Source organism: Apodemus sylvaticus, chromosome 13 (genome assembly GCF_947179515.1).
Source record: "Apodemus sylvaticus chromosome 13, mApoSyl1.1, whole genome shotgun sequence".
In the NCBI taxonomy this organism is placed as follows: domain Eukaryota; kingdom Metazoa; phylum Chordata; class Mammalia; order Rodentia; family Muridae; genus Apodemus; species Apodemus sylvaticus.
In genome coordinates this window covers 16,541,925-16,612,092 of record NC_067484.1, presented here as the reverse complement: position 1 = coordinate 16,612,092, position 70,168 = coordinate 16,541,925, and the positions used below count along the sequence as shown (strand labels likewise).

Genomic DNA, 70,168 nt, shown 5'->3' with positions numbered 1-70,168 from the left:
GGTTGAGACTGTAAAACGCTGGTGGCAGATGCCCAGCAGCAGATGGGTGAGGGTCATAAGTGAGGGGAACTGACTTTCCAGCAGAGGCCTACAATAATCTGATTCACGGAACTAGTTGGTTCATTTGGTTATCATTTTAGGTTTTTAAAAACATTTGTTTTTTAATTATGTGTATAGGTATGTGCCTGTGTGGGTATGTTCCTGAGTGCTGGTGCCTGTGGAGAGCAGAGATCTTGGATTCCCCCACGCAGCTGGAATTACAGAAGCTTGTGAGCTACCTGACATGGGGTCTGAAAAGCAAATTCAGGTTCTTTGGAAGAACAGCACACTGCTTTTAACCTCTGAGCCATCTCTCCAACACTATATAGTCTTGGTTTCTGAGGCAAGGTCTCTAAGTGTAGCCCAGGCTGACTCCAAACTTCAATCCTCCTTAGTGCTGGGACTCTGTCTGGACTCCACCCCCACAGTTACCTGGCAACAGCCAGGTAGGCCTAGCCCACTATAAAAGGAGCTGCTTGCCCCCTCCTCTCTCTATTACTCTCTTGTCTCTCTCTCTTGCCTTTGCTCCGCCTCTCTCCCCATTCCCTTCCCCCCCTCTCTCCAGGGCCAGCCTCTGCTTCTCTATTCTCTGCCTCTGCTCCTCTCTGAACTCCCCTCCCCGCGCCCTAAATAAACTCTATTCTATGCTATACCGGTGTGGGGCTGGTCCCTCAGGGGGAAGGGATGCCTCAGCACAGATCCTGTGCGGCAACCCACCTCACCACACCCCAGCAAACGTACTCTTACTTCTATTTCTCTTTTTTATGATTACAAGTCTGTTTTATTTAAGGTCCATGCAAGGCACTCAGTGACTGTTCTCTTGCTGTGAAGACACGCTGTGACCAAACAATGCTTATAAAAAGAAAAGAAAGCATTTGAATAGAGAATTGCTTACAGTCTCAGAAGCTTAGTCCATTACCATCATATCGAGGAGGACAGCAGTATGCAGGCAGACGTGCTGGAGAGGTAGTTGAGAGTGCTATATCCTGATCCTTGGGCAGTTGGGAGAGAGGGAGAGCCTGTGCCTGGCATGGGTGTTCGAAACCTCAAAGTCCACCCCCAGTAACACACTTCCTCCAACATGCCTTCATCTTCTGATTCTTCTAATCCTTTAATTCCCTGGTGTCTGGGAATTCAAATATATGAACCCACGAGGGCCATTCTTACAGAATGATCTTTTTTTTTTTTTTTTGAGACAGGGTTTCTCTGTATAGCCCTGGCTGTCCTGGAACTCACTCTGTAGACCAGGCTGGCCTCGAACTCAGAAATCCACCTGCCTCTGCCTCCCAGAGTGCTGAGAATACAGGCGTGTGCCACCACCGCCCGGCTACGAGGGCCATTCTTATTGTACAAACCACCACAAAGACTGAGTGAAAACGACATGGGAAAGGTAAGAAAATGCTCTGTAAAATGCGGGCCAGAAGTGCTCCCATCTCTTAATATATACAGGTCCTGAAGGCACAGCCACCACTGTCCCCCAATGAGGGGCAGCTGAGGAGATGAAGGAGAAAGCCTGAAGTAGAAGAGGCCTAGCTTCCGGAGATCCTTCTCTGGGGTCAGAGGGATGAGTCAGCTCTTCTGGAACAGGTGTCTGGCTCCAGGAGCTGAACCTTTAGCATGGGGCTGAGAGACCAGAGCCGTGGCAAGCCTGACAGACTGAGGCACAGATGAGACTCTCCCCTTGCAGCTATGACTAGAAGAAGGCACTCAGTTCAGCTGGCTATTGGCAGCAACTAGGCCTCAGACCACTAACTGACAGGGCGTCCAGCCCCCTGCCCTCTGTGCTTCAGTTCCCCACGCGCTTCCCTCTGCACACGCCTGGCCTAATCCCATTAAGATCAGGTGCATCAACAAAGGAATGACCTGGGAGGGCTTACTGATGCACCTACACAACCTACAAGGTATTTAAATCAAGTGCATGCCACCACAGGCCTGAGTACCCTTCTCAGCCTCTGTCCGTCCTCTCGCCCAAGCGAAGCTTTTGAACCACAGCACACTGGTGGCCCATAGCCCATGTATCTGAGCGTGCGGTGGCAGTGGGGGTGGGGGTTGAGGGTAGTTGTGTGGTGGGGGGAGTCTCATGCCTCTACATGGTGCCTATAGGGCTAGCTCTGATCTGAATTCCTCCTCCTCCTCCTCAAAAAAAAAAAAAAAAAAAAAAAAAAAGCAGAGGGTTTTAGCCTGAATGTAGAGGAGGGGACATTCTAGACAAGTAGACACATACACCCTGATCCCCTTTCAACTGGAGGTCTGGGATCACAGAGGTGCAGAACAAACATGGCAGAGATGGGTACCCCAGGGGGTGGGACAGATTAGAAGGATTAGCAGATGTGGCCTTGTTGGAGGAAGTGTCCTTTATAGGGTGGCTGCAGGTTTGGGGCTGTGGACATAGGACTATAACAGTACAGGGCTTTGTGTAAGGAGACGGCTGTGTCAAAGTATGGGGTTGTCTTGGTGTGGACATATGTCCGGTGCGTGGGACTGTGACAGGTTGTGGGTCTAGGTGTCAATATAGAGTCATGTTGAGGCAAAGAGTAATGTCTAACTCTAACCAGGATAAGAACTATGCCAAGTATAGGTTGAGGCAAGGAATAATGTCTAACTCTAACCAGGATAAGAACTATGCCAAGTATAGGCTGTGTCAGAGTGGTTCCCTCTCTAGCAGTGGCGGAACCTGGGAGAATGGAGTTTAAAAATGAGGCTGACTAAAATCTCACGCAGTAGCCAACTTTATTCAGAGCACCCGTCAGTTTTTTACGCTGAGGGTTAAGAGGAGTCACATGAGTAAAGCGAACAATCAGACAGGCAAACTGCACACAGCAAAAATATGTATTTTTTCCCATAGAGATGTCTAAACAAATAATAAAAGCCCACTGGAAGGAGTAATATGAAGCAAGCTTACTTCTATCCATGAGACCTGGGAGGAGAGGCATGGAAGGAAGCACGTTCCAAGAGCAGGCCATCGTTCTGAAGAAGTTGAGGTCACAAGACTCTTGTCTTGATTTCTTGGGATTTTCTCACAAGCACTCAGAAATCTTCGGATGTGACTCAGTTCTTGGACTGCGTTTCGACATAGTCGACACTGCATTGGATTCCCTCTGGGTAGTGTGCCGTGTCTTGGTATAGTGTTTGGCAAATAGCTTCTGTTGTACCAGGACTGGTCCCAGGCACAGAGCTGGGCCCTGTGGGAGCACCAGGTCCAAGTCCTCCCCGGAACAGCGAGGTCGATCTGTAATGTGCCCCTCCTGATATAGAGGTTCAGAGCTCTGGTATGACAAATTTCCTGGCCACAGGAAGCCAAGGAGCCTTATGGGAGGACATGTCCAGGCAACAGATTTTCAGAGACCTCCCTGCTGCTTAAAGTCACAGGAGGGTCTCAGTTGTGGGTAGCCAGAGCAGGGACAAAGACTCCTCACAACTAATGGACAGTGATGGCAACAAGAAGGTAGCCCAGAATCTCCTGAAGTTGGAGTAAGTCTGAAAGCAATGGGGTCCCCCAGTCTGGGGCAGGTTCTACCAAGCTGGGCATGTCATTAAGTGTCCCTCCAGGGGATCATAATCTATAGAAATGCACATAAGTTACCTGTTTCAGATAAAATAAGACAAACAGTATCTTCTTTCCTGAGTATTAACATTTAAACAGGATTCAAGTGGAAGCTACTACTTCCCAAAGATACTTGTTCAAAGTCGTGACTTTAAGCCATCTTTAGAACACTGACTTTTTGATTCTTGACTTTAAGAACTGGGTCAGGTGCTACAGTGCTGGAGAGATGGATCAAGGGATAAGGGGCTTGCTGTGAAAGCGTGACAAGCCGAGTTTGGATTTCCAGCATGCACGTAAACCCAGGTGTGGTATCGTGTATATGTAACCCCAGTGCTGGGGGCTAGTATGAGACAGGGGAGTCTCTGGGGGCTCACTGGGCCAGTTAACCTAACAATAGACTAGGAGAGCCTATCTCAAATAAGGTAGAAAGTAATTGAAAAGACATGTGATGCCAACCTCTGGCCTATACACACACACACACACACACACACACACAAACACACATTGTTGTAATCATAAAAAGAGAAAGAGGTGTGAGAATATGTTCTATGGTGGTGTGGGGGGAGGGGCACCTCAGCAGGCCCATGACAAAGCATTCCTTCCCCCTGAGGAACCACACACACACACACACACACACACACACACACACACACACACACGACAGTATAGTATATTCAGGTCATGGGGTGGGGAGTTAAAGAGGTAGTAGAGGGAGAGAGTAGAGAAGCAGAGGCCGGCCATGAACAAGAGGCAAGAAGGGGGAAGGGAGGAGAGCCCAAGAGGGGGCAAGAGAGAGGCTAAGAGAGTGAGAGAATAAGAGAGAGAGAGGAGGGGCCAAGCATCCCCATTTATAGTGGACCAGGACTACCTGGCTGTTGCTAGGTAATTGTGGGGTGGAGTTTAGACAGAATCCTAACATTCTCCAGTTTTGGTTTAATTAAAAAAGAAAAAAATTTAGAAAGAGGTGATGGCGGAGCAGGAATAGGGTCATTGTTGAGATCTGGCTGTTTCATGCTGACATTGGGGGCGACGTGTCTCTGGGGAACCTAGAGAAATGGATATGGGGGGTGTTTGTCCAGTCTCAGAGGAATTGGCTGCTTCCTTGCTGTCCAGGGTTTGCAGAGCCATTTGAGGATAGGTCAGAAGAACAGGTCCAGTAGAAGCTGTCTGTGTTTAGAGAAGCTGAGAGGAGAGTGGAGCATCTGAAGGTTGCTTCTCTGGAGCTGTCCTGGATGTAGCAAGGGCCTGGACTTGACAAGATGTTGGAACACATTAGTATAGGTAAGGAATAAGATTAAGTACATTTTGGGAGAAAGGAAAAATTTTCTTAAGATGTACAATTGAAACCCAGGGGAATCCCACCCTTTGGAATAGGTAGTAAGTGGGAACTTGGGCAGATGTACTTATCTCCCTAGAGCCTATTTGGTCGATGAGAGGTAGGTCTGAGTAGGTTTCCTGTAGCTAACAAGTTTACTAAAGAGATAATAACATGAGTTAACCACATGAACAGTCTTTAAGATGAGCCTTTTGTGGAGCAGAAGGAACAAGATTGAAAAGTTGGATCGTATCGTGGAATGTTTATTATTAGGGTTAGGCAAAAATAGGAACTCAGATAATGTTAGGACAGTAGCATAGCAAGAAGAGGGAATATGAAGCATTTAATTAATGGAAACAGAGTTTAGGTAAGGAGATAACTGTCTAGCTGTCAGTATAGTGAGAAGTCTGAGGAATAAACAACAATTTAGAGGTTATATATTTAAAAATGACAGATTCCAGTAGCCAGCAGTTCTCTGTGGTCTCCGATCTCCATGGCAACGTGTGTTGTCAGTCTGTCTTTCAAGCATAGGAGACATAGGGAGTTTTCTCTATGGAATGGATATGCATAACATGAGAAATGGCTTACCTTTGTTTAGTTAAGTCATTTGACTCAAGAGTATCTGGTTTTGTCCCCTGCATTCTTCAGTGATTATCTCACACACAATCTAGGCAACATCCTGTAGCAGTGTCCACATCTTCTGAGACCTCATGGGAGAAACTGTTAGAGGCTTTTGGGAATTCTGTCTGTCATAAATGTAATTAACAAACTTCTGACGAGACTGAGTCTGAGATAGAATAGCAGTAGTCAAGATAGGATAGGAATGAGAATCTTAAGTAGCTTTGACAGATTGTGTAGGTAGAGGAACAGAGAGAAAGCAGTCTGGAACTCTTGTCTCCAGCAGAGCACAGGCCGCCAGCTTAGACCCACGATTTGACTTTGAGTCCTTTGCTTTTGCTTCTGCCAGACACCCCTTCCTGGAGTGGAGACTCCCAGAACCCCTCTCCAAGCCAACTGAACTGTCTCTGATCCTTGGGCAGCCACCAAGGTGAATCTTTTTTTTTTAAAGATTTATTTATTTATTATATGTAAGTACACTGTAGCTGTCTTCAGACACCCCAGATGAGAGGGGTCAGATTTTTTTACGGATGGTTATGAGCCACCATGTGGTTGCTGGGATTTGAACTCAGGACCTTTGGAAGAGCAGTCAGTGCTCTTAACCGCAGAGCCATCTCTCCAGCCCCACCAAGGTGAATCTTAACATCATAATTTTAAACTGAATTTTCTGCCCAGATAGATGACTCCAGCTAGGCAGCCCAAGGCCCTTCTGCTCCCCCTCTTCCTCATCTGCTGCCTAGATGCTGATGCTTATCTTGTACCTTTCCCAAAATTCTTCCCAGCGTCCAGGGAAGCTACAGCTACCAAGTTATGCATAGTGTGCCCAGCTCTTCCTCGTGTCCTTGTCCCTTCCTTCCCCACTGAAGGGAGACAAGGGTCACACTCTAGGATGCACAGGAAAGAAGTAGTAGAGGTGGGCAGTGCTCACAGAGCAGTAGAGGGCTCATTTGGAAATAGTCCTCACAGATGAATCAGCTAACGATCTCAAACCACTGTCATCACACAATGGTGGGCTAATCAAGTATCTTCATGGGAGAACCGTTGAGGGAGGTTTGGATATGGGAAGATGGTAGGCAGAAGCAGGTGGGGACCTAGAAAAGTCTGCAGATGCTATAGGACTTTGAACTGGCAAAACAGAAGGACCCTTCCTAGAGCAGCCAGAACCAAGACTAGGTTCCTGATATTTTGAGCAAATTGGTGTGGTACTTCATTAGAACTGCCACAGGACACTAATACAAGCTTCCAAAGGTCAACTGGGGACAGTGTGGCTTCAAGGTATACGAGCCTGATAATGTAAAATAACTAGTGAGCAAAACAGGAAGCTTCAATCATGCTGAGTAACTCCCCCGACCAGGCACAGGAGAAGGTGACCTCACAGTGGAGAGGTCGTAGCTGTCACCTTTGTGGGACCATCAGCATGGACTTCACTGACAACAGCTGAAGCTGAGGATATGCCTGACCAATGTGACATTCCTGCCAAGCTTTGAGTAGATATCAAATGCAACAGAGGCTTGTCACTCCTCAGAACTGAACTTCCTGGGCTCCAGAAGGCCAAGGCAAGCTGTTGCAGGGCAGGGAGGGTGAGGGGTAAAGGGCATTAATCATGCAGATGGCAGCCCTAAGCGGAGATGGCTATCTAGCTGCAGGCTCTCTTCTCAGACGCTCACCTTAAGTGAGAGCCGGGGGCCACCACTCTGCTGACAGCACTTTGAAAATCTTTAGTGTTTGACATGGTACCGTAATCTTCACTTTATAGTGGCCCACAAACCAAGCCAATCTTACTCCCAGCCCAGATCTACATTATACCTGCAAAATTGGTGTCCATTTCGATGTTTCCTGCAGAGCCAACAGGGTCAAGCATGAAAGCCAAGCCTTGTAACCTGGAATCACTTTTGTTTGGTTGACTTTGAGCAAGGTCTTTCAGGGCTGGCTTTATAGTCCACGCTGGCTTTTACCTGTGGTTGTCTTGACTCATCTTCCAGAATGGTTTTGAGCATGCATTTATAAATCATCACGAGATTCCTTCCACCAGATGCTTTGGGGTTGACAAGATCTATCCCTGTGGCTGTCTCGGAATTCCTGTTACAAATCAGAGACTAAGGTCTCACTAGAGGGAGGGGCTGCAAGCTAGGAGGACTTACTGTGACCTCAGAACCCACAGCAGAACATTCTTTACACCTTCTTCTTCTTCCCCCCCTTTTTTTTTTTTTTTTTGGTTTTTCGAGACAGGGTTTCTCTGTGTGGTCCTGGCTGTCCTGGAACTCACTCTATAGACCAGGCTGGCCTCAAATTCAGAAATCCGCCTGCCTCTGCCTCCCAAGTGCTGGGATTACAGGTGTGCGCCACCACGCCCAGCTTCTTTACACCTTCTGATTTCCAGAAAAGAGGCAACAAAATGGCAAAAGCTCTTTGACAACTTGGTATTCCGATCATTTTCCTCCCCCCATGCAAGCCAATCACATCGTAAGGCAAGGTTTCCAGCAACAACAACAAAATGCAGCACATGTACCAGTCCTGTGGAGCCCAGCACTGTCAGGCCACAGAATCCCTAACTCTTTTTTTCTTTTTTAAGATGTATTTATTTGGCTAGGCGGTGGTGGCGCATGCCTGTAATCCCAGCACTTGGGAGGCAGAGAGGCAGGTGGATTTCTGAGTTCGAGGCCAGCCTGGTCTACAGAGTGAGTTCCAGGACAGCCAAGGCTATACAGAGAAACCCTGTCTCGGAAAAAAAAAAACAAAAACAAAAACAAAAAACCAAATCCCCCCCCCCAAAAAAAAACAAAAAGAAAAAAAGATGTATTTATTTTATATATGTAAGTACACTGTCACTGTCTTCAGACACACCAGAAGAGGGCATCAGATCCCATTACAGACGGTTGTGAGCCACCATGTGGTTGCCAGGAATTGAACTCAGGACCTCTGTGCTCTTAACCACTGAGCCATCTCTCCATCCCCGGACCCCCCCCCCCCGACCCCTACGGTCTATGCACACACAGTACATCCAGGTCTTCACACACCAGCACTCACACAGCACAAATAAGTCACCCACATGCCTAACATGCAAACATCCTTGCACACAGGCATCCACACCACCGTATGTACTCATATTCACACATACACACATGAACATTCCCATACGGGTACTCATACACATACATGCACAGCCATTCAACCTGTATTTGTACATGTGGTTACTCATAGGCATGTCCAGACATACCAGTATATGCAGGCGCTTATGCATATACGTCTAGACATACACATACCCATATATATGCATGAGACAAACTGTGAATGTATGAGACACACCAGGAACTCACATGTATGTATGTATGTTCTTGAGGCTGTATGTAACAATTTAGGCTGTGCTACTGTGTATAACTAGAATCTAGGTGAGAATATTATGGGTGGGCCTGACAGATACACTCCTCCTCACAGCCTGAAGCTTTTGTGTTTTCTTTTTGTTTTGTTGAGACAGGCTTACTGTATAACCCAGGCTGCCAACTCAATTCTCCTGCCTTTGCCTCCCACACACTAAGACTATGTTAGGTCTGTGTTACCATGGCCATCTTGGAGCTGATTTAAACAAGAAAAATACCACCGAGATGTGCCAATATGTAACCAAAAGTCTGTGAAAAGGACGCTTATTTAAGGTTTATGGCAGATGGATGCAGAACATTGGCTTACTCCATCTCTGCTGAAGTCCACATGAAGTTATGAGTCAAATTCTTCTCTGTGTGAGTTCTGGAATAGCTGAATGACCAGTGGCTGACTTCCCAAGCACAGAATCTGAAGGTAACAAGGATCCATTGTTTTACTGTCAACCTAAGAGATGTTTACAGATGCTGACTTGATAAAACTTGAAAAAGACATTAGTTCTGGAAGACAGCAGCCTGCTGGCTCTGACTGCAGGTGGATGGATGTCACTGGCCATTTATTATTGGGAGTGATCAGACGTCACGATGGCACCTGGAGCCATCTGAGCACAAGCAGAGGGAGCAATTTGAGTCCCACTCAACAACGCTCCACGTGTGGCCTATAATTTTGTTTCGGCTCACTGGAAATCAGCATCCTTTCTGCAGTCCAAGGTTTTCATGTTTTATGAGCCTTTTTGTTTGTTTGCTCTTCTGCTGTTTTAAAACAAACCAGAAGACACTTCACAAAATGCAGCATAAACAGTAAATTGAGCCTTCACCCTGGAGCTCATAAAACAACTCAGCACAACCGAGCTGTGCGTAGCTTGTGTCCAAGAGCCCCAGACTCCCTAGGGAGTAAAGACCAGGTCAGCAGGCACAAGGACGTATTTTAGGAATTACACATGGGAAAGGGGGTCAGAAGCACAAAGCTTCTGTCACCATAGAGTGATCATTATCTAGGTCACAGGCAGAGTCACTTGGACACCCTTCACCCTATGACACACTTTTGCTCTATTACAGCATCCACACAAAGCGGTTTTTCCTGCTTGTGGGACCTTCTTCTCTAGTTGGGTTGCCTCATCCAGTCTTAATGGGGGACGGGGGAGGGCGACATTTGCCTAGTCATATTACAACTTGACATGCCATTCGATATCCCTAGCAGGCCTGTCCTTTTCTGAAGAGAAATGTAGGAGGTGTGGAGCTGGGGGTGGGTGGGGGGGTACAGGAGAGACGTGGGGGAGGGACTGGGAGAGGAGGAAGGAGAAGAAATCGCTGTTGGGGTGTATTATATGAGAATTAAAAAAAAAAGCCTTCAAGTTGTGGGTCAAGGGGGCCCCTGGAGATACTTCCCCACAAAAATACTCTTAATAATCCAACAATTTTTTAAAAGATTTATTTATTATATGTAAGTACACTGTAAATGTCTTCAGACACTCCAGAAGAGGGCGTCAGATCTTGTTACTGGTGATTGTGAGCCACTATTTGAACTCAGGACCTTCAGAAGAGCAGTTGGTGCTCTTGACTGCTAAGCCATCTCACCAGCCCATCCAACAAATTTTGATGGTAACACTCTATTGTTGACCCATAGGACATGGAGTATTCAGGTGGGTGCTGACCTAGAGACTTTGTCCCTGCTGGCTAGCTTTCAAAGTACTAGAAGATGTTGTTCAGGCTGCTCTAAGAGAGAACTCATCAAACTCCTGACCTAGCTATGAACCTGTTAGCTGTATAATAATGGCTGCCCTGGCAAGTTACGCAGCAGAGGCACGAATGTTACAATAATAAGCAGTTACTTCTGATCGGATTTAAGGTCCATGCTACAGAAGGGAACTCATCGTGGTACTGTAAACTTGTCAAGAACCTGCCACTGGGAGCTCATAGGCCTTGGAGAACCTGCTATCCTGGAGAACCTTCTATGTCCATTTTGCTAGATGGACATAGAATCAAACTGCCCTCTAAATACTTCTCTTTATAGCCACAGATTAGTGAAATCAGATTTTTCATCAGAGAAGTGGGCGGCCGGGCTCAGAGACTCACAACTGGGCCGGAGGAGTCCACAAGTCACCGTAGCCCTAAATGGGGTGTACCTACATCACACCCTCTCTCCCTCAAATCTCAGGGAGTAATTTTCAAGAGAGGGGTGGAAAGAGCCAGAGGTCAGGCAGCACTGCTGTGCAACACCGCCTCCTGGACGTAACAGTGGGTTGCACTAAGGAGCTAAGGGCAGTCGGCTGCCTGCCCAAGATCAAGCAGGTCTCCGTTTCATCGTGGACTGAGGATGGGCTCACAGGCTCAGCTCTAGATAAGGAGCTACTGGCAGCCGATGGTTGCTGGGGAGGAAGAGTCAAGTTTTCTTTAGGGGCAGCACAGGTCATAGCCCTTGTGGCTGCCTGTGTTCCCTATTCCCATGTTACATACGGGTAGCACCAATTAGACTGAGTGAAGCATGAAGCGGTAAGCAGGGGCACTCGGGAACAGGAATCCTACAACAGTTAGAAGGGAGAGGAGCAGAGAAGCAGATGTTAAAAATGCACTGTGCATATACACAAACTTCTCAGAGTAAATACAAAATACTTTATTTATCCGGGACAAGGGACAAGGTCCTATCACTGAGGATCTGCGGTGGAGCTCTGCAGATGCAGTCCTCTGGGTTCTGTGCTCAGCAAACCTGCCACTGAGGCTAGGCTGCCTTCGCCAGTGACTATGAGGTAAGATACACCAGGTTTGTGAGTCTCTCAGTGATGTTATTTCTTTTTTAGTTATTCATGAATGTTGGAGAAAAACCAGGGAGTCCAGACAAGTATTGGGGTGTACAGGTAGCTGGAAAGCGGTGCAAGGATGGTCAGCACCAAGAGCTCCTCCTTCATCTCCTGTCCGGGAAGTAAACTCCCCATTCTGCTCAGAGGCGGCTCCGGCCTGCAGTCGGACCCACAGGCAGGGGCGGGGAGCTCGGAGGCTCCACCCCTACCCCTGCTCTCTTTTGCCCCAGAGCTTCATGCTCTGCTTCCCACTCGTCCTCTGCCTCATGGGCGTGGCATTCCCACTCCGTGCTGCTGTCCTCGCCCTCATCCTCCTCACCCAAAAGGAAGCTTCTGGGGGAAGCGTTCCGGTGCTGCCGGGATCGGGCCTTCTTTCTCTTCCGGAGCAAACGGGTTGGATCAGGCGCCTGCTCCCGCCCTGATGGTGGCACCAGGCTCATACACTGAAGCCCTCGCTCCTTCTTGCGTTTGTACTCCATTATTTGCTTATTCAGTGCCTCGTGGTCAATCCCACAGAGATTTGGGTGTGTGCTTGGTTCTGGGGAGTCGGGTGGTGCCTGGGCAGGGTTCCTGTGAGAGAAGAGAAGCTTTCACACAGAGCCCGAGCCAAGCTCCAGATAATGGTATAAGGAGCAAACCATCTGCATGGGACCCGCGCCACATCTCCCGGTCTCTGACCTAGTCTGAGGGTGACAGGGATTAGAAAGGTGATCCTGGAGAGTGGCTCGTGTGACCTATGTGTGCATCTGAGCATGCGTATAGACAGCCACCCAGAACTATGCAGACGTGCTGAATCCAAGGGCAGGTACCAAGGGGACCGTGCGGGCTAGTAGAGACAGACTGAGCAGCTGCTGTGGCTAAAGCATCTGCCACAGGTGATAGAAAGATGTCCACATGCCTCACCTCAAACCGTCCAAATCATCCCTTTCATCTGGGGGTCCAAAGTCAGCCACTGCCAGTAACCGATCTACCTGAAAGGGAAGGATGGAGGATGGTGGACCACAGATCCTGCCCTCTGTTTCCAGGGTACGGCGTCAGCCTCACACAAGGCCCAGCACAGGTCTCCTGGCTTCAGTTAACACCACTGCAGGTCTCTCTCATTGCAGAGATTCACAGACCCACCCCCACCCCACCCTGAGTCCCATTAACTTGCCCCAAGTTCCCTGACAACTGAGGCTCCCTGAGTTTGTAATATTATGCAAGTCTGCCAGGAAAACAAACACTAGCTGAATTACATAACTAACATTTGCTGGTTTCTAAGGTGCTTTTGAAAAATAATTCCATTTCTCCACAGTATTTTGAGTGTTTAGGGACAGGAAGCCTCTAGCACAGCAAGAATAGATGTGAGGTCATCACAGGCTCAGTCATAGAAGCCCACTGTGGGGTCATAAGGCCTGAGCCAAAAATAGCAGCACTCTGGAGTCAGAGGCAGAGGGATCTCTGTGAGTTCAAGGTCAGTTTGGTCTATGTAACAAGTTCTAGACCAGACAGGGATACACAATGAGACTCTCTTAAAAATAAAGGAAAGTAAACCAACTGAAACATGAAATTTTACCCACTGAAGTTCAAGGAGTATAAAAAATGTATAAAAAGCTAATTATTTGGGCAGGGGAGATGGCACAGTGGGTAAAGGCACTTTGCAGCCAAGCCTGGTGACCTCAAGAGGTCCAAAAACCTTGGGAATAAAAATTTTCAATTCCTGGGAAGCATACGAGGTTCCTCAGAGGGCGCCGAGGACAATGGCCATTGATCAGCGCTGACCCTGACATAGGGAGGGTAAGTCTAGACATAAGTTAGCTCCTAGGACAGTTGCCTAGAGGATATAACAAGGCCAGAACTGAGCTCGCTTCTGAGATTCTTCAAGGTCTCACCAAATATGAAACTAACATAGAAACCTATCAAAATTGAACTAATGTCTCTGCTGCACTTCTAGCCAATACATATTAAAGGTTACCGAACCTGGAAAATTCCCCTAGCCCTGCATAAAAGGGGACTTGTGAGCTCCTCTGGTGGTCACCACTTTGATGTATGGTTGACCCCTGCATGCTGGTAATTTCTACAGAATAAATGCTTTTCTTGTATACTATTTGAGTCTGGGATTTTCCTTCAGCAATTTTCTGACCTAACCACCTGAGCAGGATCCTCAGAACAGACATGTTCTACCAGGGGATGTCCTCTGACCTCAACACACACTATGCTGACTTGTTTTATACCAATTTGACATAAGCCAGAGACATCTGGGAAGAGGAAACCATATTCGGCCTGTGGGCACAAATGTAGAGCATTTCCTTAATTAGGGATTGATGTGGGAAGGCCTGGCCCACTGTGGTGGCGCCACCCCTAGGCTGGTGGTCCTCCTCGGTGTATGAGGGAGCTGGCTGAGCACAGCATGGGAAGGAAGGTGACAAGCAACACTCCTCCATGTCCCCACCTCCAGGCTCCTGTCCTGTTTGCTTTCCTAGCCTGACTTCCCTCACTGATGGACTGTGAGATAGACCTGTATGCTGAAAGAAGCTCTTCCCTTCCCAGTTGCTTTTGGTCAAGGTGTTTTATCACAGCCATAGAAACCCTAAGACACCCCCCACACACACACACAAAAGTGAATAAACAGGGCTGGAGAGATGACCTAGTGGTTTAGAACACTGGCTGCTATTTCAGAGGATCTGGATTCATTTCCCAGCACCCACACACTAGTTCCTGGCATCAAATGCCCTTCTCTGGCCTCAGAGGGCAATATATGTATGTGGCACAGACATACGTACAGGCAACAGCCATATTCATAAAACTCTTTTTAAACTAATAAATCAGCAAACAAATGGACTCATAAATAAAAGCTCATTCTGATGTACATGAGATTTTAAAACAGACAAATTACTGTAAAAGCTCACCTCAGCCAGGACTATGTCTCTTTTGTCTTGAACAAACACTATGGGTGGAACATTCCTCAGGGTTTGCTGAGATAGCAGAAGATGCCTGAGGAGAGAGCTCATGACATTTAGTGGAGAAGAGCCAAACACACACTACATCAAACTCACAAGTTTACCAGGTGATAAGGGAGGCAGAAGCGGCTTCTCAGAGGGAGCCACTCACAATGGGTCATTGATGGGGTGGGGCGGCGGCGGGAAGGGAGGCAAAGCCTTGGTGAACCCTTTTCTATACTGCCGGATACTATAGGATGCAGCACACCACAGCTGGCCCTCATTCTCCTGAGGCGACTGAGGCCTAATGAGCAAGCTGTTTGAATTGGACTCACAGCATCCTGTACTCAGTGGACACTCCCTGGAAGGACTCCAACCTGACATCCCTGCTTGCTAGACACGACAGATTTTGGTACAGCTCAGTAATATGATACAGACCAGACCAATGAGGTCTAGGCCCTGCAATCCCTTGAAACTTTGACACCAAATTTTGGGCAATCACAATAGTCTCAAAGATGCATTCACTCTACTAACTTTCTTCTGACCCTTCTTTGATGGTTGCAGCCACTCTCTATGGAAGTGGGTGCCCAGGGACCCTCATACGGAACATGAGACAGTACACAGACAGACACACAGATATGCTGGACAAGCCCCTCACGTGGGTTCCCAGCACAGTCTTCTTCCTGAAATGGAGTAATGTATGAAGGGAGGGCAAGGAGCGGGAGGTCTGTGTGAGGCCTCTGGCTCCGAGACGCTGAGATGCACGGCCAGATGGATCTTATTAATTCATTTATTATTAATGTATTGTTAACTGAATAAACTGAGTGTACTGGCTGCTTTGGCATCAACACTGACACAAGGACACAAGGTAGAATCATCAGAGAGGAAGGAGCCTCAGTTTAGGAACTGCCTCCATAAGATCCAGCTGTAGGGCATTTTCTCAATTAGAGGTGAGGAGAGGGCCCAGCCCATTGTGGGCGGAGCCATCCCTGGGCTGGTGGTCCTGGGTTCTATAAGAAAGCAGCCACAAGGAGAGCAGCACCCTCCAAGGCCTCTGCCTCAGCTCCTGCCTTCAGGTTCCTGCCCTGTGTGAGTTCCTGTCCTGATTTCCTTTGATGATGAACAGTGATGTGGAAGTGTAAGCCAAACAAATCCTTTCCTTCCACCTTGGTTTTTGGTCATTCAGTTTTGTCACAGCAACAGAAATCTTAGTAAGACACTGAATAACTTTGTTATGTCCAAGCAGCTCCTCAATTTTAAAAAATTTAGGTCTCAAGACCCTTTATAATTTCAAGAAATTACTGAGAATGACCAACAGATTTTGTTTACATTGTTCTATGGATGTTTACTCCACTGGAAATTAAATCTGAGAAATTTAAAAATGGCATTTTAAAAGTCATTTAAAACAGTAAATATACTAACTGCAGACACACATAGTTTTCATGAAAAAAATGACTTGTTAAAGACGTGTCGAGAGCAGTGGCCTGGTCTATGTGTCCACACGTTTTTTGAGGACCAGCTCAGCGGAGCGACAGCCGGTGCTTCACTCCACACATACTTCCTGTTGCCATTCTTGCTGAGGCACATGGAACTGTGGCCTCACACAGATAAGAACCGAGAAGGGGAAATGTATTAATGGTCCTTTGGAAAGGACAATTAATGGATGTTTTTTTGTTTTGTTTTGTTTTTTGTTTTTTTTTTTGAGCCTCTGTCAACCTAACACAATCCAGTATCACATTACAATGCATCAGGGCTGGCGGGTTAGCGGACCTTCTCGCCCTGTGTGGTCTTACAAACCTTGTATGTCAGTCTAGTTGTTGACACTAGGTCAGAACCCTGCACAGTACTGTGTGGAACTTGTAAAGTCACGATCCCCAAGAACAGAACCGGTTCTCCAGACTATCAAGTTCACACAGTCAGGCTCAACTACCCAGACGACATTTGCTACCGGTTCTGGGCATGAGCAGCTGTCTGCTCTTCAGCGGTTCAGTTGTGCATTCTTCAGAGATGTCTGCCGAAACCCTGCCTCTGAGCAGCCACAGGCCCCTCTCACCTAGGGAGCACCGCAGGGAGGACTGCGCCTCACCAGACATTAGAGACCTGCCTGTGCTGTGCACCGAGGGCCAACATTTACAGTGGCGTATTTCACTCTTTTCCTTGTTCATTCAAGATGCTTTTGGGTACACGAGGCACTGTGTGTCTGTGAGCTTGGGGGGCAGTGCAATCAAGAGCCAGCTTTAACACACCCAAAATAGCTCTTGCTTCACAGAACCCCGAAAGGACCTGTGGAGCCCCACAAAACTTCTGAAAAATCTGATTAGATTAGGTCTTACAGGAAAATGCATTTTATACTCTAAGAATCAAAGAGATGCTTCCAAGATTTCTCCTTAAAAGCAGAAATCCTCAATGAGAAACTGTAAAGTTTACCTACAGACAGATGGCCAAGGCACTTAAGGTTCAGCTAGAAGGTGTTGCTGGTAAGAAGCAAGCCCATCACCTCATGTAGGCGGCGCTCCTCTGCAGCACGGCCTCCGTGTGCTTGTTCTGCTCGGCAGAGACCCCTGTCTTCCAGTACACCCGGCAGGCTGAGAAGTCAGAAGTCACGGAGACCTGAAATGCCCCCAAAGCTAGTCACTTTCCGTTTAGTCTGCACAGTTCATGCAGAGTGCTGGAGTTGGGAACTACAGCTTCTTCTGCCTCGGGCAACTTATTCTAGCGATGGCAGCCGCCAGCCAGAGCACAGCATCCACCAAGGGGAAATCGGGTAACAGACATCCAAGCTCACCTCCCTTCTCTCAGCTCAACCCCGTGCGCCCACAGCACTGCTCACAGCCATGCCCCTGATAGTTAAGATGGAGGGCCCCTCACTATCTTTATGAAGACAAAGGCCCTGTGGAAACCTCACCACAGTCCTAAGCTACTTCTAATGCTTTGTCTCATCACACTGGCTGACACTAAGTAGTCACAGGTCTCTCACCCAGGTAGAGAAAAAGCTCTGAATGTGCACCTTGGCCCACAACTTAAACCAGACTCAGCACCTCTGCAGTCCCAAGCAAGACCTCAGGTGTGAGGGCTTCAGGCAAACTAAGCTTGCCGGCCCCTGCCTCCAGCCCTGACCCCTGCTCACCTTGGAGAGCTCCACATTCAGGTCGTACACCTCCTGGCTCACTTCAGGAGTGCACAGCAGTTCCGATAATGATTTGTAGAGAAGGCCATTCAGGACTTTCAGGCGTATACTGTCTTCCTTCCTGGTCTTTTTGAAGGTATTCTTTGTGAGGAACTCATACCTGGACGGCCTGGGAGTCAAGTGAGACCCCAGGGATGGACCTTCATACCAAAACTTCTTTCTATATTAAGAAAACAAAAATTAGGTTGGGAAGGAGAGGCTGGAGAAGTAGCTCAGTGGTTAGCAGCACTAGCTGGTCTTTCAGGGGAGCTGGGTTCAGTTCCAGCATTCACACAGCGTCTCACAATCACCCTTCCAGGGAATCTGACAAACTCTTCAGAACTCCAGACACCAGGCTTGCACACAATGCACATGACATATGAGCAGGCAAAATATTCATACACATAAATGAATCCTCTTATGTTTGTTTGTTTGTTTGTTTGTGTGTGTGTGTGTGTGTGTGTGTGTTTTTCTGGCCTTGAACTTAAGAGATTGTCTGCCTCTGCCTCTGAGTGTTGGGGATTAAAGACATGTGCCACTACCACTTTAAAACTCAGGTACAAAGGTCGAGCGGTAGCAATGCACACCTTTAAATCCAGCACTCAAGAAGGAGAGGCAGGTGGATCTCTGTGAGTTAGAGGACAGCCTGGTTGGTCTACAGAGTAAGTTCCAAGACAGCCAAAGAAACTGTCTTGAACAAACACACACACACACACACCCCACAGAGAGAGAGGAGAGAGAGAGAGACTCATAAAATACATCTTTAAAAAGAGATGGGGGCTCTTTTTTAAAAAAATTAGATGAGATAGTTATGACAAAAAAAAAACTACATCAAAACTTTGTGACACTTTAAGTATAGGGTGCTTTCATTGGTCACAGGGCCGTGTTAATGGGACCCTAACAACTACTTAAGTTTAGTGGGCAACAACATGGCTGTGGGGAAGGGACAAAAGACACCTAACAGAACCCTGCAATTGTGACTTGTATCTCTCTACAGTGGAAAAACTGACAGGCCTTTAGATTTTAGAGCGCTATGCGGAGCTGGCCATTCATGAAGATAAAGGTTGACGGTTCTGGTGTGCTCCGCTGAACACTTGGGAAACTGAGGGAAGACTCACTTCTCACCGTGTGAACTGGAGCAAGTTCCAGGAGAACAGGGGAAGAGGACAAATGTCCAGATAGGTACAAAATGCTTCTGAGTAGACGGACCAAAGGCCAGCCAAATAAAAGGGAGCACATCTAGATCCCAGACCATGTTGTCCAGAACCTTCCAGTAACCTGGGCTCCAGAAAGAACGAGAGAGAGAGAGAGAGAGAGAGAGAGAGAGAGAGAGAGAGAGAGAGAGAGAGAGCTAAACATATGGGGTATGTCAAGAGAACAAAGGGTTTGAGGGGGCTACTGGTGGCCAAAGATGCAACACTTTGAGCAAAATGAAACAGTAGCTGATAACCACGAGTCCACACTGATGAATGAATTAGTAAATGAAGGGGAACATCTCCCACAAAGAATTCCGAAACAGTCTACGACCATAATTCTTTACCTCTTAAGGTCAGGGGCTACAACACACAGCAGCTTCCCATCAAAAATGACGAAGGGGACAGCTGACCCCCAGAACAGTGGAAGCACACTGGCTATCTCACCCCTAAAGACAGATAAAATGGTGCTTTTCCTCGTTTTCTTTCTCCCCAAGTCCACAACCCACATGTAATCATGAAGAAAATATTGAATTCCAGCAGTGTGCACACAACTTCCAACCAGGATTATCCAGAACAGTTACAGGTGACAAACAGGAAAAGACTGACCACGAGTTACCTTATCTGGATAGGAAAAGGCATTAAGGATACCATTAAATTCTGATAGAGAATCTTAGGCCAGTCTCAGAACAATGCACTTCTTCATAAACCTAAAACCACCTGTAGAATCATTTGTTAAAACAACCCCCCCCCCCGCCCCAATATAAACTGGCTTACCACACTTGGTAGATTCTAAGATGCTGTGGAAATTAAAAAAAAACAAAACAACTTTTTCTTGTCGTGTTTTTGGAGACAGAGCTTCTCTGTTTAACCCTAACTATCCTGGAACTGAGATCAGAGATCCGCTTGCTTCTGTCTCCTGAGTGCTATGATTAAAGGCCTGTGCGGCCACTGCCCGGCGAAATCAAAGTATCTTATTTCTCTATTACTAAAAATATTTAATTAGGACAAATTTTATGCACGATGAGGCTTCAGGAGGCTTAACACTGTACAAAAAATAAAGGGTGAAGGGAATGTGGAAATTGTCAAAGGTCAAACTGCAGGTGATCTGCCAATAATAATTTTCTAATACTAACAGACACCTGTCCCCATGGTCCCTGCCCAGCCCCTTGTGGACATCCGTTCCCTGTAGAAATCGCCTTCATCCAACCGTGCACTAGGCGACCATGGCAGCAGCGGACCCTGATCTGTGCTTACCTGGTTTTCGAAGCAAATTTCTTGAGCAAGTTCTTGCTGCCGCAGGAGGCGACCGAGGTGTGCAGGGCCGACTCGCGGCCGGGAAGAAGCGCGGCCCTGTGGCCGCCCCGCAGAACCTGAAGCCCCGTGCAGGAGCCTCTCAGTCCCGCGACGCCCGCCCACATGCCTCGGAGCGCGGGGCTCGCAAGCACGAGCGGGCGTAGGATGGATCGCTGTGTAAGCCCTAGACGACCAAGGACGCGAGTAGACAACAGGAAGCCCCGAGCCACGTGTGGGCGGGGCTAATCCGATATGTGGGCGGGGCTTCGGCGCGGAGTTATGACTGTGTGGGCGGGGCGCAGACAGTGGGCAGAGTGGCCAGGGCACCAAACCATCTGGTCTTCTATTTTTTTATTGTTTGCTTTTTGTTTTTTAGCCGTCCAGTTATTTTATTATTTATTTACACAGATGCGTGTGTGACATCTGCACGTAAATGCAGGTGCCTCCGGAAGCCAGGCGAGAGCGTGGCATCCCCTGGAGTTAGGAGTGTTGAGATTGCTGGAAACTCAGCACCCCTCTGGAAGAGCAGCTAAGTGCCCTTAACAGTTTAGCCAGCCCCATCCAGCTTATTTTAAGCAAGGCCATGGTGCCCATACTGTAGAGTGCATTTCAAAAAGCTAGAAGGCTTTTTTTTTTTTTTTATCGTTTCACTACTAAAGAGAGAACAAATGTTTGAGGAGATAGTTAAGGTTAATTTGACTGAAACATGCAATGCACCAGGCATGTAAGCGGTGAATGGTGGTCATCAATACAATGCAATACTGTCTCTGGTTTGATGTTTTAGTTTTAAGATTATTTAAAAGTGAAAAAACAGAGTACAGCGCAAAGAATTAAGAAAGCTCTGTATCCAAGCACTTTGGGTGTGGAGCCGGAGGGGAGGTGGGCCTAACTTCACTGCTTGCAGTCTCCCGAGGACTCTTTTTGTCTTCATTACTATCGCTAGTTTTCCTGCTCTACCTTTTCCCAGTAGTATTTTCACACCTCAACTCAAATAAGCAGCTGTTTCATCACCGGGGAGAAAATTGAGTACAGAAACATACATATCAGATTTTAACAAGATGGCATTAAAGGCGTGCGCCACCACCACCCGGCTTCTTTTTTTTCTTTACACACTGGTTGCTTTACTGACAGACCCAAGAGTTACCGCAACCAGTCCCTACCTTTTCGACAAAAGCAAACTAAGAGAATGGTATTCCCCTGCAAAGCCATACACAGCATGCCATGCAGAAGTGGGGTTAAGGTAATGTTTTAAAGATGACCATGGGAGGGTGGTGCGGGGGGTAGGGGGGTGATGGAAAGATGGCTCAGTGGTTAAGAGCACTGACTGCTCTTCCAGAGGTCCTGAGTTCAAATCCCAGCAACCACATGGTGGCTCACAACCATCTGTAATGAGATCTGATGCCCTCTTCTGGTGTGTCTGAAGACAGCTACAGTGTAATCAGATACATAAAATGATTTTTTTTTTTAAAGATGGACATCAGAAAGGTGTGCTTTACAACCACACGTGGCATCCACAACTAGGCAGGAAAACTATTTTACTTCCCCTGGTTGTTACTTCTTTTCTTTCCTACTATGTAGTAATAAAATGACCATTTCACTGGGCGGTGATGGTGGACGCCTTTAACCCCAGCTCGCAGGAGGCAGAAGCAGGTGGATCTCTGAGTTTGAAGCCAGCCTTGTCTATGGTGCGAGTTCCAGGACTGCCAGGGCTATGGAGAGAAACCCTGTCTCAAAACAAACAAAGAGCATTCCATTCCTCTCCACAGCAATGAGCAGGTCTTACAGAGGCAAGGGCAGCTGTTGGTGCCTCACAACCTGTTGTCCTAGTCTTCTCTTGCCTGCAGTCCACTAGGAGCTTCCAGGCATCTCGGAGCAACAGGTCTCAAGGGTTGCCTGGCTCCACAGTAAGTGTCTTTAGCCATCATGCGGGACCTGTGCAAATTATTACTTGAGTCTGAGCACTCTAATGACTGAGATAGAGCACTTCATTTCTGGGCAGGCAGTGCCATCTGGTTAGGGCTGGCTGTCACATCCCCACAGTCCAAACTAATTTGGAACTCCCCCCATCCCCAAAATCATAGCCAGATGTGTCAACATTTGTCTGTAGTAACATATGGTAAATAGATGAATGTTAGTTCTGTGAGAGAGGTATAGACCATGACTGTAACCATTTGTGCTGGCTCATTTGTGCAATCCCAATAGTTGGGAGACTGAGGAAAAGGGATTCCTTTAAGGGCCACCTTGAGCTACAGCCTAAGATCTCAATAAATAAATAAATAAATAAATAGGAAAAGAAAAAGAAAAAAGAAAATCCTTTGCAAATCTTTTTTTTTAAAAAAAAGATTTATTTATTATACGTAAGTATACTGTAGCTGTCTTCAGACACCCCAGAAGAAGACGTCAAATTTCATTACGGATGGTCGTGAGCCACCATGTGGTTGCTGGGATTTGAACTCAGGACATTCGGAAGAGCAGTACTATCTCTCCAGCCCCTTTACTAATCTTAATAGCCTATTCTGTGATGAAAGTAAATTGTATTGTAGGCATGTTAGTATATGCTATAACTCTTGCATATAAATATACCACATGGATAGTGGTGATCAACTGTATTGGAAGTTTGAGATAAAGTTTCAGTCTTAAGATATTATATCAGTGAAAAATGACTGGAAAATGGATTTAGTTAAACTCTACACTAAATTGTTCCATCTAAACTCACCATCTAGCATAAATACAAGGAGATCAAAAGATAACTTTTGATCAAACTTGCTCAAAAGTATGAAAGTGAATATGGGGCATGGTGAGGTGACACATAACTGGGGTCCTCTTGGAGAGGTGGGGCTGACGATTTTGCTTTATAGCGGGCATGTAGATGCTGCTTTTGCTAAAAAGCACTAATGAGTCTCCGGGGCCCACAAGGTATCAAAAAGCAGGATGAAGGCAGTCAAATTTCTTTTATCTTCTGACACCTTGATGAATGGGTCTCCCAGGGACATGCTGATGGGGCTGGAGCCATTGCTATCATGATTGCAGATGTATTTTTTGTTGTTGTTGTTGTTACAGGGTTCAATTCAGGGGTGCTACAAACTAGTTCTTAGGCCTGGCTTTTCTGAGACAGTTTTAATACGTCACTTTGCCCATTACCAATGTACTTCGATAACTTTGCATCTAATCTCTTTTTTAGTTATAGAAATGTTATTTATTAGTCTTTGCTTTATAGTTGGTGCCAGGTAGTTTTTGGTATCTATGTGCACACAAAAATAAGACTCAAAGTCCACCCTGCCGTTCTTTATTTGCTTTGAAAATGTCATCATCTGGCGCAAGCCATGGCCTTGATCACTGTTTTACACAAAATGAAGTAGTTTAGAGGCAACCACCACCCCACACAATACGAGGTGTGTGACAAGTTGGGGACATTTGGGTCCTGGCTGTGCTTTGAAGCACCTGCTAACAATACAGGGCCAGCGATTAAATCTGGGCATCCTTCTGTAGAGGTGTCAAAGCCTCCAAGAAAGCTAGGCAGACTTGAGAAAGCAGAAGGCATGACCATATACAGAGAGGATGGGGACACCAAGAAAACAAGATTCTCTAAATCAACATGAGCCAAGCTCATATACACTCAGAGACTGAGCAGCATGAAGACCCTGCATGGGTCTGGGTGTGCACTGGGTCCTCTGTGTATATATGTATCACGGCTTTCAGGGTAGTGTTTTCATGAGATTTCTGAGTGTGTGAATACGCGAGTCTCTGATCCTTGTGCCTTCTCTTGGGATCTTTTCTTTCTGCTCGTTTTCATGTCCAGCTTCTTCGGTGTGACTGTTTTTGTTTTACCTTATGTTTTATTTTGTTACAGTATCTCTTAGAAGCCCGTTCTTTTCTAATGAGAGACAGAAAAGAAGAAAGGGCATAGATGCTGATGGGAGGGAGGTGGGAAGGGACTGGGAAGAAGACAGAAAGAGCAAACTGTAATCTGGAAATAGACTTCGAGGAGAAAAGGATCTGTTTTTAATAAAGGGGGGGAGGAACCTCAATCCCAATGAACCAATGTAGAAATAGCACAGAATGGTGTGTCTGTGTTAATTGAATATTAAAAGAAACTAAGAGGAAATACTGATGTGTGGAACTTTAGAACATGATACAATCTAAACTTGATAAGCCACTGCCTAAGTTAGGCTTTTACTGCTGTGAACAGACACCATAACCAAGGCTACTCTTATATAAGGACAACATTTAATTGGGGCTGGCTTACAGGTTCAGAGGTTCAGTAGATTATCATCAAGATGGGAGCATGGCAGCATCCAGGCAGGCATGGTGCAGGAGGAGCTGAGAGTTCTACATCTTCATCTGAAGGCTGCTTGCAGAATACTGACTTCCAGTTAGGATGAGGGTCTTAAAGCTCATACCCACAGTGACACACCTACTCCAACAGAGCCAAACATATACAAACCATCACAGCCAGCTAGGCAGAACTATAGACAATTCCATTTATTGAAATGTCCAAAATAGGTCAATCTACAAGCAGAATATAGATCAATGATTGCCTTAAATTGCAGGAGTAAGGAAATGGGAAACAATTGCTTCTTCTTCTTATAGTGACCTTTTCCTAGAATTTGATTGTAGTCTCAGTTCCAGTTCTCTGCCCCTACCTGTGTGATATTTAGAGTAATGTACAGCATATGTCAATAAATAATATTTACTAATATTTTTATTTACTTTTGAGACAGGATTTTATACACCTCTGACTGGCCTCAAACATACTATGTAGCACAAGGATGAACTTGAACTTAAGAAAAAAGATTTATTTTATGTGTATGAATGTTTTGCCTGCACGTATGTGTAAGTGCACCGTTTTGTGCCTTGTGTCTGAAAAGACCAGAAGAGGAACCTGAATCCCCTGGGACCGGAGTTATGGACGTTTGTCCGCTGACAAATGAGTGCTGGAAATTGAAGCTGGGTCTTGTTTTATTTTGTGTGCACTGGTGTTTGGCTTGCACGCATGTCGTGTAAGGGTGTCAGATCTTGGAATTACAGAGTTTCGAGCCACCATATGGGTCTGGGAATTGAACCTGGTCTCTGGAACTGCGGAGCCAACTCTCTAGCCCCAGAACCTGGGTCTTCATGAAGAGCCACAAATGGTTTTCATTTTGAGGTCATCTCTCCAGCTGCTGCTTTTTAATTTCTAATTTTTATCAGTAGATGGATAGTGGTGATGGTTATACAATAGACTTAATGCCAGTGTTAAAGTGGCAAACTTACACACACACACACACACACACACACACAAGGGGGGGGAGGGAGGGAGGGGGAGAGAGAGAGAGAGAGAGAGAGAGAGAGAGAGAGAGAGAGAGAGAGAGAGAGAGAGAGATTAAAGAAAATCATTCCTACTTGTAATAGCCTAAGATGATTCAGGAACACTGCAACCTTGATCTTGTAGGGCGGAAAATGTATTCAACTACCAACTGTGGAACATTGTGGGGGAAGAGGGATGGATCTGTGAAAGAGTAATTAGAAGGATAATGGCTGAAGCCAAGGAGATCTGACTTTTAGGGTAAGGTACAGGTCCAAAAATTTGATCATACCCAGGAGTGTCTGATGATGCTTTAAGATATTTTACAGAAGAATGCATAAATAGGCCTATGTAAAAGATCAGGAACATGGCTCAAGTTTGGCCAAAGACTTGTCATATTTCTCAGCACAATAAAAAAATAAAAATAAAAATAGGGGCAAACTCCACCCTACAACAGGAGGCGCGTTACGAGATGGAGACGCCTGAATGTCGATTAGGCTTTGGAGCACTTGCTAACATGGCTGGGCTCGAGATAAAACTCGGGAATCCCTTGGCAGAGGCACTGAGCCGCCAAGAAGGCGATCACGTTGCACTCGGTGACTACTTGCTCGATCCGGTGCAGCGGGCCTTGGACGCTTGGCGGCGATCAGGAGAGCGGGAGGCCGACCGACTCCTCCCCGCGCATGCGCATGACGCCGGCGTGCGCCTGCGCAGCAGCGCTGGAAAGCGTCAGCGCGTGACGGCGCGGAAGGCGCTGGTGCTGAGTGGAGGACCCGGTGGTCGGGCCGCGTGGGCTCACACGAGGTTAGAGGTGGTCTGGTGTGCCCCCGTGGGGCAAGGGCTGCCCGGGTATGGCCCCTGCGGAGGTGGAGGTTCGGGGATGTGGTTCTGGTGCGAGCCGAGGCCCTTTGTGGGCCTCGGGCCCGGGCGGGTAGTGGAGGTCTGGGGCGGCGGTGGCCTGCGGGTTTGCAGTGGGGCCCTAGGCAGAGAGTCCGGGGTGCAGGTCGGGTTCTTGGGGTCCGGATGGGGTCGCGACTTCTGCTTTTTCTACCCACAGCTAACTCGCGGCGTCCGGCCGCGCAGGCGCATTCAAGATGTCGTACATGCTTCCGCATCTGCACAATGGCTGGCAGGTAGACCAGGCCATCCTTTCGGAGGAGGACCGCGTGGTCGTCATTCGTTTCGGACACGACTGGGACCCCACTTGCATGAAGATGGACGAGGTTCTGTACAGCATCGCCGAAAAGGTAACGCATGTGCAGTGTTCGCCCTGCTGGGCCCCGCTGGGCGGTTTGGACGCGGGATTCAAGCCTGAGTCCTGTGTTCGATTTAGACCAAGGACCCACAAAGAGACAGGGTTCATGTACTCGTTTGTGCCAGAAATGGTTAGAGTTTTTTAAAATTAGAAAAAAAAAGTATGATCTTCCTCCTAAAATAAGGAGGCTCACTGTGATGATAAATTTTGTTTTTGTGATTACGGAAGGGGGTTGTTCTGAGATAGGTCTTGAATATCAGACGGACCTTGAACTCGCTGCTTCAGTCTCTTAGAGTTCTGGGATCACAGGGCACCACTGTGTTTTTAAAAGAATTTACTAGGGCCAGGTGCGGTGGCATATGCATTTAATCCTAGCACTCTAGAAGCTGAGGCACTCTAGAACTGATCATTTTGAGTTCCAGGCCAGTCGAAACTATATAAGACTCAGTCTCAAGAAGAGTGTATAGCGCGCGGTGTGTGTGTGTGTGTAGTGAATAGAATGACTTTGCAAGCTTTGTTGGGCGTTGTTGTAGCTTACTTTAGCAGCTTAGTTTAACAGTAATGGCCTTTTCTTGGTACTTTAAGAATGTATTGTACTTATGAAGCAGACTTTTAGGTTAATACCATGGTAAACTTTTTAGTCGTCCCCCCCCCCCCTCTTTGGGGAGAGTGGGAAAACGGATTCACGATGTAGACGAGGCAGACCTTGAACATTTTTTTCATTCTTCCTGTCTCCTCACAAGTCCTGGGATGATTGGTGTGGACCTCCAAGCACTTTGTAAGTTACTTGATTTGTAGCTTGCAGTTATTCATATAAAAGTGTTAGGGAGAAAGCAGAGTTGTATTTTGGTAGAGCTGGTGTTCTTAGTTTTCCGTATTTATAAGCTGGGTGGCAGTACTTTTGACAGTAGAAGTGTAATTGTCAGGCACTGATACAGGATTAGGAGTTGCACTCTCCTGAGAACAGTTTTAGGATGGCTTAGTTTTTTTGATGATTCAAAGACAGTAATATTTAGTGCTACAATTCCATAAGTAAATTTGAATATTCTTTTCTTCCTTATTTATTTGAGACAGGACCTCTCTACGTAGCCCTGGAACAGGGGTCTGCATGTCTTTAGACCTCGCAGACAAATGCTAACACACGGTAACTTAAAGTAATTCTTATCTTTCAAATGAATTCTGGCACAAGGTTGTTACTTTATTTACTTGAACTGTGAGGCCAGGGTCAGGCGCTCTGCCACTGAGCTACACTCGCCATACCAGAGAAATGCTCAGGAGTAAGATGCAGGAAAAGCAATGTTATTTGGCTTTCGGTTGGCTGGCTGGCTGGCTGGCTGGTTGGTTGGTTGCTTGCTTTCCACGTTCATGTTTAGGAGAGAACCGGGGAGGACATCCAGCTGTCACAGGTGAGGTGTCTTTGGGAGTGCTTCTTGAGTGAGTCTCAGGAACTCTGTTGGTCTGGGCTAAGGCCCAGAAATCCTTATTAAAGAGGCCTCCAGGGCATTCCAGAGCTCCTCAGGGGAGGTTAGCTTCAGAGCAGTGCTCTCTTCACACTCCTCCCTCTCTCCACGTGGTCATGGCTGAACAGTGCTTTTCAGCCAGCCGGCTGCCCTGTTCCTCTTGGATTCCAGGACAGTGCCGGCCTGAGGGTGTGGCTGGGGGGGGGGGTAAGGAGGGCATCACTTCTCTCTCGTGCAGGCTGTCCTGCCAGTCAGGCTAGAGGTACAAATGAGGTGATTGGGTCCCTCAGACAAAGGCAAACACAGATTCACTGAGGCATTAACTACCAGCAAGTTCACTGTTGAGTCCGCTTTAGTTGGGGACAGGTGTCCTTTAATTATTTTGACCTGAAGGTGCTTTGAGCAGCGTCAGGTGGGGTTTCCTGTCAGGATGGCCATGTCTGAGGCCCTTGGCTTTCCCCAGCTAAACAGAACTTAAGCTTTTCCCATGCCTGTTCTCTTGTTTTTACACTGCTGCTGTATCAGGTGCAGACAGCGCCTGCCATCCCACTTACTAGACAGATGCTGTATTTGCTGTTGGGTTTCTTAGTCTTCTTTGAAAATATTTTCTTGAGTCTTTTAAGTTGCTTTTTTCATTTGTTCAAAAACTGTGATTACATTCTTAATCACTCCCCCTTGCCCCTCTTACTAACCCTGCGGTGCTGGCATCTAGGCAGTGCCCTGTGCCATCCCCAGTCCCTCTTCACCTAGTTAGTCACGGAGGCGGGGTCGTGACACTAGAGTTTGCCAGTGAGGCTCTGCTGGCTAGTCAGCTTGCTCTTGGGATTCCCTGTCTTCCATCTTCTAGGACTAGAATTACGGCCATATGTCTTTGTTATTTATGTGGATTCTGGGGATCTGAGCTTGGGTTCTACAAGCTCTTTAGCCACTGAACAATCTCTTCCATATCCTTAATAAACTTTTAATACTATGCTTTAGTATAGCTATTAAAAATATAAGTTTGAAATGCATTAAAATCACTATTATTATTCTACTTTCTTAGTATAATGGCAAAATATACATTTATAATTTTAGAAACTCCAGGGAACATTCAACATACATTTTTGAAATTTAAGATTTTAGTATAAAGAACAGTATAACTATTTAAAAATCTCCCTTCGCAGAAATGGAAGATAGTGGGAGATGTTCCTCATCTTGTATGAGTCCTGTTTGGATATCCCAGCTGTTTTAAAGTGAGTAAAAGTCGTGTGTTCAGGCTGGACTTGAGCGGCCCTGTTCTAAAATAGGTGCATTATCTCAGTGTGCTGCCTCCTCCTGCGGCGCGCAGCCCCAGTGATGCTGCAGTTACTGAGTTACATACTTGAGGAAGACGGGAGGTAGGGAGCACATGGAGTAAGAGTAGAGCTTACTGAGTACATGCTCTGCAGAATGATTTCATGCAGATTTGAAGAAAGATGATTCATGTACCTGTGATCTTTTTTCTGGTGGGCTAGGAATATACTTTGTCACAAAAGTGCTTTTAGAGATCAGTATTCCCTTAGTGCTGTGACATGCAAAAATGGTGAGTGTGTTTGTAGACTAAAAACCCCCTACCAATGGCATTTAATATCTTCAAGGATATATTGAAATGTGATGGTATTTTCTGAAAGAAACATTGTGGCTGGTGAGGCCGCTCACCAGATGGAGGCATTACTGCAGATTCCACACCAAAATAAGGAAAGAGCCGGTTCCCTTGTTTGCTCTCTGACCTCCACACATATGTAATGGCATGTATGTTCCACACATACATCATGCATACATGATAAAACTTTAGAAAACTATGTAGACAAATAATGTTCATAGGGCTTTTAAAGAATAATAGGGAGCCTGTCTTGTATAAGACAGTAAGGATTGTACTGTTGCCCATGCTTTCTAAAGTTCCATAGCTGTGGGAGATAAATCAACTGGACATATACAAAGCAGTATTTTTCCATTTCGTTTTAGATTTTCAAAATGGTTACTGGAGGAAAAAAGTAGTGGACATCCACTTTAATCTCAGTTTTTTTCTATAAAACAGTTGGAATTTTTAGTGAGCTGCAAATTGATAACTGGATGGACAGTAACAGAAACCGTGCTGCTGACCTATATATTATCTACATGAGCCTGAGCCCAGGCAGCCCCTCTTGAGGTACTTTGCACACACAGCTGGTGCAGATAGAACCAATGTGGCTCAGAAGTTAGCAGGGGCCAGGGAGCCTGTGCTGTGCTAGTACCTTCTCGTCTAGCTCCTGCACTGTGTGGATCCCATCCTCACTAGAAGGGTTGCGCTCTTTGCCAAGACTGCAGGGTCTTGTTGGATAAGAGCATCTCAAAGCATGAGTACAAAATTAAGGTTATTTAGTTGCATTAAGGCTGTTTAACCAGGACTATCTGATAATCGATACTCTTCAGAGATACATTTGTAATGACAGTGCTGTGTTTCTTGAGTTTTGAAATACACCTTTGTGTCAATTCCTCGAGGCAAACGGTGCTGGTGTCGCTTGTGCTCTGTGGCCTCCTTTCTGATTGTGCGGAGTCTCAGGCCTATCTGCCGCCAATATGAACATCCGCCGGGCTCGGCCAGATGACCTGATGAACATGCAGCACTGCAACCTGCTCTGCCTGCCCGAGAACTACCAGATGAAGTACTACTTCTACCACGGCCTCTCGTGGCCTCAGCTCTCCTACATTGCCGAGGATGAGGACGGCAAGATTGTGGGCTATGTGCTGGCCAAGATGGAAGAGGACCCCGATGATGTCCCTCATGGACACATCACCTCGCTGGCTGTGAAACGTTCCCACCGGCGCCTTGGCCTGGCCCAGAAGCTGATGGACCAGGCCTCCCGGGCCATGATTGAGAACTTCAGCGCTAAGTATGTGTCCCTGCACGTCAGGAAGAGCAACCGAGCAGCGTTGCACCTGTATTCCAACACCCTCAACTTCCAGGTCAGTGAGGTGGAGCCCAAGTACTATGCAGATGGAGAAGATGCATATGCCATGAAGCGCGATCTCTCACAGATGGCCGATGAGCTGAGACGGCAGCTGGTGCTGAAGAAAGGCAAATACGTAGTTCTGGGTTCCAAGGAGAATCAGGGTAGCACACTTCCTGGTTCTGAAGAGGCCTGTCAGCAGGAGAACCTGGCTGGAGGTGACAGTGGCAGTGACAGCAAAGACACCACTGACATCCAAGACAGCTTGCAGACCTTGGGGTCCGCCTAGAGCCTGCCCGAGCACTCCAGGTCCTTGTATTTTAACCACGTCGTTTTCTTGGGAACCCCTCCCTGCCCTGGGCTTGTCTCCCGGTGACCTGAATGGCTCTCCCTTCAAAGCTTAGCAGCCACCTGCAGAGCCTGTGTGCTCACGGAGGCACACCCGGACACAGAACCTGCTGTGCAGAGGCCAAGGGTGCCCGAGGACTGCCGTGCAGCCCCTTTCTTGGCCTCTTCATGCTGCTGTCAGCTTCGGTGCAGTACTGTTCTGATTGTGTGTATCCTGCGGTTTTCCGCCTGGAATGCCAACAAGAAGTGGGGACAACTCGAGAAGATTCCCCAGCTTTCAGCCTTTGCTATTAGTTATCTGGGTTTTGGGGTTTTTTTGTTTGTTTGTTTGTTTGCTTTTTTTTTTTTTTTTTTTTTAATTTGGGAGTAGGCAGAATCATCAAGTTAGTCCTCGTGCCCTCTGCCCCTGTCTGGGGAAGTTTCCTACTCTGCTTTCTGTGGAAACTGCCCATGCCTTGCCTGGCCCCGCCCTTTCTTGAGGAAGAGTGTTCCCTTACCAGTGGGAGAAGGTGATAGAGGTTGGACTAATACACACCCAGAATTTGTAGATCTGAGGAAAGAATACACAGAAATTAAATTGCAATCTCTAACCTGAAAAAATAAAACCATAAAAAGGAGTACACATTTGTTGTGGGTATTCATTGGCCTTACCTCGTGCTTTTGGGTTTAGTCTCAAGGGCATCTCTGCGGAGACGACACATTCTACATTATGGGGCATCGGGTTGGGCTGAAGAGTTCTAAAACAGCCGAGGTTTTTGTTTTTGAGAGAACATGATTCCTCTTACCTATTTCTAAATGTTGGGGACTGGAGAGGCTCGTTGGCTATAAATGATCAAAATAATCCTCATTCTGACCTTCCATTGGATTGGTAGTTAATTTTGTAGAAGGTAGGTTAGTCTTTGCATTATTAATAATTTATTTTAATTTTAGCTTTGTTGTAAGGCATATGAAATGAGTATTTCTACTTTATGGCACTGAAGATGTCGGCAGGCTGTGAGAAATGGGCAGATGAAGCTAGGGTTCAGCACCCCCTTGATCCCAGCTCCCTAGAGCTGGAGGCAGGCAGATCTGGAGTTTAAGGTAGTCTGATCTGCACAGGAAGTCCTGGGCCTGCCAGGACTACAAGGCAAGGTCTTGTCTTAGCCCAACGCTTGCCAGGAAACTGGGTTTTGGTTTGTGGTGTTTCCACCTTAGCCCTCTCCTCAGCGCCCTGTAGGAAGAACAGCTGTCTGGCACGCGACCTTTCATCCATAGCCAGTGAAGGCTGCAGGACACTTCCTTCCCTACCCACCTAATAGTCACTTCCTGTCTTGTCAGCCAGGGCCCTCCTTCCTTCCTCGGCGGGCGCTTTGGAAGCAGCTTCTCCCCTGTGTTGCCCAGGAGGCAGTCACGGAGCTCGCTCTTTAGTCCTCATCTGACTTCAGTTTCAGGTGCCTCCTTGTTGATAAGGTGTGTGAGGTGTGTGATAAGGTGTTGATGGGGTGTGTGAGGGTAGTTTGGGCCTCACACGTGCTAAGCATTGGCTGCGTCTCTGGCAGGTTTCCTGTTGTGCGGTGACTACTGCCTCTCAGGCTTTTCCCTGGAAAGGGCTTCTACACTAACACTGAGGTCCCAGCATCAACACCTGTGCTTAGGGCTGGGTGGAAGCAGACGGTAGCCGTGAGGTGGTCTTCCCCAGCCTAGCCTCAAGTTCACCCCGAGCAGTACCTAACAGCCATCCTTAGGTGCCTTTCTTGGATGTCAAAGACTGGCTGTGCCTAGGGCCTTGTAAATAGGCCCTCCAAGAAGAGGTTCCTGATTCTGCTTTCTCATGCAGCAGCTAGATTTAACTGCTGTCTTGTGTATGTCTTTTTTTTTTTTTTCTTTTTTTGTTTTGTTTTATTTTAAAACAAGAGATTCTTTGCGTAGCCTACCCTAGAACTTATTTTGTAGACCAGGTTGGCCTCCAACTCAAGAGATCTGCCTGCCTCTGCCTCCCAGTGCTGGGATTAAAGGTGGGACTACTGCCCGGCTATGTCTGTCTTTATAGGTAGAGCTCTCTCTACTGAATGACTCCCACCCTCCACAGTTCTGCTTCTGCCTCCTCAGGCAGAACAGTTTCCTCATGACTCAGCTCAGGAATTCTCATCCAGAGGCATCTGGGGCACCTGGATGCGGTTTCAGTCCTGCTGTTTCCCCTGGGGCTTTGAGCCCTAAATTCTTGGTGAGTGAAACACTGATAAGGTCTCAGACTGTTGAAAGAATTAGAATTCATGACCAAGAAGTTCCTTGTATGTGTAGCTTCTTAGACACTTTGAGCCAATCTGCCCTGAAAATGTATACAGTGTGTGTGTGTGTGTGTGTGTGTGTGTGTGTGTGTGTGTGTGTGTGTGAGATGGAGTCTTTGTCTAATGATGATGGGTCAGACCAAACCTGAAGACAGGAGACACATTTGTGTCTTCAAGCAGGTTGGCGTTTATTGAGGTGCTCTCCCTGGCAGCTAAATGCCCCATATTTAAATGGTTGTGCGTTGGTACAAAACTGTATGATCCTGGGCACGTTGAACAGAAACTGGAACACAGCCTCTTCTAATCTGATGCTTCCATGGCTGCATCGTCTGCTGTGAGTTAGCTTATTTTAAAATAATACCAGAATGGAATGTGTTTCCTAAGGACCAGGCTAATGACTTCAGCATAGATATGGTGGGAAAGCAGAGTTTCAGAAATACCTGTTCAGTGAACTGAGATCCAACTAAGGTGAGTGTGAGATGGGGGCTGGGGGAGTTAGTAGTTTCTAGAGTGGATTTCTAGGTGGGGTTTGTTGTTCTTGAGGTTCTGGAAATCCAATCCAGGGCATTGCATAAGGCAACTGCTCCACTGGCCTACATGAAAGGTGAGTGCTCTTTTTTTTGCAGGTAGCTTGGAGGGGAACACGCGGGCTTGAACCTAGGCCTCTGCACACGTAGCAAACACTCTCACTAAGTGCTCTGCCAGCTCAACTGATAGGTTCTAAGAATGTTAGCCATTCTGGAGAGCGGTTAAGAGCAATGACTGCACTTCCAGAGGTCCTTAGTTGAATTCTCAGCAACCACATGGTGGCTCACAACCATCTGTAATGGGATCCAATGCCCTCTTCTGGTGTCTGAAGACAGCTACAGTGAGTGTACTCATATACATAAAATAAATAAACCTTTAAAAAAAATAGCCATTAAAAAGTAAAGGAAATGGGTGTAATGGCCAGTGCCTGCCATTTCAGAACTTGGTGGGGGTGGGGGGTGGGGGGGGCAGAGCAAGAGGACATGACTGGGTTATAACATAAGTTCAAAGCCAGACAGGGAAATTTAATGAGACCCTATTTTAAAATATAAGAAGCCAGAGATCAAGACTGTGGTAATATGCTTACCCAGGAGGCATGAGGCCCTGGGTTGAATCCAGTGTCGCAAAAGGGGAAAAAGCACAGAGGTATTAAAAGCTCGGCGAGGGCGGTACACATCTGTAATCCCTGTGCTCAGAAGCATAAGGATCACAACTTCAAGATCCCCTTGGACTACGGCGCAGATGTGAGGTCATCCTGGGCTATATGTGTAATAAGATCCTATCTCAGACAAACCTAAGGTGAACAGTCTGTGTCTCTGTCTCTGTCTCTCTGTGTGTGTGTGTGTGTGTGTGTGCACCATAGTTGATTTCCCTTTATCTTGTAGCCTTGTCCTGAGGTTGTCAGGCTTGATAGCAAGAGCCTTTAGTGTGGTGTGATCTTTAGTCTTCAGCTAAGGAAAGTGATACCAAGTCAACAATATTGACACCTCAGGGATATTAAAGCTGCTTAGGAAAGAACATGGAGTCGGGCTTGGAAATATGTTCTAGTATGACCTTGTGCCAGCTAGTGACTTAACAATCTCTAAGGGCAGCCTGCTAAGATTCTTTTGACTATAATAATATATATTACTATTGAGTATAGTTATATATATAATATTATAATATATAATATGTCAAGGAATAAGGAGGGTGGGTATATAGCAAGATGGTAAGAGTATTTGTCACATAAGCCTGATAACCTGGATTCAGTCCTGGGAACATTTCCATGGTGAAAGGAGAAAACTGCCTCCTAACGCCCTCCACCTGTGTGCAATGCTGGGCATGCATGTCCTGCATCCACACACATACCCATGGTAATATGTATAAGCTTTCTTAAAGGAAAATTGAGAAATAGATGGGTTGGTTTGTTGGTTGGTTGGTTGCTCCTGGTGCTGGTGAGCTTTCTTCGCTGGTGTCTTCAGCTTGTATCCACATCATCAGTTCTGGTCCCAGTAGCTGTTATGTGGCCTTGTCCCTGTAAACAGAGAGCATTCATGGATTTGGAACCCCCCTCCTGGCCCTAACCTCATGTGGACCCTGACTAACTTCATCTGTAGTGACCCTCCTAGAGTCACATCTCAGGTTGGGGGTTAGGAATTAAGACTCTTGGGGCATATCACATGTCTAAGTCGTGCCTTTATAAAGTGCACAGAGCATTTTTAAGGAACACTTTACACTCTGTCTAAGGTTGTTTTAAGGTTTATCCTTAGGAAGTGTATACATAAATTTAAAGTCAGTATGCATAGTGGAATGATTGATGCTCTTAGGAACTCAGCAAGGAAATAACCAAAGAGGGCTCCAACACAGTCTAGCCCTCTAATGACTGACAGGCAGCCAAGAGTAGTCTTAGGTGTACAGGAATGCCTGTAATGGAAGCAGAACACAGTATGACCATTTTTGGTTAAAGTGCAGTGCTTTTAGAATATATATAGGAAAAAGGTAGGGGAGAATTTAGCAAAAATATTAACAGCAATGGGATTTAGGGTGCTTTTAGTCTTTTTAAAAAGGTTTTCTAAACAAATTTGGACTTGAAAATTATAGAAAATTATAATAAATTATAGAAAATTTAGCATGTGGAATAATAACTATTAGTGTGCAAGCATTGAAACAATCAGGGGAGAGTGGATTTGATAAGCTTGTTTAATGTACAACGTACAAACTTATAAAACCTTATAAACTGGCTCATTGATAGGCAGGCGAGAGGGCTGTGGGCATTTCCTGCAAGGCTTTAGTGACCTGGTACCAGAGACAAGTTTAGTTCTTAAGTGACTTGGAAATGTCAGAGCGAGCTGTCGGTAGCATTGGTCAGAACCGTGGCAGGACTGTGTGGGTTTCCTTCCTCAGCTCTGTGGGATAAATATTTAGTAACTGTTTTGAAAAAAAAAAATACCCAAGGCTGGAGAGATGGCTCAGCAGTTAAGAGCACTGACTGCTCTCCAAAAGTCCTGAGTTCAAGTCCTAGCAACCACATGGTGGCTCACAACCATGGTTAAAGAGATCTGACACCTTCTTCTGGAGTGTCTGAGGACAGCTACAGTGTACTTAAATATAATAATAAATAAATCATTTTTAAAAAAATGAAAAAAATATCCAGTTACACAGTTTTGTTTTTGCTTTAATTTACTTTTAAAATGAAACCAATTTGATCTCTTACTTCAGGTTTTAAAATCTCTTTCCAGGTTAAGAATTTTGCAGTCATTTATCTTGTGGACATCACAGAAGTGCCTGACTTCAACAAGATGTATGAGCTGTATGACCCGTGCACTGTCATGTTCTTCTTCAGGTATGTTGTCTGAAAGCTGCTGCGCACATGGAGTCCTGCCTCTTTGGAAGGGCGTTGGGACAGACCTCTGTTCAGGAGGAAGTCAGTTGTGCAGTTTTACCACAAGGCAGTCAGTGTGAATCTTTAAATAGTTATAAAGTACCAATTCCAGTTTAACATTCACTCAATAACAAATAACTCTTTTGAAAAACTGTCCAGAAACGGGTGTGGAATATAATTAAATGGAAGACATTCTTTCTGGCACTTAAAATGCCTTCGAATAAAATCTGCTGATGAACAACTCTTTTGAAATACAGTTTCACTTGCTAGATATTATCACTGACTTTATGTGGTGTCCTTTGAAAACATCCAGTAAGAAAGCCTGAACTTAGCAGCTTTGCTGAGTGCATGATGTCGGTCGAGGTTGTGTGGTCAGCTCCGAGGTTGTGTGGTGGTCGAGGTTGTGTGGTCAGCTCCGAGGTTGTGTGGTCAGCTCCGAGGTTGTGTGGTCAGCTCCGAGGTTGTGTGGTCAGCTCCGAGGTTGTGTGATCAGCTCCGAGGTTGTGTGACGGCGATTTGGAAGGGCATCTCATGTTAAACTGGCTCTGCTCATCAAAAGTTTTTCCTGTAATTACTAAAGTTGGTATATAGTCCTAGAATTCCAAAAGTAATGTCCAAATTGATGAGCGGGGCTGTGTGTCTGATCTTATATACAGATTTATAACGGTGTAAGTTGTCTCTCCTTTGTGAACTCACAGCTCTGGGGTGAAGGTAAGCAAGGTATCTCAGGTGTGGCCTGTAGACTGAGTAATGCCTGCAGTCCCGTTCTGGTGTCTGAGGCTTTTCTTCTTACTGCTATTGGTGGGACACTCTGCTCTGACAGGCTCCTCTGCCTGAGGAAGGCAGTAGCCTTTGTCTGTCACAGTGAGTCCTTTTGGTACAATAATTCTCTGTCTTGCAGCTGTCCTTCTTAGAGGGAGGGTGAGGTTAGTGTGAGCTGGGTAATCCACGAGTCTCCCTTTACGGCCAGCTGCTGAGGGTCTCCACTCGTGCCTGCAACGGCCTGTGCACTCACAGCTGGGATCACGGGGTCACGGCGGGTATTTTAGAATTTTGTCTATTACTCTTTGAGAGTATCCTTCTCTTAAGCAAACCAGGACCTCTCCAAGGTTTCCAAGGCCCCTTGAGATCCCACTCTTGGAACCAGCAGTTTACAGTCCTCATGTCTAGATCATCCAGTCAGCATGGTCTGACGTCTACAGAGTGACCCCTTCCTTGTGAAGTTGTTACCTGTGAGGCTGAAGACATAAGTGGCGACGCTTCCAGCAGGTCTAGCTCAGAGGAATTGGGCAGAAACAGGGAACCTCTTCCCCTGTCCACCCCTAACACCCCTACACCTGCACACACACCATGCAGGGCCAGCACGCTTTAATAAGACTTTCTATTACCCTCCTAGCTGCACGCTCCCTCCGGGAAGGGATCTAACCAAGTCCCCTTCATGACTGATGTTTGTAGCTAAACAGATTTGACCTGCCTCTGGGGACCCTTCTCTTCTCTCCACAGTCCTCTCTGCCCTTCACAGTTTGAGGGTCTGAATTAAACAGGAGCTATCTGCCACTGGGTGATTCCTGATGAGAAGTAGGAAATGATGGTCCCAGTCCAGAAGCCTCCTAGTGGTTGGGAGGGCCACTCACCCTTGGGAGACACACCCACCTTATCTCCTCTGTCTGAATGCTGGCCAGGGATCATGCCAGGCCTTCAGCAGCTCATTATCTGGAGAAGCTGGGAATGTAATCTTCTCGCTAATGGTCTTGTGCCCAGTCCTCTCAGCTCCTTTTCCTGAGAAAGCAGGCAGCACTTGTTTGGAAATCTCTTCTGCTAAAAAAACAAGTTCATCACCAGCAGGTTATGTTTTTCATACAACTGTAGGGCACAGTAGTTCCCAGTATGCAACCAAAGCCCCTTTTCCTCCTTGTGAGGAACAAGGACCTTACTTCACGTGGGACAGAGGGGCCCATCCTAGAGATACAGTGATGGGCATACAAGGAGGATGCAGGGAGCAGTGTGTACATGGATGGGGACAGAGCTGGTGTCTTGGAGGTCATTAGGACACTATCTGCTGGGCTCAGAAAAGAAGACAAACGTCCTCTTCCTTCCGTGACCCAAAGTTCTAGAGCAAGAGTCAAGAGTAGTCAGTTTGTGTGCCAGCATGCCCTGAGCCCCTGCAAGGCTTTCCTTCTAGGACTGTGACACAGTAAGAGAAGCCAGGCTCCTCTCTACAAAAGCCTTTCCAGAGATATAACTGACTGAAGCCTGTCTGCATCACACAAGGCCTCCAGGTATATAAAGGACTAATCGTGTCCAGTATGCTCACAAAGAGAGCGAGTCATGGAGCCCAGCAGGGCTGCTGTGTGTGTATGAGAGGACATGTAGGTGTCTGCCCTGTTCCTGGGCTGACTGAGGACATGCAGTGTTCCCCTGGGAGCGAGTGTTTGACACTGAGAAGTCACATCAGACTAACCTTTTCACTGCTCTCAGAACCAGTGAAGCGTGCTCATGGGCTACAGTGGAAGCCAATGTGTGATCCGTAGGAGTGACAAATTAGACTACTATAAACAGGTCTTTAGAAACGTGGAAAAGTTCATGCAAGTGCAGCAGGGGTTACTATCTTTATTCAGAAAGTGTAAATGCAGGTTCCTGAGTGGGGAAAAGGCCTATCCTCTGAAGGACAAGTGACTCAGGGTTGTTTGCTTCTCAGTTTGGCCACAGTCATCATTCTAAGACACAAACGCACACTTGCAGGACACGGTGGTGCATGCCCTCAGTTCAGCCCTCGGGAGGCAGAGGCAATGGGATCTCTGAGTTTGAGTTCCAGGACAATCAGAGCTATGTAGAGAGACCCTGTCTCAAAAGAACTAAATTATATGTATAAGCGAATGCACCAAAAATACACAAGAGTGCAGCAAGGGTGTGTGGCTGCTGCATTGCATGTCGAGAAAATGATATTTAGTGTTTGTCTTTATTGCGTTTTGAACTGTGGTCTCTTTGGATGATCTGTGCTCTTAAATGACATTACAGATGCTTAGAACAGCAGAGAGAACAGGCGTGCTTGTGGGGTTCTCTCTGTGAGCATTGCTCCTCTTTTCTCTTTCAGAAACAAACATATCATGATTGATTTGGGCACTGGCAACAACAACAAGATCAACTGGGCTATGGAAGACAAACAAGAAATGGTTGACATCATAGAAACCGTGTACCGTGGAGCCCGTAAAGGCCGGGGTCTGGTGGTGTCTCCCAAAGACTATTCTACAAAGTACAGATACTGAGCACTGCCCTCAGGCTGTGCAAAGGACACTGGAAGCCTCTTCCACACAGAAATATTCTGCTCTCATAGCTTCTGGAAATGGCTGCAGCAGAGCAGTGCTGTAGAGCTGGAGAATCCTTGAGATGAGGGTTACAGGGCCTTAACTACCTGAAGCAAATAAATATGGTGAAGGAACAGTCAGAATCTGCAGTGTGCTTTACTGATACTAATGTCTTTACTCTGGAGTGAAATCAGCGTTTGTCCTGTGAGGCTGTCAGGCTTTGTATCTTCCAGTGGATGCTAGAGCTGTCAAGCAAACTACTGCAGCCTGGGTGCTTCCAGCAGAGACATTTCAGCTGTGCAGTTCTCGAGGTGTGAGCCTGTGGCGTCTGTGCTCTAGGTGCCACTTGAGGCTGTCCTCTGGGTTCCATGTGGGCCATCTGCAGTAGCCCCTTGGCTCTGGAGGCTATTGGCAGTCCTTGGTGAACCTTGGCCTGAGGACACGTTATCCCAGTCTTGGCCGTTTCCCTTACGAGTCGTGTGTATCATGTGTATGTCAATCTCAAAATATCCCCTAGTTATACGAACACCATCCATATTGCCTGGGGGTCCACCTCACTTCTGTATGACCTCATCGTAACTGATTACGTATGATGATCACTCCAAATAAGGTCATGGTAAGAAGATCCAGTGTTAATCTTACTCAGCATATAAAATAGCACTGTAATTCAGGTGTATGCACTCCTGCTTCTGGACGAGGCTAGTCTGCTGAGCTCAAAACACAGCTACAAAGATAGCAGTTGTCTGGAGCTGCGCTTCAGTTCGTAGCCCTCTGTTCTTCCTCAGATTGGGTCTGTGTCATGCTTCCTAAGGAGGCAGGGTTCTCCCACACAGTACAAGTCCTCTTATCTACGTCAGTCAGTTTCCTCTTGTTTCTTCTCTTCCTGGCGTGGAGGGACCTGGTGTGGAGGGACCTGGGTCTACCCGCTCATCTCTCTGAACACAAACTAAGAAGAGAAATGTCAGCCTATGAGGAGCTGACACTGGACAAGCTCCTAGCTGACCCAGGCAAGGTACCTCTGTCTCATTTGTCCCCATAGTATGCAGTGGTGGCCACTCACTGGACACCTGATAGGTTGGCAGTACCTTCTGATGTTCATACACTGACCCATGATGAAAACTCAGGAGTGAAGCAGATGTCTTACCTACAAATAAATGCACTCGTCAAATGAGCCAAAACATGAGTCTGGGCTTGGGATGCAGCTTGGTGATAGAGGTAGTATTCAGAGTTCCTAGCTTACAAAGGTAAATTCACATGCAGATCTGTGATGTAATGCCTAGCACGATTTTGCCCATCAAAAGAATAGTATAGGAGCTGGAGAGATGGCTCAGTGGTTAAGAGCCCTGACTGCTCTTCCAAAGGTCCTGAGTTCAAATCCCAGCAACTGCACGGTGGCTCACCACCATCCGTAATGAGATCTGAAGACAGCTACAGTGTACTTAGATATAGCAATAAATAAATCTTTAAGCCTGAGGGAGCGGGGCCTCCCAGAGCAAGCAGAGGTCCTGAATTCAAATTCCCAGCAGCCACATATTGGCTCACAACCATCATATACATACATGTACTCATATACATAAAATAAATCTTAAAAAAAAAAGAATGAAGAAATCCTGAAGCCAGGTGTGACAGCGCACATCTGTAGTTACATGGCTCACAACCATCAGTACAGCTACAGTGTACTCATATACATAAAATAAATTAAAAAAAAATAGTATAGCTGAGCATGGTGATGCAAGCCTGTGATGCAAGCCTTTAACGCTAGCACTTGGGAGGCAGAAGTGGGCAGATCTCTGGTTCTGAGGCAAGTCTGGTCATCTGGCTTATATAGTGAGACCCTGTCAGGGGAAAACAGTTTCACTTTCCTCACTGGCCATGGACGGTCCCATATGGAGTTGTTCTTGATTCCCTACATAAAGGGGAACTCAGTGTCTGGCACCCTCAAGATGTCCTTAAATTGGATGTGACAAGAGAACACTTGGTAGTACAACCTTGCTCTCCATCTGCACGTGTGCAGCTCATGCACACATGTGCACTTGGCACAGCTACTGAAGGAAAAGGATGGGTGTGTACATCACAAGTGTGAGAGGACCTGGGTAGTCTTAGGGTTTCATTGCTGTGAAGAGACACCATAACCAAGGCAACGCTATGACATTTATGTGGGGCTGGCTTACAATTTCAGAGGTTCAGTCCATTACCAGCATGGCGGGAAGCATGGCAGCATGTACGCAGACATGGTGCTGGAAAAGGAGCTGAGAGTTCTACATCTAGATCAGAAGGCAGCCGACGCCCTGCAGGCATCCGGGAGGAAGGTCTCATCTGCGCTGGGTGGAACCTGAGCATAGAGGCCTCAAAGCCTCTGTATCTGTCAGGTTCTGGCAGGGCCTCTCAGGAGACAGCCATATCAGGCTCCTGTCAGCCAGCACTTGTTGGCATCTACAGTAGTGTCTGGGTTTGGTGACTGGGTATATGGGATGGATCCCCAGGTGGGGCAGTCTCTGGATGCCCCTTCCTCAGTCTCTACACTTTGTCTCCTTTTTTGCTCTTGTATTTTGTTTACCTTTCTAAGAAGAAGTGAAGCACCCACACTTTGGTCTTCTTTTTTCTTTAATTCGATATATTCTTTATTTATATTTCAAATGATTTCCCCTTTCCTCCCCGAAAGCCCATAAGCCATCTTCTCTCCCCCTGTTCCCCAATCAACCCCCTCCTGCTTCCCTGTCTTGTTATCCCCCTACACTGCTACATCGAGCCTTTCCAGGATCAGGGGCCTCTCCTTCCTTCTTCTTGGGCATCATTTGTTGTGTGCATTGTGTCTTGGGTATGCCAAGCTTCTGGGCTAATATCCACTTATCAGTGAGTGCATACCATGTGTGTTCTTTTGTGATTGGGTTACCTCACTTAGGATGATATTTTCCAGTCCCACCCATTTGCCTAATAATTTCATAAATTCATTGTTTTTAATAGCTGAGTAGTATTTCATAGTGTAATATACCAGTTTTTGTATCCATTCCTCTGTTGAGGGACATCTGGGTTCTTTCCAGCTTCTGGCTATTATAAATAGGGCTGCTATGAACATAGTGGGGCATGTGTCCTTATTACATGCAAGGGAATCCTCTGGGTATATGCCCGGGAGTGGTATAACAGGGTCCTCTGATAGTATCATGTCCAGTTTTCTATGAAATCACAATTTCGCTGATACCAAAACCACACAAAGATCCAACAAAGAAAGAGAAGTTTAGACCAATTTCCCTTATGAATATCGATGCAAAAATACTCAACAAAATTCTTCCTTCTTCTTGAGCTTCATGTGGTCTATGAATTGAATCTTGGGTATTCCAAGCTTCTGGGCTAATATCCACTTATCAGTGAGTACATACCATGTGTGTTATTTTGTGATTGGGTTACCTCACTAAGGATGATATTTTCTAGTTCCATCCATTTGCCTAAGAATTTAATGAATTCATTGTTTTTAGTAGCTGAGTAGTACTCCATTGTGTAAATGTACCACATTTTCTGTATCCATTCCTCTGTTGAGGGACATCTGGGTTTTTTCTAACTTCTGGCTATTACAAATAAGCCTGCTATGAGCATAGTAGAGCATGTGTCTTTGTTATATGTTGGAGAATCTTTTGGATATATACCCAGGAGTGGTATAGCTGGGTCCTCAGGTAATACTATGTCCAATTTTCTGAGGAACTGCCAGACAGATTTCCAGAGTGGTTATACCAGCTTGCAATCCCTCCAACAATGGAGGAGTGTCTTCTTTCTCTAGATCCTCGCCAGCATCTACTGTCACCTGAGAGATTCTCTCTCTCTCTCTCTCTCTCTCTCTGTGTGTGTGTGTGTGTTTTGTTTAGTTTTTGTTGTTGTTTTTTGGCCGCTTTTTGTTTTTGTGTTTTAAGACAGGGTCTCAAGTAGCCCTTGCTGCTTCAAACTGCTACGTCATGGTGGCCAAGTAAGATGCTGAACTCTTTTTTGTTGTTGTTGTTGTTTTTCTGTTTGTTTGTTTGTTTATTTATTTATTTATTTTGGGACAGGGTTTCTCTGTGGAATCCTGGCTGTCCTGGAACTCACTCTGTAGACCAGGCTGGCCTCAAACTCAGAAATCCACCTGCCTCTGCCTTCCAAGTGCTGGGATTACAGCATGCGCCACCACGCCTGGCTTGTTGTTGTTTTTTGAGACAGAGTTTCTCTGTGTAGCCCTGGCTGTCCTGGAACTCACTCTGTAGACCAGGCTGGCCTCGAACTCAGAAATCCACCTGCCTCTGCCTCCCAAGTGCTGGGATCAAAGGCGTGCGCCACCACTGCCCAGCTCTGAGTTTTTGATCTTAGCCATTCTGACTGGTGTGAGGTGGAATCTCAGGGTTGTTTTGATTTGCATTTCCCTGATGACTAAGGATGTTGAACATTTCTTTAAGTGCTTCTCAGCCATTATAGAGTTTTCATTTGAAAATACTTTGTTTAGCTCTGTTTCCCCCCCTCCCTTTTTTTTTTTTTTTTTTTTTTTTTTTTTTTTTTTGGTTTTTTGGATTTGGTTTTTTCAAGACAGGGTTTCTCTGTATAGCCTTGGCTGTCCTGGAACTCACTCTGTAGACCAGGCTGGCCTCAAACTCAGAAATCTGCTTGCCTCTGCCTCCCAGAGTGCTGGGATTACAGGAGTGTGCCACCACCGCCCAGCTTCTGTTCCCCATTTTTTAATAGTTTTGTTTGGTTCTATGGAGACTTCACTTCTTGATTTTTTTTTATATACATTGGCTATTAGCCCTCTATCTGATGTATGATTGGTAAAGACCTTTTCCCAATTTGTTGTTGCCATTTGCCCTATTGAGAGTGTCCTTTGCCTTACAGAAGCTTTGCAATTTTATGAGGTCCCATTTGTCGATTCTTGTTCTTAGAGCATAAGCCATTGGTGTTCTGTTCAGGAAAATTTCCCCTGTGTCCATGTGTTCAAGGCTCTTCCCCACTTTCTCCTCTGTAAGCTTCAGTGTATCTGGTTTTATGTGGAGGTCGTTGATTCACTTGGACTTGAGCTTTGTAAAAGGAGATAAGAATGGTTTGATTTGCATTTTTCTACATGCTAACCACCAATTGAACCAGCACCATTTGTTGAAAATGCTGTCTTTTTTTCCCCTGGATGGTTTTAGCTCCTTTGTCAAATATCAAGTGACCATAGGTGTGTGGGTTCATTTCTGGGTCTTCAATTCTATTCCATTGAACTTACTGCCTGTCTCTGTACCAATACCATACAGTTTCTATCACTATTTTTCCCCAAAAGATTTATTTATTTATTTTATGTATGTGAATACACTGTAGCTGTCTTCAGACACCAGAAGAGGGCATTGGATCCCATTACAGATGGTTGTGAGTCACCATGTGGTTGCTGGGGATTGAACTCAGGACCTCTGGAGGAGGAGTCAGTGCTCTTTACTGCTGAGCCATCTCTCTAGGCCCCATCTCTTCAGCTTTTAGGTCTGTCTTTACAAAAGAAATTTCAAGCCTGGTAGTGGCACCTGCATTTAATCCCAGTGCTCAGGAGACAGAGGCGGCAGATATCTGAGTTTGAGGCAAGCTTGGTCTATAAATTAAATTCCAGAACAGCCAAGGCTACTCAGAGAAACTGTTTCAAAGTAAACAAACAAACAAAAAAAAAACAGAACAAACAAGGGAAGGAGGAAGAGGAGGAGGAGGAAGAAGAAGAGGAGGAGGAGGAAATTTCAACCATGTATGTTGGTGCACACCTTTAATTCCAGCACTTGAGAGGCAGAGGTAAGTGGGTATCTGGGAGTCTGTGGCCAGCCTGATCTACAGAGTGAGTTCCAGGACAGCCAGGGAGAGGTAGGATGGATCTCAGGGCTGAGGTGGCTCAAAGGTCCTGAGTTCAATCCCAGGACCTAGAGACCAAAAAGAGAGACCTGATTCCTGCAAAGTTTCTGACCTCCACATGCAGTGCCTAGAGGGTATGTGCTCACAAACATACACCCCCCAAAAATGTTCTAATGTCTAAAAATCTTTAAAAGATAGCTAGAAAGTTAGCTCAGAGGTCAAAAGCATGTACAGTTCTTGCAGAGGGCCCGAGTTCAGTTCCCATTCCCAGCACAAGGGCCTGCGACTTCACATCCAGGGGGATCCCATGCCTTCGGCCAGTTGTTTATCACTGTTGCTCTGTAATACAGCTTGCTGTCAGGGATGATGATTCCCCCAGTTCTTTTATTGTTGAGAATAGTAACCACTGCACTGAGCGTGGGGTCCCCAATGGAGGAGTTAGAGAAAGGACTGAAGGAGCTGAAGGGGTTTGCAACCCTATAGGAAAAACAACAATATCAACCAACCAGACCCCCCAGAGCTCCCAGGGACTAAACCACCAACCAAGGAGTACACATAGAGGGACCCATGGCGCCAGCTGCATATGTAGCAGAGGATGGCCTTGTCAGGCATCAATGGGAGGAGAGGCCCTAGGTCCTGTGAAGGCTCAATAGATGCCCCAGTGTAGGGGAATCAAGGGCGGGGAAGCTGGAGTAGGTGGGTGTAGAGGAACACCCTCATAGAAGCTTGGGGAGGGGGGATGGGATAGGGAGTTTCCAGGAAGTGGATAACATTTGAAATGTAAATAAATATCCAATTACACACACACACACACACACACACACACACACACGTAAAAGAAAAAGAAGCCTCAAAGTCCACCCCACAGTCACAGACTTCCTCTAACAAGGCCACACTTCCTAACTGTGCCACTTCCCACGGGCCAGGCATATTCAAGCCGCCACCCGGGCAAGCTGCCGCTAGCTGATAGAGCTGCGTCAGCTTTAGCTGCTGCCACCAATGCAGCCTGTGCTGAGGTGTGCTGCAGCCACAGAGCAGCTTCCCTCCTGGGGCCTTCACTAACCAGAGCCCAGGAGCCTTCCAGGAACCGCTTCTGGGGTGATGGGGTCTGACCGCTAGCCTCTTCCCAGAGGTGTTTCCTGTCACCCTGCCTACCATTGCTCTGTGTGACAGATTCTCTGCACAAGGTAGACAGTGCCATTTTCATGCAGTGAACAACCTCCCTCATTGGGCCCATGAGCCACACGGGAGGCCATGCCTGATGTCTACAGAGATCCTGAAGACGGAGAAGGAGGAAGCAGCTGTCACTAAGAAGGCTGTGACCCAGGAGGAATTTCAGGATGCACGGACTGCGCCAGTGCCTGAGGTGGCTGCTGCTCAGGAAGGGGTGGCAGACAGGTCTGAGTGTTCAGGGTGTCCTGCCTCTGTGGTAGAGCCTTACTGAAGACCCAAGTGGCAGCCACTGAGGGCTGGACCGCAGCTCCCACTGCATGGAATCCAACAGTTATCCAGTGGTCACAGAAAGGTCAGCAACTGTGCGGTCTTTATTTTTATGGGGGTAAAACCCTGTAGAGTGAGATCTCTATAAGACTCAGAGTCCACGGTGCTTGCAATCTGGGATAGTTACAGTCCAGAAAGGTGGGGGCCCAGATGGAAGGTGAAGAGTTTCCTTTTTTAGCCACAGTTGGCTGTTGCTAGGAATTAGAGCAGTGATTCTCAACCTTCCTGATGCTGTGACCCTTTAATACAGTTCTTCAAGATGTGGTGACCCCAATCATAAATTATTTTGTTACTAATTTTGCTACTGTTATGAATCAATAGTATGTTTTCCAGTGGTCTTAGGCAACACCTGTGAAAGGGTTATTTGAAAGGTCGTGACCCACAGGTTGAGAAACATCAGATTAGCTCATTAAGAAAATATCAGGTTATCAATGTATATCTTTCCTGACTGGCCAATACAGGGCAGGACAGTCAAGAATCTAGCAAGAGAAGTTGGTTTACTTTTAGAAACTGAATTACCATAGTTAACCATGGAGCTGTTCTCCAGACACTTCCAAGTGGAAAGAAGGTGGATGAGGGAACAGTTTCTAACTAAAAATAAATTATATAAAGCATGTTATAAAATTGAACATGGTGGCACCTGTGTGTGATCATAGCCCTCAAGAGATGGAGGCAGGAGGAGCTGGCGTCCATGGCTAGTCTGATACCTTATCTCAAAAAAAAGCTAAAAATAAGTACAACTGCATCTTCGTATTAAAAGGAGCTAGTTTTGTTTTTTTTTTTAAATCTGAACACTTAGTATATAACAGACATTGAGTATATTGCTGACATTCTTTCAAAGAAGGGAAAATAGACATGAGCATTCCTAGAGCATTCCTCTATGTACAGACAACATAGAAATACTAAACACCACCTTCAGGAAGGCGATGGGATCAGCCACAGTTTGATTTCACCTCTCCTCCACAGGGTGATGGTTTTCATAAGATCAGGCAATAATAACAAGTTGCTGGTGAGGCTATTTCGCAAAGTCCAATACTTTTATGTTATTATAGCTGGCACTCCTAGGTATAGACCCAAAAAAACAGAATGAATGTCCATGTAGAAACTGTGTATAGCACCATTACCCACAGCAGCAAAAATGCGGGAGCCCAAATGTCCATCACTGGTGAACGGATGAAATGTGTGGACGGGCAAGTCCCCTTGGAGAGAAAGTGGGTTAATAACGGTTGCTTGGGGCATGGGCATGACATTGGAAGTGGGTATGGAGCTGCAGGGTTTCTCTGAGGTGATGAACATGTTCTAAAATCAACTATGTTGTTTGTATAACCATTGTCAGGTCATATTGTTGTTTACTGTGTGGGGTGAATGGTATGAAATTAGAGTTATACTTTATTGATAATAGCTTTTCAGAAGTTAGAAGAGAAGAAGGTAAGTGGTGTCTGTTCCACGTTGTTGGTTGTACACCTCCTGCTCTCAGCCTGCTTGGGCTCTCATAACAGAGCAAACAGACTGAACACTGGAAGTGTTTTCTCAGTTCTGGAAGAACAAATTCTAAGTTCCGAGACAGTTGAGCTTCAGGATGCTGGCTTGCAGAGCACAGTCTGTCTTCTCACTGTGTCCTCGTGGGCTTTCCTTACTGTGCACACAGAGAAAGAGCCACTTTGTGTCTCTTATGAGGACACCAGACCTACTGGATCGGGGAACTGCCCTGTGACCCCATTTACCCTACCTTCCTTCCTTCCTTCCTTCCTTCCTTCCTTCCTTCCTTCCTTCCTTCCTTCCTTCCTTCCATGAGACCTTTCCAGACCTGGCTGCCCCAGGGTCCGTATGTAAACATGCAGACACACAGACAGAAGATATTCAGGGACCATCCCTCATTTCCTCAGCGCTCCAGGTCTGCACAGCAGTTGCCTTGATCACACATTCCGGCTGTGATGCAACTGAAGCCAGCTGTGATTCTCTCTGTACCTGAAGATTCATCTCCAAACTTTCCAGGATGCCCTTTAGGCAAAGACCAGGAATTACTCCAGATAAAGAAGAGTAAGCTGTTGAGTAAAACCAGAGGGGTCAGAAGGAGGACGCCATCAAGTCTGCAGAGTTATACAAAGTAGCCAGTGTACACAAGAAGAGAAGCAGCCTATGGCAGCACTGTCTAGAAGCCGCACCAGGCACAGACAAGAGAAAACAGACAGTCCAGTGACTGCTGCAGAGCACTGAGTTGTTGGTGCAGAGGCCCACGTACCAACTGGTGAGCCCAGAACAACAAACGGCAAGATACAGAAGGCTGTAGGCTGCCTGTGCATTCTTAGAGCATTTAAGATAAAGACCTCATGTATGAACATATTGTGTTCACGCTGTCCATTTCGGAGCTCTGAGGGTAGGCACTCCTGACTGCTCTAGACACACAGAGGAGGCAAGACAGATACAACACAGGACATGGCACAGCAGGTTAAAGTATGGGGAAATCCCTTGGTGGGGAGGCAGGTAATCCCACCTCTAAATTAAATTTTTAACAGATTAAAAACATAAAAATTATATATATATAATTATAACACATAATATATAATTATATATGTACACACCACACACACACACACACACATAGTTTTGGAGACAGAGTCTAACCCTGTAGCCCTGGCTATCTTAGAACCCACAAAGTAGATCAGGCCACTCAAACTCACAGAAACCTACCTGCCTCTGTCACCTAATTGCTAGGATTTGTTTGTTTGTTTGGTTGGTTTTTTTGTTTTTCGAAACAGGGTTTTTCTGTGTGGTCCTGGATGCCCTGCAACTCACTCTGTAGACCAGGCTGGCCTCGAACTCAGAAATCCACCTGCCTCTGCCTCCCAAGTGCTGGGATTACAGGCATGCACCACCACCGCCCAGCTCTAATTGCTAGGATTAAAAGCAACCCCCACAGGCCCTTAATTTTAAGTTAAACTCAAAGGTAGGGTTCAGAAAGTTCACAATGTCCAAGAACTAGTAAACCTTTAGCTGCCTAGATGATTATTGCCATATACTGGAATATTAGGCAGCCACTTGGGAGATAATGTGTGAGCTTTTCACTTGGGACAATGTTATGGTAGGTAAAGAGAATAGACTATTAAATTATAGGGAACAAGATTGAATATATTAAACACCATAGGACAAGTGTCATCAGAGCCAATTAGAGGTAGAACTGGGGTGATTTTAACTTTATATCATGTAGGAATACCTTTTTATAAACAAGAGACCCTTTAGATGACAACAGCTATTTTTCACTGGTTTTAGTAACTATTGAAAGGTTAAGAAGCCATCGAATTATCTTGACCTGGTGTTATCCCGCAGTGATTCCTCGGTGGGGTGAATTTCACCCCAAGGCACAGTAAAGCTCTCTGGGGCAAAGCCTCTGCAGCCCCCCCCCCCCCCAAGCAAGAGATGAAGCAGTCTGGTTCCTATTGAATGGCTTGCTTTCTAGTCCCTCGGTGTTGAGTTGACTCAGCTCTGAGGTCATCAGTTGGTGGAGCAGTTGCCCCTGGGTTTTCGTAGCCTGGTTATGGTAGGTTGAGTCTTGGAGGCAGGAGTGTGCGGCAGGAGGGAGCTACAGTAGTTATTGGAAAATGATACACATGGGACGATTAGAGATGACTTTGTGGTTTAAGAGCATTGACTGTTCTTCCTGAGGGCCTGGATTAGATTCCCAGCAGCCACATGGTTGCTAACAACCAACTTTTACTCCAGTTTCATGAGATCCAACACCCTCTTCTGGCCTCTTCTGGCACACAGATGCACAGGCACACATACAAGCAAAACCTCCATGCACATAAGTTTTTATAAAAAATTAAAAATTGTATTAGCAGGCTCATATGCTCAGAAGAGCATTTGGCCAGGTGGTGGCGCTACACACCTTTAACCCCAGCACTCAGGAAGCAGAGACAGGCATATCTCTGGGTTTGAGGCTAGCCTGGTCTACAGAGCTAGTCCCAGGACAGTCAGGATTACATGGAGAATTCCTTCTCGAAAAATGGGGGGAAAAAAGAAAGAAAGAAAACCGTGAACCTGGGAGAGTGGGGAGGGAAAATATGAGAGGAGCTGGGGGAGAGAATATGATAAAATATATTGTGTGAAAAATACAAAATAAAAAAAAAATAAAAATAACTAAAAGCACCTATATCAGAAGACTATGATTCCTTTTAAGTCCAAGTAAAAAATTAATTTGGACTATGTGTGAACTAATCGAATGTATGCTTTCCTTCCAGGATTTGTGAATATGCACTGAACAATACTTTGTCCTTTCTCACAAGTCTCTTCTTTGGTAAAGAGTTACCCTGTGGATTATGTTATTATTTTATTGCTTTTGTTTTCATTTTGTTTGTTGTTTATTTTGCAAGACAGGGTTTCTCTGTGTAGCCCTGGCTGTTCTGGAACTCACTCTGTAGACCAGGCTGGCCTTGAACTCAGAAATCTGCCTGCCTCTTCCTCCCCAGTGCTGAGGTTAAAGGCGTGCGCCATAATGGCTCAGCTTGGTTCTTTATTTGTTAAAATGAATTTTAGTTTTCAGTAGGTTAGGGGGTAGCCCATTGGTAGCCACTTGCCTATATTTTAGGCCCTGGGTTTAATTTCAAGTGTCCAAAAATAAAACCAAATTAAACTTAAAAAATGAACATCAAAATTCATACTGCCTAGATTATTATTACTCAAATATAGCATAGTTTTCATTTTAGCAATTTCACATGACTTGTTTAACATCTTCAGGTCTGAAAGAGAATTTTGAAAGAGATTAGTTTATTTACACGGCTTATATAACAATTAATTAATGTTCAGTTAAATAAATTTAATTGTAGTTTTCAATTAAATTCCATAATAACCAGTAATTGTTAAACATTTATATATAGGTAAAATCCAAGAGAGAGAGATTCTTAAATGATGGCTTTCCCTTCTCTTTAGGTAAGAATCTTTGCGTATCCAGAGCTTGTATTGCATGAACAGCATGTACTTTGCAGGCAACGGAGCAGCAGTATGGACCCAGGGTCTGTCACTGTGACTGACTGCCCTCAGCTCACTGTCCTCCGTGTGTAGAGAACAGGCACTCCTTTACTGCATGCAGAAAAGATTGTACACTTTAGAAGAGCAGATAAAACCTGATTCCATTACACGTAAGGGTATGGGACGTTTCCCCAGGAGTTGCCAATTTTTAATGTGAAGCCCCCAGCCAAGAGAGAGCACAAGTTGGGGTAAGTATTCTAATTATGTAGGTCTTTAATCTGAAAGACTTTAACACCACTTAAATAAACTTTAAATAAGGTCTAAGCCAAGTTGCCTTTGGTGACCGCGTATGGAGGAAGCAAATGTTTGACAATTACTTAACCACTCAGTGTGACATCTAAGCCTACTCTAGTCCATTTTTAAGTCAGCTGGGCACACAAGCCAGAGCTCGAGGAGGTCACCCTGCTGGGCGACTGCCAGCGTAGCACTCAGGCCAGTGCACCATGGAGACCAGGCCTGCCTGTTCCTGCTGTCTAGTGACCTGGTCTCAAAAGATGAGAATTTGACAGGGTAGGGGGCGTGAGGGCGGGAGGTGTGGAGTCCGCGGTGCCCTGAGGCTCCTGCGTGAGTGGGAAATGGCTGATAGGACTTTGTAAGTAAAGCTTCATGCTTTGCCTACAGTCAGAAATTTTGTTTTTATTTTGTTGGTTTTGAGATTTGGGAATGGGATCTTCCTAGGTTGTCCGTGCTTATTTCTCCAGTGGTTTGAAGCTGGAGATTTGGATATTCATACGTCATTAAGAGGTGACCCAGCTCTGAGTTAGCTGGATAAGAAGGGGTAATTTGCCATAAATTGATTGTGAGAGGGAAGTAAACAAAGGTTTTTAAACTGTTCAATGCCCTTGGGAGGGTGTGGGGGGGCAGCTGTTGGAAGTTGCAGGTCAGGTTGGGGTGAATAGAAGAGTCTAAAATGTCACGTGTGTGTGTGTGTGTGTGTGTGTGTGTGTGTGGCAGTGCCATAATGGGGCAGGGGGATGGCTAGGAGTAAAGGCGCTTGCTACCCAGCCTGATGACCCGAGTCAGCTTCCTAGTGGCATATGGTGGAAGAAAAGCAGCTTCTACAAGTCGTCTGTCACATACAAGCACGTACACATACTTACACACATGTTGGAACTAAATAAAATGCCATAATGCTAATGTATGCTAATATATGCTAATATAAAAGTGCTATGGCTGGAGAGATGGCTCAGCAGTTATCTGTGTACTCATATAAATAAAATAAATGAATATTTAAAAAAAACTATCAAAAAGGCTCATTGAGATCTCATATGCAGTCAGAAGACCATGTCATAACATGCCTAAGTATTTTATAAACAGTGTCACTATGTATGACACATGGGCATATAATACACACTGTCTAAGCCTAAGCCAGGATTTATTTGCTCCTTAAGACTGAAATTCCAGGGCTGGAGAGATGGCTCAGCAGTTAAGCGCACCGACTGCTCCTCCAGAGTCCTGAGTTCAATTCCCAGCAACCACATGGTGGCTCACAACCATCTGTAATGGGGTCTGATGCCCTCTTCTGGTGTGTCTGAAGACAGCTACAGTGTACTCACGTACATAAAATTAATAAATAAATCTTAAAAATAAAAAGGCTGAAATTGCATAGAAAGGGGACACTCCCACGGCAGATGGCAAGAATCTTCCTCTGGGTTGCTCATGGGATAGAATAGGGCTCGGGATGTTGTGATCAAACAACATATGTCATTATTTAAATAATCAAACAAATATATTATCTAAGACAGGAATGACCAGTAACGATTCCAGCCTTTCATTCATTATAACTTATATTGTGACAACCACTCTGGAAAGCAGTCTGGCGGTTCCTCCAAAAACTGGGCACCTCAACTCCAGAAGATCCTGCTATACCACTCCTGGGCATATACCCAGAGGATTCCCCAGCATGTAATAAGGATACATGCTCTACTATGTTCATAGCAGCCCTATTTATAATTGCCAGATGCTGGAAAGAACCCAGATATCCCTCAACAGAAGAGTGGATGCAAAAAATGTGGCACATCTACACAATGGAGTACTATTCAGCCATTAGAAACAATGAATTCATGAAATTCTTAGGCAAATGGATGGAGCTAGAGAACATCATACTAAGTGAGGTAACCCAGACTCAAAAGGTGAATCATGGTATGCACTCACTAATAAGTGGATATTAACCTAGAAAACTGGAATACCCAAAACATAATCCACACATCAAATGAGATACAAGAAGAAAGGAGGAGTGGCCCCTGGTTCTGGAAAGACTCAGTGAAGCAGTATTCGGCAAAACCAGAACGGGGAAGTGGGAAGGGGTGTGTGGGAGGACAGGGGAAGAGAAGGGGGCTTACGGGACTTTCGGGGAGTGAGGGGCTAGAAAAGGGGAAATCATTTGAAATGTAAATAAAAAATTATATCGAATAAAAAAAAGAAAAGAAAAAAATAAATAAAAAGAATCCCAATGGGAAAAAAATAACTTATATTGTGGCTTAAAAACTGACTTAAGGAGTAAAGGTGAAAAATATTTAATTTTCAGGTGAGAGTTTTCATTTGAAACGGGTCCTTTTCGGGAACCGTGACCATGCTTTAGCTGTAAAATGGTCGAGGACCATTTCTCATCGGGACCAAAGGCTCTTCACTGACTAACCAAGCGATTCACTAGCGAGCAATGAAGCTGAAACACCCGAGAGGCGTGGCCTTACCGATGGTTCTGTGATCGAACTCTGGATCCCAGCCTGAGCCATTAGGGCATCCACATTCCTCTGTAAGTCCTCGATGCGACTTCCCATTTCCTCCAGTACAATGTCAAGGAGAATGCCTGCTTCAGAACAGCCCACGAAACCTGCTTCAGCCCGCGCCTGCTCTGCCCAGGGCAGCTTCACTGTGAGGGAGTCACTGTCCAGGCGAGGCGGGGCGGGGCGGGGCGGGGCGGGGCGGGGCACAGCCTTCCCTCAGCTGTTCTTAGCAGGTCCTTCAAGGTTTGAAAACACCTCTCTCTCCTCGCTGCACTTAGGCCCCAGGACCTAAGTCTGGGAATTTTTTTTTTGCTAAACTCTGAGTTTAAGTATAGTGGAATAAGCCGGTTTTGTTTGTTTGTTTGGTTGGTTTGGATTTGTTTTTTTCGAGACAGGGTTTCTCTGTGTAGCCCTGGCTGTCCTGGAACTCACTCTGTAGACCAAGCTGGCCTCCAACTCAGAAATTCACCTGCCTCTGCCTCCCAGAATTCTGGGATTACAGGCGTGCACCACCACCGCCCGGCTCTAAGCTGTGTTTAAGACCAACTTTCTCATGGTTTAATTTTTTAAAAATTATTTCTTGTGTGTGATGTGTGTTTATGGATGTGTGTGTATATATGTGTGTGTGTTTGTGTATGTATACTGTTTGTGTATGTGTTTGTGTGTGTATATGTGTTTGTGGTGAGTGTGTGTGTATGTATGTGTTTATGTGTATATGCTATTTTTGTGTGTGTGTATGTTTGTATGTGTGGTGTGTGGTGTGTATGTGTTTGTGTGTTTATGTGTATATGTATTTGTGTGTGTATGTATGTGCTTGTGTGTATATGTGTGTGTTTCTGTGTGTATACTGTGTTTGTGTGTGTGTGTATGTATGTGTTTGTGTGTGTGTATACTGTGTTTGTGTGTGTGTGTGGTGAATGTGTGTTTGTGTGTGTGGTGAGTATGTGGTATATATGTGTTTGTGTATACTGTGTGTGTATGTATTGTGTGTATATGTAGTTTGCGTGTGTGTGTGTGTGTGTGTGTGTGTGTATGTGTTGGTGTATGTGGTGAGTGCGTGGTGTGTATGTGTTTGTGTGTGTGTATGTGTTTGTGTGTGTACATGTTTGTGTGTGTGTACATGTTTGTGTGTGTGTGTGTGTGATGAATGTGTGTTTGTGTGTGTGTGTGAGATGAATGTGTGTTTGTGTATATGTATGTGTTTGTGTATGTATACTGTGTGTGTATGTGTTTATGTGTGTGGTGAGTATGTGGTGTGTATGTGTTTGTGTGTGTGTATGGGTTTGTGTGTATACTTTGTGTGTGTTTGTGTGTGTGTGGTGAATATGTGTTTATGTGTGTGATGAGTGTGTGGTAAGTGTGTTATGTATGTGTTTGTGTGTATATGTTTGTGTGCATATGCATGTGTACATGTGTTTGTGTGTGTGTGTGTGTATGTGGTGAATGTGTGTTTGTGTGTGTGGTGTGTATGTGTTTGTGGGTGTGCATACAATGACCCAGGTTTTAGGTCAGGTGACAATGTTCTGGAGGCTGTCCTCTCTCTTTGGGAAGGGTCCCATGGACTGGACTAAGGCGTGGCAGCTTCCTTACAGGCTGAGTCATCTTCCAGTCCACTTCCCGTGATTTATTATTTAAGATTTATTTTATTGTCTAAGTGTTTTGCCTGGATGTAGTTATAGTCACCACAAACATGCCTGGTGCCTGAGGAGACCAAAGGGATTATGGGATCCCTTGAAACTGGAGTTAGAGATGGTTGTGAGCCACTGTGTGGGTTCTGGGAAGCAAACCTGGTCTCTCTGCAAAGACAGCAAATGCTCTTAACTGCTGGGCATCTCTCCAGCCCCTTCCTATGATTTTTCTGAAAAGTGAATTTAATCATGTTAAAAAACCAAAACAAAACAAAATCCTTAGGCAAGTGTTGGGGCAATTTAACCTAGACGTAACACGAACTGTAAAAACTATTTAATTTTAAAATTTTATAAAGTAACTGTATTCTAATGAACTCACAAGTAAAGATGCCATACAGTCACTCTAAATACATAGAAGTTCACTAACATGTAGAGTTTGGGACTGAACATTATATTCTAATTGTTTGATTTCATTTTTCTGAGACAAAACACAAAATTGCTCGCTCTGGTCAAAATGAAGTCAGGAGAGCCATGTCCTTCCTCCCTGGCTCTGCTCTCTAAGGTCCCCGCGGGCTGTGGAGTCTGTGTTGCAAACCAGACTTATTCAATTAGGCTTGCTGGGCAGCCGGGCGGCCTGGGTGCTGCATCTGCCCCCTGGACTGTGTACGAGCCGTTCAGATGCCCTGCGCTCCAGACAAACAGGAAGCAAAGGATACTTAATGCTTACAGATGCCGCAGGGAAGCGCAAATGGGAATACGGGGAGACCTCGTGTAAAGTCATGGGGAGACCTCGTGTAAAGTCATACACTCACAGCAGAGGGCAAGGAAGCTGCCCCAACAACCAACGGCTTTAGGGTGTTCAGTAAGAACGGAAAAGGATATTTCTGAGGTTTAACGTTGTAGTCAGCGCTTGGAAATGTTCTTCGACTTCTTCAAGCAGATTTTCGGCCTGGAAAATGAATCTTCGGTAACTACATAAATAAGGTATTTACTATTCATGGAGGGCGTTGTAAATACCATGGAATAACCTAAACAGACACACCCATTAATTTTGTTGTTGCATATTGAGACCTGGCCTCCCTATGTAGCCCTGACTGGGCTGGAACTCACTGTGTGAACCCAGCTGGCCTCCAACTTGAATTGATTTCCCTTTGCCCTGACCTGGAACTCAGATCTGCCTGCCTCTGTCTGCTCTGGAGCCCTGGCATTACAGGCAGTTACATCCCTAGGAACAAACTGTCTCCTATGATGGACATATCTAAAGAATAAACAGAGCTGTAAGCTCCATCAAAGCAGGAAACAGTCACCCTGTCACTACAGTCCACTGCGTATCAAAGGCCCGTGGGCCCTTTGTATTTGCTTTGGCTATTTAATAGCGCACGACACAAACCATACAGAAATGCCACTGCGGTGACTGTGAGGCTTCGGTTTGATACTTTATAGTCTACACATCTGGCGTGAGTCTACCCTGGGTTATCTTTGTCCCAACGTCTGCGGTGCCCATACAGATGGACGCGCAAGTCCTCGAACCCGGACCGTGTGGCAGGTAGCCTTTCAGAAGAATGTAGATTGTGTGGACTCCAACAGATTCTTTTAAACGTAAAGACCTGCCATGGTGACAGACTTGTTTTGGCGGGTGCTGGAGAAGACACCGGGCCGGGAAGGAATGGGCGGTGCTTGGGCTTTAGGAGGAAAAGGAGGGGTGGGCTCGATCTGGGACAAGGGGCGGGACTTGGAGGAAGAGAAGGAAGTTCTCAGATGGACACCTGACTAGGGTCTTGGGATAGGACTGGAGGGTGGGGAGGAGGGGAAAGCGGATGAGCCAGGTAAGGGACAAGGGTCCAGGCTCTGTAGGAACGAGTTGCATCCCCAGCTGCCCGGCGTCCGCCATCACGCCTTTGGCTAAAGACTTTAGCTCCCTAGCATCCCCACGGCTGCGGTCACGATCCCTTCCTGTACCCTAAAGCCGGCGACCTTGGTCCCGGAGCCCTGGGGCGCGCGTCACTCACCGCGTTCTGCAGCAAGTCCCCACAGGGAACTTCCGGCGTCCGGGCGTCCATCCACACCGGCTTAACAGTCTGGGGTCCTGGGTCTTAAGTGGACCCAGCGAGTGTCGCGCTTAAGTCTGGCCACGGGTAAACCGGGAGAGCGAGCGCGGGGGCAGGTGCGGACCAGACCAGCAGCAGCTGGCCAATCCGGCTTTGCTGGGTGTTTTCATCCTTCAGAGTAGGTGACCTGGGAGGAACCCTGTCGGTAGTTCTTGTGCCGCGGTGCAGTAAACAGGACTGGATAAAGAGCACCCGGGCCACTTCTGGATGCACAGAGCAAAGGCATTAAGCACACCCACCCTGTCCCTCCATCGCTAGAGCTTCTGTCTCACACTAAAAGTCAACTGTCCATCAAGCAGTAAGTGACTCCTGTCTTGCTCTTCAGGCCCCAAAATCCTTCTAGTGCGTGTCTAGGTACAACTTTCATAGGATGTGTGTCTCCTCTCTGGGACCCCACAGCTGCCTGCAGCCGACGATGGCACACCACACTGGGCAACTGAATCTGTTACAGTAAATTAGTCATTTCTGAAGATCTAAGGCTGTCAGCTTCAGAGTCGAGTGTCTAACTGCTCAATGCTTAGATCTCCAAGACTGTTTTCACTGTGGGAAACAAGATCTCAGGACCCCGTTCCATTTTAGATCTGAGTCGTGGCGCATAGGTCACCTTGTGGTGGATTTCCCAGGACCACGCTTTTATGTTTACACATTTGCACACTTTGGGCTGAAGGCTGAAGACTGTTTATTTAGGTCGCTGCAGTGCCCTGAGAGCCTGGCCCAGAGATAGCTCATTGAGCCACCTGTGCTGCAGGTGTGTTTAAATCGACGAGGGGAGGGGTGGGGGGAGTGGGGGGCATGGGGGGCAGGGCAGTCGAAGTGATGGTTCTTTGGTCCTTGCTGCTTTTGCAGAGGACTAGGGTTTGGTTTCCAGAACCCAATATGGTTCCTCAAAAATTCCAGTTCCAGGAGATCTAATGCCTTCTTCTGGTCTCCACAGGCATTACATGTACATGGTGTGAAAGCATGAAAACATTCCCACGCATTAAAAAATAAATAAATTAAGAAACTTAAACAGAACATGGTCTTTTTAAATTAAATTTAAAATTTTTTAAATTTAAATTTTAACCTAACTAACTAATTAATTTACTATATGTAAGTACACTGTAGCTGTTTTCAGACACCAGAAGAGGGTGCCGGATCTCTTCACAGGATAGTTGTGAGCCACCATGTGGCTGCTGGGAATTGAATTCAGGGCCTTTGGAAGTTCAGTCAGTGCTCTTAACCACTGAGCCATCTCTCCAGACTCAGAACATGGTCTTAAACAGAACAGGCAAAGGCTTCCAGCACCACTACTCATGAGTACCCATGATCAGGCCCTGCTTCACACGCCTGGGGATGCCAGGAGGAACCGCAATTGTTTGGTCCCTTTGGAAAATACAGGTAAACCGTGTTCACCACATGACTACATTCCAGTCCTAGGCGTGTGTAAGAAACAGCAGCATACACCCTCGCAGACATGTGCACACCCTTCATAGCAGTACTCAGACATCACAGCAGCCAAAGAGGAAACAACCGGATGAGCAGGCAGGCAGACAGACAGACAGACAGACAGGAGGTATGTGCACACATGGCTGCAATGTAACAACAGAAGACACGTAATACTGGTACATACAAAAGAGTGAACTTCAAAGACATCAAAGGAAGGACGGTGTCTTAGGGTTTCCACACCATGACCAAGGCAACTCTTATAAAGGCAACATTTAATTGGGGTTGGCTCACAGTTTCAGAGGTTCAGTCCATTCTCGTCATGGTGGGAGGCATGGCCGCATCCAGGCAGACATGGTGCAGGAGGAGGCATGGGTTCTACATCTTGATCCACAGGCAGCCAGAAGGAGACTCTCCTCTGCCTTGGGCGGAGCTTGAGCGTAGGACCTCAAAGCCCACCCCCACAGTGACACACTTCCTCCAAGGCCACACCTCCTAATAGAGCCACTTCCCATAGGCCAAGCATATTCAAACCACCACTGAATGACTCCATGATAAGAAACATCAGTAACTGACTGAGATTACCACAGCGACAATGCCTAAGCAGTCGCTGCAGTATAAGGAGGGGGTGGAGCTGCTTCATAGGTAAGGGGTTCCTTCTTGAGGGACAAGTTCCCTGACATAGATTGCTGCCATGGCTGCACAACCTGTATGTATACACTAAAAAACATGGAATTACTTACGTTGAGTGAATTTTATACTATGTGAACTATATATCAATGGGTTTAAATGATAAATTTAAAAAGTATGAACATTTTGCCTTTTGGGTCTGTGGTGGTTTGAATAAGAATGACCTCCATAGAATAGGCTCCTATATTTGATTAAGTGCTTAGTTACCAGGGAGTAGAACTCTTTAAAAGGATTAGGAGGTGTGGTCTTGTTGGAGGAAGTGTGTTACTGGGGGTGGGGGTGGACTTTGAGGCTTTAAAAGGCCACGTTAGCCTCCCTCACCCCCCTCTCTCAGTGTGTGTGTGTGTGTGTGTCTGTCCATCCGTCTCCTTCCCCATCAGATCTGAATGTTCCTCTCAGCTACTTCTCCAGAGCCATATGTGCCACCACGGTGGGGACACCGTGATAATGGACTAAACCTCTGAAGGTGTAAGCAAGCCCCATTTAAATGATGGTCATGGTGCCTCTTCACAGCAGTGGAACAGTGACTAAGTTATAGTTCTTTATATGTCTTTCTCTGCTTTTCTTTCTCTGAGAAGGACGGAGGCAGAAACTGCTGTGACTAGTACCGCCTGAACTCTAAGAGTAGGGAGGGGCACGAGAGCTGGCCCTGCCTGGCCGCAGTCTGCCTCGACGGTCAGCCTGTGCAGCAGCGTCTGACTTCTTGCAGACAGCTGAGAGGAGTTTAGGGGAGAAAAGGCTGTGGCCTCCCACAGGAGAGTTTAATGCAGAGTATTCCATCAGTAGCATACCGCAGCTTCAAAGCTAGAGTCAGTTTAAGGAGGAAAGGGAAATATTTCTGGAGAGATAAGGCCAAGGCTTTGGCAGGCCTGGCGTCAGTCTATCCCAGCCAAGAACACACGGTCTTCCAGTTGCCTAAAATACACGAGGCTGTTCCACAATGGTGTCCTCTCTCGCTTTAGCCTTATCAAGTTACAGAATACTGTCCATCACCAGCATAGTCAGTCTCAAGGAGGGCGTCAGAGAGCTGGTAGACACCACCATACAGATCTGGTTCAATCCAAGCAGCAACAGAGCCTTGGTGTGTCGCAGGCTGAGGGCTGCACGCATCCTTCACACATTTTGCTTTTCAGATCACAGACAGCATAAGCAGAGGGAGCAGAGCCCGGGCCACAGAGGCCTGGGACTAGAAATGAAGTCTCGCAGAGTCTCTCCCCACCAGCAAGGTCTCTCAGGAGGCTCCCATGTGTGGCTGTGTGTCCAGTCCAGTCAGAGCAGAGCCAAGTGATGCTAGATAAATCATAGTCCAGTAGGTTATGAAGGCAAAGACCCCCGGGCCCCACCAGAGACTCAGGAGGTCTGTTCCCTGGGGGAGAAAACATATGACTACCCTGTAGGAAGCCTGACAGTCGTGCCAAGAGTACAGTAAGAGTTCAGGGATGGGAGGAAGGGGTGATGGGGTCCATGATCCCTATCTAATCTAAAAGTGGGAAACTCAGGAGTCACCAGCCAAGAGAACCAACCATGCGATCATGAAATATTTCAGAGGAACTTTCCAGAAGTAGACCCATCGCAGGGAATGGCAATGTTCTCGATGCGGTTGGAGGGGATAGAGACAGTTCTTAGGGCCAAGGAACCAAGACCCCTGGTTAGAGCTGTGCATCTGGGGACAGCGCCCAACCTCCTTACCTGATCACCTGCTGAGCCACATGCAGAGCCCTGCTGTCATCAGGTGTGTTTGTGTGTGTGTGTGTGTGTGTGTGTGTGTGTGTATGAGAGAGAGAGAGAGAGAGAGAGAGAGAGAGAGAGAGAGAGAGAGAGAGAGAGAGAGGGAGAGAGGGAGAGCGAGAGAGGGAGAGAAAGGGGGAGAGAGAGAGAGAGAGAGTCAAGTCAGTCAGTCAGTCAGTCAGTCAGTCAGTCAGTCAGTCAGATCTTAGGCTCACTGGGAGGCACCAAAAGACGAAAGAACCACCAGAGCATCAAGCCCTCCTTGCCCCAGTAGAAAAGACAGCCATGCCAGAGACTACCGCCCAGGCACAATTCTCTGTCCTATGTGGAAATGATCAGCACTCTGAGACCATGGAAGGCCCCACACAAACATGAGACACCATGTAGACACTACAGGCATGCCCATTGGAACTCAGCATTTGGAGCCTTGGATCGGGTGATGTCAGAGAGACAGAAAGCCTGGGTGACTTACCTTAAAGAGCACAAATTAATCTCCTCTGTCACAGAAGCGCCTCTTTCTTTAGCTGGATCTCTGGATGCATGGGGGAAAATATCTAACTCAAAATAGATTAAAGAGCTAGGCATACTAGCTGAAGCTGTAAATGTTTTAAATATATGCAGAAGGAGGGGGGCTCGTGACACTGGATTTAGGAATGGTTTCTTAGATACAAAACTGAAAGGATCTGGGTTCAGGAAAATAATATAGTAGATAATGTGGTTTTGTTTGTTGAATAGTAGTCTTCATCTTGACTGTGTAGATTTCAAGTTTAATAAACACTAAAGCAAAACCTACTTCATGACATTTCATATTTTTTTTTTTAAAGTTTTGCTTTTCAGTCAGGCAGTGGTGGTTCTTCCCTTTAATCCTAGCACTCTGGAGGCAGAGGCAGGTGAATCTTGGTGAGTCCAAGGCCAGCCTGGTCTACAGATCGAGTTTCAGGATAGCCAGGGCTACACAGAGAAACCCTGTCTCAAAAATAAATAAAATAAAATAAAATAAATCTTGCTTTTCTGCTTGCTTTGTTTAGGGCAAATACAACTAGAAAACTAGAAAGCTGCACTGCTGTAGAAATGAGGACTTGAGATGGAGAATTAGAGGCACCGGGGCTCACCTGCACTGTGAGAACAAGCTGAGGATGTGCCTAAGTGGATACATTCAGAGGGGTCTCACGTCCTACCCAGGGACATTTAGCTACTCAGTTATAGCAAAGAGAAGTAAAACAGCTATCACAGACACCACACATGAGCGTCAGTGACACCATGTCAGATTGCACACCACATGGGGGCATGAGCACCACACAATGATGTGAGCACCACATGGGGATGTGAGCACCACATGGGGAATGTGAGTACCACATGGGGGATGTGAGCACCACATGGGGATGTGAGCACCACATGGAGGTGTGAGCACCACATCAGAATGTGAGCACCACACAATGATGTGAGCACCACATGGAGATGTGAGCCACATAGGGATGTGAGCACCACATGGGGGATGTGAGCACCACATGGGGATGTGAGTACCACACAATGATGTGAGCACCACATGGAGATGTTAGCACCACACAGGGATGTGAGCACCACACAGGGATGTGAGCACCACATGGGGATGTGAGCATCACATGGGAATGTGAGCACCACATGGGGGATGTGAGCACCACATGGGAATGTGAGCACCACAGAGAGGAAGTCCTGATTGCTACTTGACACAAAACACCAAGGACCACACTAGGCCTTTTTTTGGAGGACAAAATCTTGTGACCAATTCCACTGTAGGAGTAGCTCCTATTCTCTGTGATCCACAACAAGCCATCCTGACTTATCTCAGAGGCACCACTCTTATGAGAATACATTCTATGTCTAGACCCACCAACCACAGAGAAGAAACCACTGAGAGATTACACTGGAGTTAAACACACCACTACATACAAACTGATACTTCAAGACACATCATAAAGAGAAGTTTACTAGGGGCCGGGGAGATAGTTCAGTGCTTAGGAATGGCTAGAGGACCCGAGCTTGATTTTTAGCATTATGTCAGATAACTTCCTGCCACTTCTAAGTCTTATCTTTAAGGAATCCAACAACCTCTTCTGGCCTCCATGAGCACTGCATGCATACATAAGCACATATACACAGACATAAATAAAAATAAAACTAATCTTTAATACACACACCTAGAGAGAAAGGGAGGGAGCGAGGGAGGGAGAGTCAGCGGTGAGGAAGCTCCTTACATAGAAGACCCTACCGCAAAAGGAAATGGAAGAGATGTCTACCCCAACAGATGAACAGATCATCACAGAAAGACAATAAACACCAAAAAAAAAAAAAAAAAACAAAATCAAAAAACAAAAAACAAAAAAACCCAAAAAAAACCCCAAAAAACCCCTACAGCTCACAATTCTATAGCAACAGACTCCAAAGATATTAAACGGAATGGATATAAAAGGTTGTGTGTGGTGATGCATAACCAATCCCAGCACTTGGGAAACAGAGACAGAAGACATCACAAGGTGGAGAGCATCCGGCCAGTGTCAATAGACAGGGAGAATCGATATTGTTCAAGTGGCCACATTACAAAAACAGGTTGCAGATTCGATGCAATCACCTCCTTTAGAGATTTACAAAATTCCAAAAGTTTATATAGAAAGACAAGAAACCTTCAATAGAAAAAAGTAATCTTAAAAAAAGAGTAATTCTGAAAGTATTATAACTTCAAGTCATACTATAAAACCATAAAATTAAAATAGCCCAGCCATGGCAGAACAAACACAGAGATCAATAGATCAACAGAATGGAATGGAATGCATGGAATAGGGAGGAAAGGAAGGAAAGGAAAGGAAAAAAGGACAGGAAAGGAGAGGAAGGAAAGGAAAGGAAAGGAAAGGAAAGAAAAGAAAAGGAAGGAAAAGGAAAGGCAAGGAGGCTGATGCAAGCCCACTGTGGTGGTACACACCTTTAATTCCATCACTAGCAGAGGCCAGCAGATCTCTGTTAAGTTTGTGGCCAGCCTGGTCTATAGAGTGAGTTTCAGGACAGACAAGACTGTCTCAAAGACCTGTCTCAAAACAAACAAACAAGAATAATAAAATAGAAGTATCTGACATCAACCCATGTAGTCAATAATTGTTCAGTTTCTCACAGGGTTCTCAGAAATATAATCTGAACAAGCTCTCCTTCTTTGACAAGAGATATCATGTGTAGAAGACTCAGCCTATTTGCTTATTTCTCATGCTATTTAAAAAATCAAAATGGATCAAAAAAATCTTCATGTAAGAACCAACATTTCACAATGTTTATAAGAAAACAAGAAACATTTCAAGCCAGACAGTGGTAGTGCATGTCTATAATCCAAGTCCTCAGGAGGCAAAGGTAGGTGAATCTCTGTGAGTTCGAGGCCAGCCTGGTCCACAGAGTGAGTTCCAGGACAACCAGGACTACACAGAGAGACCCTGTATCAGAAAAACAAAACAAAACATCCCCCAAACAAAAAAACCTCCACCACTAAAACAACAACAAAAAAGCCAAACAAACAAAAAGGGGGGAGGGGAAAGAGACATTTTAAGATGTAGGTACAGGAGAGGATTTCCTAAAAGGGATTCCAATGGCCCAGGGAATAATTCAAGAAATGACAAAGGGGGAGTTGAGAGATGGCTCAGTGCCTAAGAGCACTGGCTGCTCTTCCAGAGGTCCTGAGTTCAATTCTCAGCAACTACATGGTGGCTCACAACCATCTGTAATGGGATCAGATGTCCTCTTCCAGTGTGTATAGAAGTTACAGTGTACTCATATGCATAAAATAAATAATTAAATCTTTATAAAAAGAAATGACAAGGGGAATTGTGTAAAATTAGAAGGGAATCAACAAGCAGAAGACCTCAGAGAGGGGTAAAAATTTCAATAGAAAATTAATATCCAAAATATATAAATAACTAAACATATTTCAAAATCAAGCCACTCAATCAATAAAGGGCAAATAACCTGGATAGATTCTCCTCAAAAGAATAAGGAGAAAAAATAGTAACTAGGATCCAGCTATACACACTTCCGGGTATCCATTAGAAGGAATCAAAATTATCACGCAAGAGATGTTTACACATCTAGGTTTATTTTGGATACTCACGATAGCCAAGAGGGAATCAGCCCAGGTCCTAGGTATGTCTGTGCACACAATGGAACTTATTTAGCCGAGAAGAAGAATGGAGCATTTGTCATTCGCAGGAAATGCAAGCTAGAGGTCAGCATGCTGAGCAAAATAAACCAGTCACGCAAAGACAAATGCACTGTGCGTTCTCTCGTGTCCAGAACCCCAGAAATGTCAAAGGCCAGCTCCATCACCGCAGGGTAAGACCAAGGAGGGCAGAGCCTGAGCCTGGGGCTGGGGAAACGTCACTCAGAAGACTTCTTCTGAGGGAGTGAAACTTAATTCTCTGGGGCTAGTGAGAAAGGGGGAAATCACACACACACACACACACACACACACACACACACACACGGTAGATGAAGCAAGTCCAACTTCACACATTTATACATACATACATACATACATACATACATACATACATACATACACACAGACAGACAGACATATACAGGCAGACATTATACACATTCACACATTCACAAATACATGCACATACACACATTTTTGGGTGGAAGGAGTAAACTCCGATGACCTGGCTCCGATCGTGTATTTTTTCCATTAGCCCTTTTATAACCCCTAAGACAAAGTTTTCTGTGTTAGAAGAAATCTACTTCATAGCCACAAGTTACATGTTCCTTAAAAAAACACTACCAAAACATAGTCTTCAGAGACAGGTTAAAATTATTATACAAAAGGGAATTACAACAGGATTATTGATTACATATTTTTCTTTTGAAACATACACCTAACTCTACATGCCTCATCTGTCTTTCTCTCCACAAGTTCATTGTAACCCTGAAGCAATAATTCTCTTGTTATAAAAAGTGAAGTCTATAGTAGCAAGTTTTTCCCTGTGCTTATCTGACAACAATCTGTATTTACTAAGGAATAGGTCATCTATGTCTTATGTCTTATTTATGACGTCTTGATCAGCTAACCTGACTGATGTAACACATGGAAGTTGACTGTATTCCTTTTTTCTAACCTATGAAGCCCTTGCTAATCTATGAGGAAGGGCACATTCTATTCTTGATTCTACCTTCAAACTTTCTATCAATTAACTTCCCCAAACTCTTAAAATCAAACTAACTTTCTAAAACTACTTGAATCAAATCAGGAATTCCATAAAATCATTAATACATCAGTATTATCTCAAGGACATCCATTTTCATGTTGATGTGCAGGAAACTTGCCCAACAGAGTGGGCTGTCATACCAGGTTACAGTAATCACGCCAGGTTACAGGCAGTGAGGGTCTCCCCATGCCCAGTCACAGCATGCCACATACATGAGGCATATAGTGACAACAAACAGGAGAAGTCGCATCAGAAGCAAGAAGCAATCCTGAGATAAAGCCCCTGGGCTCGCACCCCTCCAGGATACACCCATTGCAGCTGAACAACATGGTAGGCCGTCTCCAGGAAGCTCGCTTGCCCACTGTAGCTCTTCCTGCATGGCATCTGCTACAGAAAAGATGGATTGTGAGTCTGAGAGACTGTGAAGGACTGGAAAAGAGAAGAAAGGCAAGGCCACTGTATGCTAAAAGAACCTGTGGAAATGTTATGTATCCATTTGTATAACGCATGCTAATAAAAAATGAAACCGTAGAGCTTGTATGTGACTCAACAAATATGAGACTGTTGGACATCGGTGAGGATTAATAAATGACCTCGCAAATGCACATTAAATATTAAAGAGCATTAAAGTGCACTGTAGGGAGATAGAAACCAAGCACCATTTCCCTGGGGTAAAGACAGCTGGTCTCAAGAAAATAGTCCAAGTTCCTGTATGCAGTCAAAGATGCAGACCAGATTGCCCAGAAGGATAATGAGGTGCTAACTCTAAATTAGAAAACACATTTCATCTGGGTAGGTAAGTGCCTCATATAACCAAGGCAGGAAGAAGTGGAGAAGGGGGTGCCCTCTGGCAAACCCAGCTGCCACCCTGCCTCTGGACCTCAGAAGTGGCTCCAGTTCCAGGGCCTGGTAACAGACTACAGCTGCCTACAGGCAGTGTGGCACTCCCTCACATCCATGTATAACTACCCCATTGCTGACATATCCAGGAGACTCTCATGCAACCTTAAACATGTTTCTGGTAATTTTTTACAACAGACTTTTATCATTCATTCTCCTCTCCAGCTCCTACCAGAGCCTCCCCCACTTTTCTACCTACTCAATTTCATGTTATCTCTCAAAAGAAAGGAAGGAGGGAGGGAGGTAGAAACTTATGGAGTTCAAGTTGTGTTGGCCAACTATTCCTGAACATGGGGCCTGCACTGGAGTATAGTCCATTTACACTTTCCCTCACCCAGCAGCTATCAAATGGCAAGGCCTCCCTGACAAGGGGCGGGACTTCCTGCCCACTTCCCTTCTCTGTCCTGGCATTTTGTCTAACTTGGGTTTACGAAGGTCTTTTGCATGCCGTCACAGTCTGAGTTCATATTCATGTCAGCCCTCCAGGGTCAGGAAAGCACTGCTTCCTTGAAGTCACCCATCACATCTAGTTCTTACTCTCTTTCCACACTCTTCCCCAGAGATTTCTGAGCCTTGAGGGGAGGCACAGGCTGTAGACAACCCCTCTGGGGCTGAACACCCCTGTTCTCTGGTGTTGATCAGTTGTGAGTTTCTATGTTAACTGGGATCTACTGCAAGAACGTGCTGATCTAAGGTTATAGCAATACGCCACTAGAAATCATTTTATACCATGCTGTTTAAGCACAGTGGTTCTCGACCTTCCTAATGTTGCAACCCTTTAATACAGTTCCTCATGTTGTGATGACCCCTTAACCATAAAATTATATTTATTGTTACTTCGTAACTGTAATTTTGCTAGTGTTATGAATATTATAATGTAAAT

At 45.9% G+C, this 70,168-nt stretch overlaps 4 protein-coding genes across 9 annotated transcripts; 2 read left to right on the top strand and 2 right to left on the bottom strand.

The window, feature by feature from the left end:
* Positions 1-11,480: 11,480 nt before the first annotated feature.
* Rbfa (ribosome binding factor A) lies at positions 11,481-20,497 on the bottom strand. Its single transcript, XM_052155749.1, has 6 exons — positions 20,223-20,497; positions 17,734-17,953; positions 17,104-17,216; positions 14,577-14,661; positions 12,592-12,659; positions 11,481-12,258 (listed from the first exon to the last, which is right to left on the bottom strand). Exons 1-6 carry the CDS (start codon positions 20,384-20,386, stop codon positions 11,829-11,831), a joined length of 1,080 nt encoding a protein of 359 aa, XP_052011709.1. The 5' UTR covers positions 20,387-20,497; the 3' UTR covers positions 11,481-11,828.
* A 5,748-nt stretch (positions 20,498-26,245) lies between these two features.
* Txnl4a (thioredoxin like 4A) lies at positions 26,246-40,652 on the top strand. 6 transcript variants are annotated; one of them, XM_052155389.1, is made up of 4 exons: positions 26,246-26,349; positions 26,603-26,792; positions 37,069-37,172; positions 40,306-40,652. In XM_052155389.1, the coding sequence occupies exons 2-4, from the start codon at positions 26,640-26,642 to the stop codon at positions 40,475-40,477; spliced, it is 429 nt and encodes a 142-aa protein (XP_052011349.1). In that variant the 5' UTR covers positions 26,246-26,349; positions 26,603-26,639; the 3' UTR covers positions 40,478-40,652. The 6 variants fall into 6 exon arrangements, with proteins under 6 accessions (XP_052011349.1, XP_052011350.1, XP_052011354.1 ...); XM_052155390.1 differs by having other exon boundaries at positions 26,246-26,394; XM_052155394.1 differs by lacking the exon at positions 40,306-40,652 and adding an exon at positions 29,424-29,492.
* LOC127663711 (N-alpha-acetyltransferase 11-like) lies at positions 30,838-32,176 on the top strand. Its single transcript, XM_052155388.1, has one exon. It carries the CDS (start codon positions 30,838-30,840, stop codon positions 31,495-31,497), a length of 660 nt encoding a protein of 219 aa, XP_052011348.1. The 3' UTR covers positions 31,498-32,176.
* Positions 40,653-52,631: 11,979 nt separating the features above from the next.
* Positions 52,632-59,373, bottom strand: Hsbp1l1 (heat shock factor binding protein 1 like 1). Its single transcript, XM_052155460.1, has 4 exons — positions 59,228-59,373; positions 58,101-58,167; positions 55,558-55,652; positions 52,632-52,915 (listed from the first exon to the last, which is right to left on the bottom strand). Exons 1-4 carry the CDS (start codon positions 59,276-59,278, stop codon positions 52,913-52,915), a joined length of 216 nt encoding a protein of 71 aa, XP_052011420.1. The 5' UTR covers positions 59,279-59,373; the 3' UTR covers positions 52,632-52,912.
* Positions 59,374-70,168: the final 10,795 nt, after the last annotated feature.

What these genes read in the sequence shown, in the direction of transcription:
- Rbfa (XM_052155749.1), bottom strand. Translation starts at nt 20,386, where the DNA reads ATGTGGGCGGGCGTCGCGGGACTGAGAGGCTCCTGCACGGGGCTTCAG. An exon ending in TGAATGTGGAGCTCTCCAAG is followed by an intron (nt 17,217 to 17,733) that starts GTGAGCAGGGGT and finishes GGGGCATTTCAG; the next exon opens with GTCTCCGTGACTTCTGACTT. An exon ending in GATGATTTGGACGGTTTGAG is followed by an intron (nt 12,259 to 12,591) that starts GTGAGGCATGTG and finishes CTTCTCTCACAG; the next exon opens with GAACCCTGCCCAGGCACCAC.
- Txnl4a (XM_052155389.1), top strand. Translation starts at nt 26,640, where the DNA reads ATGTCGTACATGCTTCCGCATCTGCACAATGGCTGGCAGGTAGACCAG. An exon ending in TGTACAGCATCGCCGAAAAG is followed by an intron (nt 26,793 to 37,068) that starts GTAACGCATGTG and finishes ATCTCTTTCCAG; the next exon opens with GTTAAGAATTTTGCAGTCAT. An exon ending in ACTGTCATGTTCTTCTTCAG is followed by an intron (nt 37,173 to 40,305) that starts GTATGTTGTCTG and finishes TTTCTCTTTCAG; the next exon opens with AAACAAACATATCATGATTG.
- LOC127663711 (XM_052155388.1), top strand. Translation starts at nt 30,838, where the DNA reads ATGAACATCCGCCGGGCTCGGCCAGATGACCTGATGAACATGCAGCAC.
- Hsbp1l1 (XM_052155460.1), bottom strand. Translation starts at nt 59,278, where the DNA reads ATGGACGCCCGGACGCCGGAAGTTCCCTGTGGGGACTTGCTGCAGAAC. An exon ending in GGGACTTGCTGCAGAACGCG is followed by an intron (nt 58,168 to 59,227) that starts GTGAGTGACGCG and finishes TTCATTTTCCAG; the next exon opens with GCCGAAAATCTGCTTGAAGA. An exon ending in TACAACGTTAAACCTCAGAA is followed by an intron (nt 55,653 to 58,100) that starts ATATCCTTTTCC and finishes TTGACATTGTAC; the next exon opens with TGGAGGAAATGGGAAGTCGC.